Below are 72,089 nucleotides of genomic sequence, written 5' to 3' on the forward strand. Positions count from 1 at the left end.
CACTTTTCACTATCACCTCCAACCTTAGCCACTGGCACAACAGTGCAAATGCTCACAGTCTTCTCATAACTTTTCATCATCAACTAGAATAACTAATCCTACTGTATGGTGAAAAGCAGGAGTATTCTTGTAGGATATGAAGACACCCCTTTGTGTCCTGTCTGGCTTTTGTGCTTTGCCAAGGGAAGTTAATGTGTGACTCTTACACATGTTAGGGCCAGAGAAACATGGAACATCTGTAATCAAAGTTTTGGGTAGTTGAGGTTCAAAAATAAACAGCTATGATGAGTGTAAACACAAGGCTGTATTCAAACTATAGCCTTTTCTGTGAAATCATCAGTCAGTTAGTCAGTGACGAGGAAAATGTCAGAGCACAGATATTGAATCACAAACATAAAGTATTCAAGGCGAATGGCTGCAATGTTTACATGAATCATCTGTACAACATTTTGAAGCAGTGTGCAATAGGAAAGAGAAAAATGCAGAACAGAGGAAGATTCTTGATGACAGGTTTTGCAGAACTTGGACTGAATGCTACTGAAGTTACTGATGGGAACATTAATTAGAGATATTGCACATCAACAAAAGACAAAGTGTTACTGGGTAGGCCTCTTATTGACAGATAAACAGAAGGATTTGTGTATTAAAAATAAAACCACCTTAAAAGACAGTAAGTGTAAAGGGATAACTATAAAATATTGATTAAATAGATCTGACAAATGGGTTTCCCAGCACCATGCAGTAATGGCTACTCTCTGTGGAGAGATGTTTATTTGAGTACCTAAATACTGCAGGAACATATAAGCCATTTTGGTAAATTTAATGAGCTTGGAAAGAATAAGAAAGTGTAATCCAAGTTGCTCAAGTTTCTACATGATGAAAAGTCTGTACAGCTGTATACATCCTTAGGCTTAAAAATAAGATTCTACATAAATAGGACAATGAAAATTTGTTTGGATGTACATAAATTCTGTAGACCGGAGGCTTCATTGCCTTCGAATGTACATCAAAATTAATAATGGTATTTCAAGATGGAGATCAGACCGATCATAGAGGTTTCATTTGCCTTTCAACAATAAAAGAAACAGGACTCTATCTTCCTTGCCATAGAGATACTGGAAACTGAGCTCACACTGTTTATTTTCAGCCTGATGTAGTCTTTCCTGCCTCCTGCTTTGTAAATCATTTCTACTTATGGGATAATATTTTGCATACAAGATAAAGTCATATGTGCATATCAGTTTTTACTTAATGCTTTTCATGAACAGCCTCTAAGTAACTCTATAAGAGGTATTATACCCACTTACAGAGGGAAGACGGAGGCACACAGGTAAGTTAACTTTCCCATGGGGCCTCAGCCCACTGATTCTATATCTAAGAACACAAACCAGACATCCCAAAGTTCACTTTGGGGGTTTATCAACTCTTTGTCACAACACTGAAAATTATGACCAAAATATAGAAATCATAAGCTCAAATTATCACAGAAAAAAGCCATGTTCCCAACACTGGAAAGGGGTTTAATATTATTTTACTTTTTATGGACAACTTTGGAAAGTTAGGCTTATGTTATTGGCTATGTCTCTAAGCTTTCCTCTGTCAGCATAGTAGACACAAATAATATTATTTTTTCAGATGAAAGTGCATATGCTAGTGCCAACCTTACTTTAGTTACCAGGACAACAAGCACACACACATGCACAAAATGCACAAGCCAGATAAAATCAACTCCTTTTATGCATGAGTTGTGACTATCAGCATTGGCAAAGATTCTAAAAAACAGATGACTGGTGCTAGGCTATTAAAGAGGCAGCATTAATTTTACTTTTTCTTCTGTTGCACATACTACATTTCACTTAAGTCCTTTTGACTTCACTCCCAAGCAGAAAATTGTTCTACCTTAAGTATGGAAGTTATTATCATTCCTTCCTTCAGATTCAGGCATCCAAATAAATGAAGTTTCAACAGTGCTTAGCATCAAGCAGCTTTTAGGCTCCAAGGCTAGTGGGACCACTCAGGATTAAAGGTGGTAACAGTCTGGAATAATGTAGGCAAAATATCACGCAATTTTTATGTGAAGCAATTTGACAGTGAAGCAATGATATTGAGCCTTACACTGTACCTAATCAAGGCTAAGTTATAGCATCATAGCAAACCTTTATTAAACTCATCTTTGGAAAACAATCCTCACAGAAGTTGACTCACTCTATCAGTAACACTTTAGTCACAGCAGTTGCAGCTCTGCTGTAAACAACTTGCTAATTGTATTTCTGTCTTTATGGTGGAAGACGTGCTAATGGATTTGAGCATGTCATTATAACAGAAAAGTTCCTCACAAGAAACAAAAGCTCACAAGTAAGTTAAGGTCTCCAGATATATTGTAGTTGCCCCACATACACACCCACAGCCACTCTGCTCCCTTCTGAGATCTTGCATGGGAAATGAGGAGCATCCATTTTCAGTACAAACATGCAGTAGTGAAATGTTCCATCCCTGCAAGACCAAGTGCTTGCATAATAAAAACAGTGCTGTAATTTGACAGCTTAGCACACCAAAAATCATACATTCATTATGTTTTCTACAAGCGTCTGTGTAAATCAGTGGTCTATAACCACTGATTCATTGTATATGCTGGGTTGGGTATAACTTAAAACACATGACAAGACTTACAATGTTTAAACGAGGCATCAATGTATAAAGTTACAGCTACATCTTCCAAGCATAGCTGGGACTAAAAAATTGCCTAAATTCACAATATTTCATATTTTATTTATATACATTTCATTTTAAAAGTAATGTGCTGTCTATGGGAGCATAGTGAGCATTTCATTGTATAAATAAAGTAATCCTTAAATGTTCTTCATAAAATGTATCAAATCTTTGAAGTGCTTGCAGTAAATTCTGTATGTATAAACTTACCTGATTTATTTTGAAACTGGTATCAGATAAGTTACATGTCTATATGATTTATCTACCATGAAACTAATAAAGTTAGTAATAAGATACTGTGTTAATCAGAATTGAGAGTTCATCCTCATATAGCTCTGTTTCCAGAGAACCATATTAAACTGGAACACCATTGTACCAAGAATGTTATGAAACATTGCTGCCATCTATACAAACGAGTAGTGAAGAAATTTGGTGACTGTTTCCCTTTCATTTTGCAATAATATTTCTGGCAGCAGCTTTAGGAACCTTACCACTCGGATAATTATGTGCTTCACAGCACCTTCCTTTTATTTTTTCCTTTCTGTGGATATTTTCTCAAAGAAATACCTTTTTCCTCTGCCATGGCTCTACCAAAAGTGGATTTTGTTGAAATTAATAAAATAAGGCTTTTTTTAACACTATGCAAAACGTCCAGGAAGAATGTTGTAACTAGTATTCAGAACAAATCTGCTTAAGTGTAAGAAAACCATTTCTAGGAAGACTCATTTCCACTACCTCACCATGTAACTTCCTGAATATATCATAGATCCACTATATGCTGTAAGTTTACATTTGTTTCAGGTATAAATTAATTCTCCCCATAAAACATATTAATTCTTCTGCCCAACCACCCTTTGAACAACCTAACATTCATTTTAAAAAGTCAAAATAAAGAAACAATTCAGAGTGCTGGACTACAGTCAGTTTTTTCTAGGTCAGCAGAAATCTGTCTTAGTTGATACAGATATTTCCTTCCTATGGTGAACATATTTAAAGCTTAGTTTTTTCTTATAAATGCTAATTACTTGAGCCTTCAGAGCTACCAAAGAGAAATTACTAGAGGGAAACTGCAGAGAGGAACTCCTAGGGCCAAGTTAAAAGAAAGCATTTTCTTACAGTCTAAGGGTGAAAGAAGCACATGTGGTGCCCCTTTTTGTATACGGACCCTTGTAAGGGCTTCTTATGCCTGAAAGTACGGCTCTGTTTATTAAACTTCTCTTTAAATTCCTGTGCAAGTTCTTTCATCTGCTTTTTCACAATATAGTTCATTTCCATTTCCATGGCAATCATATTTTTGGGAACTTAACATGTATTCTGCTGTTTAAATTAGTATACATGAAGTGTAATTCAGAGCAATGCCACCATAGGACTTAAGTTTAGACATGCACACCTACTCAAACAGACAGTAAACAATCATTTGAACCATGGCTAGACAAGAAAAAACTATGAAAGCTGGGCGCATGACACAACAGACTGTGGCACAGAGATCCCCAGTGTAGCACATGCCCAAAGTGGATATGTATAGCCACACATCCAAAAAGCAGTACAGAGCTGCTGGAGCTGTGCTCAGCCTGAGTTAATAAGCCCTCCCACTCAGAGGCAAATCAAAGCTAGTGTAGTTTACACCAGCTAGACTATGTGGTATTTATGCCTGATCAGTAGTCTCACTCCCCTGACACAGACTTAATGGGACATACTTCAGTTAAGCCATCACTGTAGATTATTTTCACAAGGCCAGCATTTCTGAGTCTTCCTGTAAATGGGAATCTGCACTAAGCATAGGAGAGCGATTTTACTAAAAGGTTTGGAAGCCCTGACATGTGCTACCAGCTCTGCTACTGGCTTCCTAGGTGACATTACATAAATCGCTTAATCGCTATTTCCTTCATTTGGAAAATAAGAAAATAATATTAGTTTTCTGGGGGCAGCATACAATAAATTGAACTGTGAAACATATCCATTGAGTATAAGGTGTTACGGACATGAACAGTTAGTAGATACTTCTCTGAAGCAAGATATTTATAGGAAAAGGGAATTATGAAATTAATCACACAGGTTTTATTCAAGCAAATGATCCTTTAAGCTTCATATTCAACAAAGCCTGAAGCTGATAAAAACTTCCCCAAATTTCAGGGTAATTTACTAAGCAATGGTAAAATATGCAGAATACAGTTCAGCATGAGATACAACCTGTAAATAACTATGGTTATGAAACGACCTTGCCTTTGATTTGCTCATTTGAATGTCAATCCTTTTCACTCATTAATATTTTGTTCAGTTTTACTGTAATCTTCTGAAACACAATAGTTGAGAGATAAACAAGGGAAACAGTATTTGATATAAACTGTCACGTGCCAAAAAAAGTACACTTCAAAATAAAGGAATAATAAATTAGACAAAGCAGAGCGGTTTTATTGTATATTCATCCTTTGAGGCAATATAAGTGCTATGCATTTGTTTGACAAATACGTATTGTATTTAAAGTCATAAAAACAATTACAATGACATTTCCCTCCATCAGTATTGCACAGCTTACCATGCCATCCATGACTAAACATTTTAAACTAATTTCTGCAAACAAAACATCTTCTGTGATCAAGGACAAAAATCAGTTCTGTTCATAAATGAAATCATTCTTAATATCAATTGCCAGTTGCCATGGTAATAACTGAGACTCAACAAATAGGTATTTTGCTTGCTTGGCGTAGACAATCTGCTTCCCAGAAAGGCACACACAAAGTTAAAAGTCTGTAGGAAGACAATACGAAGGTCAGATGGTATTACTGTATTATTATGATATTACAGTATACTCATCCTACTGGCATTTCCACATTGCCATTAAAGTTAAATGCTAACACCATTCATTACGCTTGGCTGCCTCCTTTCCCTTTTTTTTAAGAAAATAATTGGGAAGTTGTATTACAGTGAAAAACTCCTTCTATGGTAGTTAGAGAAAAATATTTTGAAAGAATGTGATTTTCCTTGCAGTATTAGGTTAGCCATTGTCATTGTTAATTTTTTTTATTGCATTCATTCCAATTTTATATTTAAATTGTGAAACTAAAAAATGCATCCATGGTGATTCAAATACAATCATTCAAAAGTGTCAGAAGTTCTGCTGAAAAACTTTTATACAGCTTTAATAGTGTTTTTTTTAGTGAAAGGTTTTTCTTGGCTGGAAATGTACAGTTATTTCTCATTTAGCTACCAAGCTTTGGGAATGTAAATGCTGAGTCCTTCATTAACACAGGTGTTAAAAATATCACATGCGTACAGATGTTTGCTTTAATACTTTCTCAAGGTTCAGGAAAACAGTTATAGGAATTTTAGAAACACATGTAAACTTGTCAGCAGGTGTAAGGACCAAAGAGTGAGAAATCTTCCTTAAAATTATTTCACATCAATTGCTTGCATACCTGAATACAAACTTGTAGAAACAGTTTTTACACCCTTAAAACACACAAATTACCCACAAACACTAGCAGTGTACCATCAAACAAGAATAAATTTGTAGGATAACACAGCATGAAATCAGGAAAACATATCTAAGCAATTCATCTCAATAATATATAAACATGATATAATCCTCCACAGCAAGAAGCCAAGACTTGTTGAGAAGAGCATGCCTCAAGCAGTTTCTCAGACCAAGTGATCAGAACCCTAGGAAACCAGGGGCACATATCTGCCATAGTGTTAAACATAAACTAAACAGGTTAAACATGAAAGAGCTATTAAAAAAGCTGTAAATGAATGCAATTACAGAGTCAGAAAGAGTCTACAGTGCAACATAAAAATCACAAAAGAAATTTCTACATCCTTACCATTAAAACCAAAATCTCTATCCAGAAAACAGTCCAAAATCACAAATACAGTGAAAACTGTATATATTCATGCTCACCCTCCCTTGCCTAACAGTAGATTAACTGAAGCTTGCACGTTTGAGAGGAGTAGATAGAAAGAAGACATTGGAGCATTTGAATGTGGGCTTTTTGGGGGAGGCAGTACAACTAGAGGGGGACATCATTCACCAGAACTGCGACCTACGGTACATAGACTGCCAGAACCTGCCAATCCTTTCATCACACTCAAAAAGTCTTTAACTGCTTCTCCTAGAAACAAATTATTTTGTGTGTGTGTGAAATTTCTTTACATTATTCTTTATCTTAAATCAGAGATCTGTGCCTTTGATACACTGAAAGATTGCTCTTTACCAGACAAACCATGCTTGTCCCAAGAGAAGTCACTCAGGTCCTCTCTGGATTTACAGGTCATAAAAATCTGGGGTCTCTTTTCAACTCCTTAACCTTCCTTCAGCTCCTTTCCCTTCCCAGCCTCACATGGCTTGCCCTGTAATACCACACAAGACCTTTGTTGACAAAAATGTCTGTTAAAAATAAAAAAAACATTGAACTTTCCAAAGTCCAACTTGTGAATTACTCAATAAACTTCAGATCCCAAATCTACAAAAAGGCTTAGCTACCTGGTTATCACTTTAAGTAGCTAAGTTTGTGTGACACTGACATCTCAGATACTCATGGCTCTGCTTAGCTCCCAGATAGAGGCAAACATCCTTACCACGCCCCAGCTTCAAAATGGAACAAAAATTGAGCATGTTTTGCTCCTTCAGCCCTTATGTCTAGTTTAAGTGGGTAACCACCCAGTATGGATCGTCAGGGGACCAGGATGACAAGGGGTGCTAGACAGCACATCTGCCCCAGAAAATAAATATTGCCTAATAAGCTGCTTGGGCAACCCCTAAATCCTTCCAAATAAATCTTCCCTGTAGCACATCATCTGAGATTCAAAGAAGAGCTGAACATGCCTGTTGGCCTCATCTTTGCATTGTCACAGCAGGGTGGGAAGAAGGAAAAGGGAAGAGGAAAGAGAGAAGATCCACTGGCACCTCTACTTTTAGCAGCTCCCTCTGGGGCACCAAAACATTGAATGGTGGCTGCAATGGGGTTGGCTCTACCCCCAGTCCGGGACACTTGCAGCCCACCTCACAGCTTGTGGTGGCATGAAATGATGTCACAAAATGTGCAGTGTGGGGCTTTATGGTTTGTATTGTGGAAAAAGACTAATTTTTTGTGGGAAACAGTAAGAACTTCAAGAAATTAAAGAAAGGTGTTCTGCATCTCCTCTAGCTTTAATGCACCTCCGATAGTGGTGAAGATGGTAATTGGAGGATTAGAGCTTTGTCACAAATGGGTCAGCATCTCGTTTTGGGCAGCCAGTATGCACACATTTTAACAAATACCTATTAGCTGTTGCCCAAGTAGAACCCTGGGCAACTACTACATCACTACAAAGATTATACTACTTAGGAGTACTTTAAAGCATAAGACTCTGAACTAGAGCAATTCCAGAAAGGCAAAAGCATCAGTGCAAGCCTAGCATAATTCCTTGGTATCCACATCAGTGATGCCCAGGACTGAGAAGCGCTCTGTAGGCCAAAGACTTTTTTCACTTTCTTTTACTGGTGAACAACCAGAGACCACAATTCTAAGCTATACTGACACAATGGTGAAAACGGAATTTTACACTTACTAAGTAATAATGCTTCTGCTGTTTCTAGAAAGCTACGTCCACTACACCTCTCATTACCCACTGCCTCATTCAAACCCTATTCTCTTCTTTAAAAGCCTCCATCACTTCATGTGGTCAGCTTTCTGTCACTAACTGTACCCCAAATGGCAGCTGGTGGTCAACTTTCCAAGGCACAGATTACTAGCCACACAGTTCTCACAGTATTTGGTACTGCCTCCTGCATATACCTATCATGCTCAGAGCTTTTCTCATAAAGAGGGCAGAACTTGGCCCTGGAAACCCTAAGGGGAATTGGCAGGTAGATAAGTGCCCATATTTCTTTTGTAATATAGACTTGGGAGTTATGAAAGTGAAACTTGACTCATAGATCCTACATTGATTCATTGTGTTATGGTAATTACCACCAAATACTTCATTTAATCATAGTAAGTAAGATTCTATGCATGACTGCAAGCTTCTACAGTGACTATAATTCCTATTGCTACATTTTTCAAACCTCCAGAACTGTTACTATTACATTAGAGCTAGAGATTACCTCTCCACCACTTCTTGACCTCTTTTGTGTGCTCACACATTTTCTACTGTGGTAAGAGCAAGCAACTCCACCAGCTCTGGTTATACTCAAAATTTCTTTCTACCACATAAACTGCATGCTCAGCAGCACTGAATAAAAAGTCCCATGCCTTTAACATATTACTGCTTGCCACTGCACTAATATTGGACAAAAACAGCAGTACAAATGTTTTTGTCAGTGTCGACATTTAGATTATCTGAAGAGACTCCAGAGCAAAACCTGAAGCTTATTATATCAATAATGTGAATTTTTTTTTTAATTTATATGTAATTGATATGCTAATTTGCAGGGAAAACAAATAGAATAATTTCACATTAAATCATCTTCTCACTTGAATTAAACCATTCTTTTTCAGAAGTATATGGATCTCTAATTAGAAATTAATTATGTTTCATTATTTTTACTCAAGGTTTCCATTAGAACAACATGGAAATGATCGGTCGCAATGTCTCAGCCTAAGCACATCAATGAGCAGGACAGGGGAAGTTTGAGGAAGAACCTTTAGCACAGATGAGAATTTCCATTGTCTGGGAGGACCTGAAGAAGAGGAACCAACCCCTTCTTGCTCCTACAGAAAAGAATTAAGTCTCTCCAAAAAGGAAGAACAGGTAGCAAAGTAACTGAAGAGAGAATTAAGAAGGAACAGAAACAGAAAACTTTAGCAAGAAAAAGAGGAAGGAAAGCAACCAGGTGCCCAGAACAGTAATAAAAATCTCACCCTATAACTGGGTGAGAATTGCAAAGACTATTTAAATAGAGAAAGAAACAGAAGAAAAGCCTTTAATCGGTCCAGTCCACTGTGATCAGGAGGACCAATTATTTCTTTTAACTTCCCCTTGCAATAGCTTTTATTTTCTTGAACTGTTAAGGTGTCTTTCATTTTTCTTTAGTCTAAACAAACCAAGTGTTTCCTGTCTTTCTATATAAGCAACTATTTCTGCTCTCTTCTGCAGTGTGTCAAAATAGTACATTTTTTTTAAAAATGTGAGATTGCCAAAATCACTTGCAACACAACTTCTTTGTTTTTTCTTCAAAAGACAGGATAAGCTCCTCCCCTAGAAATGATTCACACTTCTGACCTACTGAGTCTTGAAGAAAATGTAAAGGTGAGATTAGTTTCAACGTGTTCACTCCGGTATGCAAACACTGGATTTGTTTTGCTGAGCATTACAAGGGCAAATATATTTTGCATTTCCTTGTTGTAAGCCCTGCCTCTTGCCTTGGAGGGGAGATGGCAGGAAAGGACAGCCAAAGGACATTCACAGGGAGAAGGAGGTTGAAACCTCCTCTTCTGTTGAATAATTTCTCTCCCATTTTCTCTAGACTGTCACAGCTTTTCTCAGAAAGATTCATTAAAACGAGAATCTAGTTCAGTAATCAGTTAAGTGCTTTCCTCACATTATATGCCAGGTATTAGTATTTCATAGAAGAACAACGTTTGTCTCCTTATTTAAACCCTATGGTTCCTGACTGCTGAAGGGTTTGACGCAAGCAGACTAAAACATTATTGTAATCCTGTAAATTTAATCCATTTTGTGTTGTACTGAATATTAACTGTATTACATTTTAATTACAGCAAGGAAATGCATGCAAAATTAAAGTCTGAAAAAAGAGGCTTAAAATACTCTCATATTCTTATCACTGCTTTAAAATATGTATTGTCAGGAGACTGGATCCTACTTTAGATACCACCTTCTGCACCTTGCATGTGCCATCTTCCAACCAGCCAGACCAGATTCTTTACAGATTTTTGTTTAGCTGTACAGTGGGGCTATATTCCACAGCGAGCCTCAAAGAGCATTTGAGACACAGATTAAAGTGCTTGGTACAATTACAATAAAGAAAAATATTGACCACAGGGCTAAAGAAAAAAGAGAAAGCAAAGACACACCACTATGAAGCCCGTGTTTCACATGTATATGCTTCTCTGTGAAAGTCTTCCAACTATTTCTAATGCAACATATGTAGCCCTTATGCATAACACAGACTGACATGGAAAAGCTTGTACTCAAATCAATACTGCTGAGTTCATACAAGCCCTGAGATAGTTTTTAATGATTAGAAGAGTGGCTAAGATTTTAAGGCTACAAAATAAAGTACTTTTTTTTCTTCTTTCCAAAGTCATCTTAAATTGTAAGAAAAAAAATCCAGCTTTTAATAAGTCCTACAAAGCATGTGATGGGTACATTAAGAAAACCAAGAAAATTTGAAATAATTTAATTCAGGTTTTGAGTTACAATTCCTGTCCAACTATTGCAGAAAAATTGCCTCTCTATACTGGTACCCAATCAGGATAATGGTAGCTTATGCCTTCCATCCAAGTTGTACTAGAGGATATACAGACTGCTTCTGCACCTCTATTTTATTTTTTTTTTTGAGAAAACTTTGTATTTTCTCAATGTTTTCTCACAATAATAGTTATAATTAACAGAAAAAATACATCGTACTAGCTACAAATACGTGGTTTTGTTGTCAGTTGGATAGTTCAGATTCTGTATAAGTCTTTGAACAGAGCAATGTTGCAGTATTTTTTTATCAGCTTTTTGCAGGATTTTGCAAATTGTAACTTGCATGAAAAGATCCTCATCTACATAGTTCCACAGAGGCCCAAAGACCTGCCCTCATTATTACTCCAGGTAACTTGTAAGGGCTAAACAGTATCTTCCTATGCATGCCAGGTACAAATAGCTATTAGAAAAAGTGAGCAATTTCAGCACAAGGGAAAAAGGAACTAGATCAGACTCAATCTGAAAAGTAAATCATTAACGCAAGCACTTTCTGTAGGTGGGCATTTCATTCTGTGACTAGCTGAATTCTGATTCTTAAAATCAACAAAGCAGAACAGGGTGTTGTGCTAATAACTGTTTACTTATGTTATAATCATACTTATTCATATATGATTAATGACTAAGTATACAGTGAATCTATAAAACCCAAGGTCATACAGTACCAAGCAGTGCTCCTGGCTTGTTGTTACCTTGGAGCCTAATGTAGTTCGTATCAGTTTGCTTGGATGATTTCTCTCAATTCTCCAAAACAGAATAAGAGTTAACTATAACAATTTAGTTTACTGAACTGCTAGTTTTATTCTAGGAAAGCTACTATTTTCATCTGAACAGGACTTGAAGATTTGTATCAAAATGTATTGTGGAGATTATGTGAGTATAATGATCCGTTCTCTGAAATCTTTCAAAACTTTTCATTGCTTAAGTTGTCATCACACATGTTGGGACCCATTTCCCTCCACTGATAGGTATTAATCTCAGGTGAAGTTAATTTACTTGTGATTTGGGTCTAATTCTAGGATTACTTACAGTATATATGAAGTGTCTGAAATGGAGATTAAAATATAAAGAATTATCAGTTCCTGTGTCATAATTTTAGACCTTCCAGGATTAAATAATTTGTCTTTCATCTCTTTGTGAGACTCTGCTTGTGGGTTTTCTATCCTTGTGCTTAGCTGTTGCACAAGACTCAAAACTGCATACTATCACCTAACTGTATTAAAAATAAAAATGTCGGTTGCTCAGAAGATACCAATTCATAGCACAATTTTGGTGGGTTATTTTTCACAAGACAGTCTGTAACTGTATAAAGTAACTGAACAGCTTTATCATTTATAAACATTTTTTTTTGTTCACAATGTGAAAAAAATTTTAAAGCAAAGAAATACTACCTCTACAAGGGCCATAACAGAGGAAAAGCTATCAATTATTGTTCCCCACCAATAAATTGTAGCAATATATTAAATGGTTTCATTACCACTCTTTAAGAAAATAAAAGTTCATACTGCAATTTTACATCTCCATTCTGAAAGCTACTATAGTAATTATTTCATGATAGCAAAATATGAAATTGCTTCCTGCATCTGGCATACTGATAATTATGTTCACTAAGGACTTCCTTTTAGCTATTATTAATAGGAATAATGATTCATTCCTCTCAAATGCTTTTTGCATGTGCATTCCCAATAAATTTACAGATCAATATAGAATTTTCTAAAGGATTAATATTTTTTCCCTTATTTTATTTGAGAGTATAATTGCACAAATTATTCAAATCTCATCAGCAAAGTATTTTTTCCTATAAAATTATATTGCATATATTTGTTTTTCTAAAGTAGTAAGTATTGAATGAGTTTTACTAATGTGTTTGGTTTTCTGCAATTTGGGGTCTTGCATTCTTTACGAGACCAGTTAAGAACTGAAAAGGGATTTTTTTCTTTGTTTCTTATTTTCTCTTTTCATTTACTATTTTATTAATCTATTCCTGGTAATTAAATAAAGACAGGAAGAGCAGATCCATTTCAGTTGGACAATTCAGGAAGTTCAGTTTCTTTTCTTCTACTGATTTATTGAGATCAATTGTATTTAAATAATTGACACTGCATCTGCGTATAGTATGTTGACTGGTATTAACAGTAGTACATTACAAAATAACTTACAGAAGAAATTCTTTTGCTTTTAAGTCATTAAAATTGGTGATTGTGATATTCACAATAATATTGCAATAGTTTGATAGTATTATCAAAATATGTAATAGATCACACTTTAATTCTTAACTGTGGGAGATCTTTACACCAGCTATTTTAGGTTTAATTTAATGTAATCATTCTGCATTAGTCAGCCTTCATGACCGCTTCAGCAGAGAGGGAACTTAAGTTCCTAATTTTGATCCTCTGAATTGTGCCAAAACACTCCAAAACAAATGGTGTGATTACCACCTCTGTATTCCCCCTGTTTCTGAACGTATAAAGACACACCAATAAGCTTTTTTTTTTTTTTTTTTTTTTTTTTGTAATCCCAGAAGTAAGGAAGCAGAGAAGGAACTTTAGACAATGGGGGGCATATCAGTCTCAGGAAAGACATCAAAAACTGATTAGAGGCTTTCTCTGAAAAGTATTGTGATGGATTCTCAGGCTGGGTAATATTTTTTTTCTTTATTCTCATTTCCTTGCGTTGTGGGATAGGAAGGGAGATAAATTAACGTTTTGTATGAACTAGTTTGCTGGATCTTTTTGTACCAGTGGAGCAGACTTCCCTGCTGAGGCATCCAGACAGAATGGGGACATGTAGTGCGGAGCCCATGCAGACATTCTCCCCTGGATGTCTGCTGGTTCCTCAAGATAAAGTCGGTCATGGAGCAGCGGCAGCTTTCTCAGATGAGACTCAGCAACAAAACAGCAGAAAAATCACTGTCTAGCAAATCACAAGCAACAAAGCAGGGTTTACACAGAACTGAGTGGTAAGGGTGTCACATTAATTTGTCTACTCTTCTTAAATGCAACCTTAGATTGAGAACAAGTCTTAAAAGCACACTTTAGACTTCAAGATATTTTTCAAGGAATCCCAAAACATTAATAAACCATTAATTCAGAACAAAAGCAACATGAAAAAAGAATTGGAAGTATTACTTTAAAAATTTACCTGGCTCTTTTAAGATTATTTCCCTTATATTTTATGTTACCCATATCAGTAATTACATATGCTATATATGAATAACTGAATAGGACAGAGTCCCCCAAGATCAAGAATAAGATGTACAAAAAGTTAACAGCAGCAGTTCTGACAGATTCAGCAATGCAGGGCAACAACATTATTAGGGATAACACAGATAAAACAGTTCCCCATAGTACCACAGAGGTAAAACTACCAGAAATTAGATAAAATAACATCTGTGGCCTCTCTAAAATACACATATAGTAAAAGATGGGAGGCTTTGGAGAAAGAATTTTCTATGTTAAAAAGTACCCCTTCCATTACTGTATCATATATTATTCAAATGAACTGTAACACATACAACAAACTCATTATATCAAAATACTCATGAAATTTTTATTTAATAAAGTTGCACACAAAGTATACCTTTGCAAAAGTATAGCTAGCTCACAGCATGTAGTTACCTAATAAAGCAAGGATTTTATTTTAGTAGATATTCCCTACAGGAAACATTTAGACTAAGGAGTCTGACTTTGACTGTTTGTTATCAGCAGAATGACTTACTGAACAAATATTATTAGAAGGTTGTTCATACTTTAGATTGCTTTTTCCGTCACAAGACTGAATTGTCTGAACTTTACACATCACAATTTGATAAAAGCAGCTTCAGCTTTTGCTGATACTTTTGTTGAACTACTTATAGCTTTGGTCAGGAAAAGCTGTAACCCTCACTCTCACACAGAAGGAAGGTAAAGTGCAAGCACCATTTTTCAGATTTATTACAAATGTTACAGTCCCTTTCCAATCTCTTTTGTTGTTTTGTTTCATTCCACTAGCACCACACAAACCTGTTCTGTCTGCACAGCTGTTCTGAAACCAGATTCTTTCAAAAAAGTTAAATGCACATGTGCAAACACACAGAGATATGTATAAAGTGCCCACCTGAACCACCTCTGTGGAAACAGGTATGGTTTTTTGTAGATGAGGGTATCTTGATGTCAGAAAGATTAAATTCTATTACTTCTGAATCACAGTTTTGTTTTGCTTGTGTGGCTGGGTTGGAGAGCATTGCATTTAGAGAAATGATATTCCATGAACATATCCCTAACTCTTCCTCTGACACCACCAAGACAACCACAACTCAACTTTCACCACTGTGGATTTACCTTTGCCATGAAGATTAATTTCTGCTCACAGCAGAGCAACATACATCCATTTCAAGTGTGAAACTCAGGATCACAAAGTTGACGTGAGCATGAATCGTAGTCTTTTCTTCTCCCCACCATGTCTCACCATCTTCCTAACTTTAGCAGGTTTGTATTTCAGCACCTATGTCAATTAGTTATTTTGTACTCCAGTGAACCTCTGAATCACTTTTATTTAAAGAAGGCAGACACTGAGCATACTTGGTTTTAGTCTGGAGAGAGACCACTGCCTTGAATTTTAGTATTAAGTATACAGTAACTGGTAACAGATAAATAATTAGAATAGGACTTTCCTACAGAGGGAAACTCAGATATATTAAATCCAGAGTCAGAGAAAGCAGTAAGGACCTGATCTGCCTTCCTTTCAGACAATGGAAATAGTCCCTGCCTCTAATATAAGCTGGTGTAGGTCTTAAAAGAAGTTAATGATTAAGGACATAGAGGAGATTTGGGTATTTTAGTAGATTTTCCTCTTATAAAAAGTTTCACTGATAAAACCAATATCCAAAAACCAAACTGACCAAAAAAGTCTAACTTTAAATCCTGCTTTTTACAAATCAAAGAAATTTATTCAGTCTAGATGGAAGGCTGGAATTTAATTTTTAACATTATAAATTATAACCCAGGAGTGCCAAAATACAATTAAACAATAACAACTTTAATTATCAAACTTTCTTAAAAAAAATTTCTTAAGGAAGAGAAAGATGATGTCAGTGCAATCCTAGCCTCCCTACCCCACCTCACCAAGCCACTGTTCTGATCCTATCCCAAATTCTTTTGTCTTTATTCTATAGCAGTCTAGGATTCAAGGTGTGCAACATGCTCTGCACTGATTTTTTGTCACAGTTTACTACTGCTCATTGGGCACATCAGTAATTTCTTTTAACGTTGTTTCTATCTAGGGTGGCTTCTGATAAAAGCATAAATTGGGGTGATGTGTTCCCCCCCCCTTTTTTTAAGATGATCATCACAGTAATTCTTTATGCTGTGTCGTGTAGCAGTTGCCACCTCATGTTTTCTATTTCGCAGAGGAAGCTGTAGTGATTCTACAGGGGTTTATTCACTTTGATTTATGATGTGTTCTCTGGTCCTGTAGAATATTTTCAACTAATCTTCAGAAGGACTTATTGTAATGTGATTGCTACCTCAAAGCTGTTGGAATCTGATGATGGTATCAGTGCTGTGGCCTTCCTAATAATTCATCCTGATTGGTGGGGAGCTGTTGCTTGAATTACTCAGAACCCTATTAGACATTTCATTCACTGGAGGGTGTTTAAAGCTTTATTTCCTCTCTATGTAGGTAGCTTTTTTTCTTTCAAATAAATTTCACTTGATGTTCAGGATCTTCTGGTGGATATTTGGGAGAATTAAACATACTTTTAAAAATAAACATTAAGTATGCAAAATCTCAACACAGGAATGACTTTGCATCCCTGTAGTGACTATCTTATGGCATGTGGAAGAAAATATCACAAGATAGTACTATTAATTTCTTATGCTTTTCAGAGCTTAGGGAAGAAAAAGTTGTTGCATAAGCAAAACAGAAATGGCCATAGACTCAAAACTGGCCATCCTGATGTAAGTGTCCAACACACTCTCACCAGGTTCTTCTAGATATTCCACCCATAGAGGTTGTAATGTATAATATAAAATTTACTTATTTGAAAATAAGTGATTTTACACAGGATTTTCAATCTAGCATAGTAGTACAAAATGTACTGAAAATACAACACAAATGTAATACTGATGAGATCCCCATTACTGGTCTCTGTGATATGTCCATTGTTGCAATGCTGGGTATTCCCAGCCACCTGGAAGGAACACATGGGTTGAAGCCAGCTCAAGCCCATTGCTCTCTTTGCTTGTTTTACTTTGCTAGTCGTTTAGTATTTATACTCTGTGTTGGGCTGAGACACATTCACTCTCCTCACGCTCGTCTGGCTAACTTAGGGAGACATTCTCACTGTTTTAAATGAATTCAGGTATAAACACCACCAGTTCATCCACTCAACTCCTGATAGCTGTTTATCTAAACCAAAGGCCGCTCTTGGTCCCCTTCATGTTGAGAAAAAATCAGCTTTCCTCACAGCAGCTGTGGTCAGTCAAATCCTGCATTATTCCCCAAGCTTCATCGGCACACTGCCCTTGCCCAGCTCCTCTGAGCCTTCTTCCGTTATAGGGGTTTATTGGTCAGTCACAGCTGACTTCAGTGGAAATGAAGTGAAATAGCAGTACATGTAACTACACTCTGGTGTTCAATCAACTCTAAAAATGCCCTACTTCAAAACAGGGCAGTAGAAATTCTCTAACCAAAGATAATGGAAAGGAACAACCTATTCCCATGTAGTTGCCTGCTCCCTGATCAAAATTCAATCTGTTGTAATTTCATTCAGTTACCAAATGCCTCTACTGCTCTGCTTCCTCAGTTTGTGTAGTAATGAACACTGCTGGTAAGCATGCATTTTATAGGCACATTTAGGCATGCAAACCCTGTATAGTTTTTTTTGGGGGGAAACGTGATTTTGCACTATGTGCCACAGGTTCTGGAAGTAGAGCCCCAGCTTTCCCAAGGTGTATGGGGTTTTTTTAATGTACTTCCTCATGTTCTTGAGGAATGTCAAACAAAAGAGTGTTGTAACCACCAACGCTTCTAAAACATGACAAGACTGTAACAAATCTTTGCAAAAAAAAAATGCCTGCCATGACCTCCAGGTTTATCTCTCAGTACAGGAGAGTATTGTAAGCATTCGGTCTTGCTCAGCAACTTAAAAGTACACCATCTCTTTCTTGCTTTCACTCTCATAAAAATACACCAAAAGGCATTAGACCAGTCACTTGCTCAGAAAAGCAACCTCCTGGATTTCTGCATTGCTTTTGAAGCAAGTTTATTCCTTCTCACCTGCTGTGTAGCATCTTGTCACTACAGGACAGTAGTGCCATCTTCCATCATGGCACTACAGCGCTGTGCTCTGTGACAGGTGTATGGATTGTCCTCACAGGATTTACTTCAGAGAGGCACAGACAGCACTGCAGTGTCCAAGAATCAGTCCACGTCTCCACTGAACTGTCTAACAATAAATTTCCTTGGTTTTGTCTTCCACAGTACATAACCCACAGCACTCTCAAACTATTTCATACTGGACAGAAAAAAAAAAAAAAAAGCAAAAAAAAAAAGCTACAACAGAGGAAACAGTAGGTTGTGGCTGTGTAATCACACTGAATTCAGATACCGAAGTTCAGCTCTAAAGGTTTGGCCCAGACCTGCTTGTGCTTGTATTTCAAAAATTCAATGAAACAGGTGGAGTAAGTTTAGTAAGTAATAAACTCCTGAAAATTTTGATATTAACTGCATGAAGTGAATCAGGAATGCTTCTGCAGGCTTGTCAAAGACTGAAATGATGAAAGTGGTTACAGGATAAAACTGACATAGATTGTGATGGGATAAATCTTCCTAAAGGTTAGACTGTGTAAACACCACAAAGTAGCGAAGTACTTTCTTCAAGGTACACAATATTGCAACAATAACTCTGTGAGCTATGCCAGCAGCAAGATATTATTAATTATGTAGAAATTCCTTCTGAGGATCATGATAGCATGAACACTGTAAATCCTAGATCTCAGTTCAGAAAACTGTTATATATTGGCAGAATGCTGAATTTGCCAAGAAACAATTCTGAAAATCCAAATACAAGGTACACTGAAAATCCCCATCAAAAATAATGCTCTTGGACAAAAACTTTCTGTGGGATTGAAGACAAAGCCAAGTACAATGCGTACACTGTAAGAAAGTTTTAATTACATTTTGATTTGTTTAAAAACAAACAAAAGGATGAGAGTTCTTTCCCACAAAGGACTTGTTTTTGACTGTTTCATGAATAAAGATACATATTCAGAAATTATCAATGTTTTTCTCCATTCTGACTGAGAAGTGATATCTACTTCAAAACCCACTTTTACTCATTTTTCATTCCAAGGACTATGCAGGAATCCACCCATAACGCATTCACTAAGTTAGTCACTTATTTCTGGTTTCAGTGCAAGTACCATAAATGCTGAAAAGATCAGTGACTTAGTGGTTCATCTTCTGACATCACAAACCTGAATGTGTGAACCAAGATATTTTGAGATAACTAGTCTTTACAGGAATTGAACCTGTTTAAAGCTGATGCAGAGATGAAAAGCCAGCACTAGTATTTTAAATTGGATTTGAATAAATGCACACAGGTCCTACATTTTCTCTCCTTCCCACCACCCCTCTTCTGACCAGTAAGGATTGTGAGCCTGTGAACACAAAATTCAGAGAGCACTTAAACTGAATGCCAGATATGCTTATGTCTACCTTTGGTTTAAAGTGCAGGCTCAAAGTCTTTGAATCTCATTACCTGCATCCATTTCCATCCTACTGTTCTTTATCATTACACCCATCAAAATGTTCACGGTTTTGTCAAGCCTAACATAATATTTGATGATGTGTTGGTTTTGGATTTGTTTTGGTTTTCCTCTCAAGCTTTTTTATGTCTCAGCCATTTTGGGAAGCATGTATTACAGCCAGAAATCTAAATTTAGTTTTTTCCTCTCATAGCATATATCAAAATGTATTTTTGATTCTGCACTCTAACAGTGCCTTCTAGCATTTCTTTTCATAGTGATTTTGTTTATTAGTAAGTTTTGGGGTGGTTTATCCAGCTGACCAGCCACAGAGCTCAAGCATTTCTGCCTCCTGAAGAGAATGGTGATTGAACTAACATCAAGGTCAGCATTATTTGACAAGTTAGCAAGGGGGACAGGGGGTTGGTGGAATGGAGCCTCATGTACCATCTGACCGAAGACACTCGAACTCCGCATTACTGCAAATGGCACATGCCTAGGAAACCTGGTGAACAACATTTGAAGAAGTAAGAATACTGACAGTAACTAGGATGTCATGAGGATGTAAACTCCCAATTTCTGAAGCTAATATCTGCAAAGCCCTACCCTAAAGATACCTTAAGAGATGAGTGAGGCCCAGGGTACACAGACAATTCCCACACTGACAAAGGAAGATGGAATGGAGCATATATTTAAGGATGAGTCAGCAATTCATTTTAGCTGCAACATCAACCTTCAAAAACTGGCATTGGTTTTGCTGTCTTCTCTATGTCCAGTATTTATGTCCATATGTCCAAAAGATTTTTTTTCTCATTATTTTCCTGATTGTTTATTATTTTCCTGATTGTTTAAATGGGTAAAAGAGCATTTTAAATTTTAAATTCAGTTGTAAAAGTAGGACCTTTATTTATTTATTTAAATTTAAATTATGAACAAACAGCAGAAGGGTATTTGTCTGCTGGTAATTTCTTTTTTGTGTAAAGCCATGTTGCCCTATTAGTACTTTTTAAACTCCTTTACAAATCTTACATTTCTGACCATATATTCTTTTCCTCACTGAGCCACTGACAATTTGTTGCCCCTGCCTTTGCTTGGGGGGGTCTAAAGTAATGATCAAACATATCAAGAAATGGCACCTTTCTTCTCATCTAAATATCCACTTGCTTGATGCTTTTTAATTCCTTTGCTAAAAAACTGCAAGCCAAGGAAGCATGATTAGCAGCCATACACAAAATCTGTATGTGTATGTCATTATTACTGAAGGCACAATATATGAAAGGCTTTCCAGTGTATATAAAGTGAGCAAACAAACAAACAAATTAGTGTAGTCAGTGTAACTGCTGATTCTAGGAGATACTCATAAAAATACCATGTGTATTTATAAAATATATCCCATTTTTCCTTGAAACATAAATTTCAAGTTAACAGTGTCATTTTAATCAGATATATTGACTGAGACCAGGAATCATCATAAAAGATTACCTTTACACTTGGTAGATCCAGAAAGGCAGGGAGAATCCTCAGAGGGACTAAAGAAGTTAACCAGGGGACAGAGTTAAGTAGCTTTCAGCCTCAGTTATTTTCTTCTGTATACATATGGGTCCATGATTCTGTTACAATGAGTACATCCGTTCTGCCTATTATTCTTAATAATTTCTTTAAAAGCATAAGAAAAAATACATGAAATAAAGTGTCACTGAGAATGAACTGAAAGTAATTTAATCAGTTACAAAGTAAATAGAAAAATCTTGTTGCCTTCTACATGGCATAACAGAAAGCTATCTCACATTTAACAGTAACAATTCTTTAAAAACTCACTATGTTTGCAAGCAACCTATGTGTATCATTCATGTTCTCACTAGTCCTTTCAAATTAGAAATACCATGAGAAATAGATATTGAAGACTGTCAGGGATATCATGGATTAACTTTGAAAGATAATATTTTCAGGAAAAGGTTGGCAAAGAGATACATTCAAAAATGTGGTTAAATTTTAATGCAAAAAATATTAATTAGTATTAGATTTTTTTTTCAGGCCTAACTCATGCTAGGGGCAACTTCCTCAAATATGATGTTTCTTTTTTTAGGGCTTACTGCAAGTTCAAGTTCTGTTTCCTAAATTAAAAGCTTTGCAACCTGTTCCCCATGAAGCAAAGACAACTTAATGTTATGATCATTGGTTTTCAACAGAATTATATGTGCGGTGTTACAGATATTAAACACCTCAGTAATTAAAGGCTGCTTTCTCCTTTAGCAGACACAAGGAACAATTTTTCCCGCTCCAAATTTCAACCCTATTATGGATGCCCAGTTGCTAGGAGGAGCCCTACAGGGAATTAGTGAGTATCTCGACTGATTCTAACACACATTTTTATTTACTTTTTTCTCCAGGAATCTCTCATAAAATAACAGGCATTAAGCAAATTAAAAACTCATAAAATAAAGAATGTCACCATGTATCTGTTGAGTCTTCAAGGTATCACACTAAAACACATTAGTGATGTGCAAATAAATCATGTATTTGCATTTACAGGAACTAAGAAGTGATTAAGATTAAACTAAAATCTATATCAACACTTAGAGTAATGAGTGCTTTCCTTGAGAAAATAAGAAAAACAGAATTCTGTTATGTCACTACAGTGAAGGCCAACAAAGGAAAGGTTTTTAATTGTAATTTCAACAATTCACTATTACCAGGGACTGTTAAATCTTTTAATCAGTCATCAAGAAATAAAAACAAATGGAGTATAAATTAATGATCTTTCACTCAGAAGCAATTTTTTGGTTTAGTCTATGTAAAAAAAAAAAAAATTGTGCACCAAAGCATTTTCCTTTATTCAGACTTCTGTGTTTTCCTGTTGAACACATTGGTATTGCTGAGGGTCAGAATATTGATTTTTATTTTTTTTTACTATGAGAAACATTTTTCTCACATTAAAATTGTTTTCTGTATCAGAATTTTTATACCCCTTGGGCTTTTCACAAGGCTGTACAGCACTAAATTTTGCATTGTTTTCAGTTCTTTTAATGGAAATGTGAGGACATAGACATAATGTCAAATGAATCAAAATAAGAATTATTGATCAAGGGGAATCTGAAGTATCTTTTTGATCATTGGCTACAGATGAAAAGTTTTGAACATTTTACTAAACTTCCAGTGCTTTTAATGCAACGTTGCTAACATGACAATGCAGAGATGATTCTCTTAATTTAACAGTGTATATATAAGCACATTAACCTTACTTTTAATTTACCTATCAAAGTACATGGAACAAAATTCAAATTTCAAGGACAATTGGCAAAATAAAAAGTTCAGCTTCAGAGGAGTTCAAGTCTCTATAGCCTTTACAGGCACTGACACTGACCATAAATCTTGCATTTATCCCTGCGAGAGGTTCAGTCACATATGTTGTCCCACTGACACCAGTGATATTACACAAATTAATAAAGTTATTCAGGTTTTAAAATATTTCCTGAATCCTTCCTACATAAGCTGTACATATTCCTAGTGATAATTATTTTCTGAAAAGTAAAAAGAAATCCTTATGCACAGTTTCAGAAATATTTCCATGCTGTGAGTTTGATGGAAATTAATCTTACTGATGTTGAATGAGTAATATACTGATGTTAAATAAAGTGTCTTGCTAAAAAACTGGTGTATTTGTGGGTAGATGATCCAAAAGAAAGAGAACTAAACCTGGTATATAATAAGCAAATACAGACTTCCTCTGTCAACTTAGGAAAAAAAGTATTCAATTTCCAATTATATTTGTGCCAAAATGGAACCAATCAGTTATTGATTATACAATAAAATCTGCCTAACAAAGCTGTAATAGGTACAGAATGTGTATCTGTAACACATATACATATATATATATATATATATAACAAAGACTGGTAGAAATTTGACTACCCTACCCCATTCAGATGCTAGCTGATACCCATGCTTTCCAGCCTAACTTATCTCTGCTGCAAGTGTGATAAAGTCAATTGATTTACACTCAGAGATACATTTATGCTGGAATGTCATTAAAATGCTCAGCCATCTGAAATTACCAAAACCCAACTTATGGAATGGAAAAAAATATTTTAAATGACAAAATAATTTTCACAATATATTTGTCATTATCTTTTTCATAAGCAGTAAATGCTGACTCATTTTAGAAGTTTAGCAGTATGCTCTAGTCATTAAGCAAAAGATCATAGATAACCTTCAACAAAATGCCCTTGGAAATTGGTTAAAATATTATAATTTTTAAAACTTCGTAACTTATTTTATATAGTTCGTCTGAAAACATATATCTTTCAGTTTTTCAACAAATAGTCTGACTATAATTTGTCATCCCCATAAGAGAGATCCCTAGCCCTGAAATAACAATTTAACCAATATCAACAGGGCACAGAAGTATGACTTCCCAGGCTCGGGTATGAATTCTGGTAGTGTGCCTAGTTCTGAATAGATGAAAGTCTCTATCTGTTTTATTGATGCTTTCAAATCCATTGAGCTTGAGAGCATGGTGATGTATCTGATAATAACAGACTACTTCATTTTTTGCTGGTATTACACCAGCAAGCAAAAGGTACATAAGCATGGTAAATACAACTGATGTTGGTAAATACCAGTGGGATATTAATCTGTTGATGTATTTTTTCAAGAAATCAGGTTAATGTTCTGTTCATGGTAATGAAAAAGGCATGAACAATCACAAATGTAAGCAAATATCAACACTTTGTTGATTTAGAGTCTCTGTCGTGTTTCCTTTACAGGTTGTGAAAAAGATGTGTTGATTGACATCCTAACGCAGCGTTGCAATTCACAGCGGCTTATGATCGCTGAAGCATACAGAGACATGTATGGCAGGGTACGACTGAGCTGTTTTATACTTTCATTTCTTCTGTCTCTCTTGTCTCCAGTGTGGTTGGTCAGCAGTCACTGGAACCAAAAGCCTGGCAGGCAGCTGGCTGTCACCAACAGATTGGCACACAATTTTGCTCATTTAACTATTAATGCTTCTGATGGTTTCAAATTGTTTTTATATAGCAGTAGAAGCATGTCTGCCACACACAAAGTTTAAAAAAAAGGAACATGGAAAGTTTCTTCTTCTGTAGCTCATCCTCCTCTCTATTGACCAAACCAGAATTTCTGGACAGACTTATTTCTTCTCCTGTGCGCTTTTGCAGGTTTCTGCATTCTTTTCTCAAGTTTTTAGAATACTTAATAAAACAGTATCGTATTTGGGTTGAAACACGAAAGAAAACCACCATACTAATAATTACAGGTAGTTGTATCTTACACACTGATTAATGTTCTCATCTCAAGCAGTGACATTCTCAGATCTCATACCATGTAACCCCACCCATACACTAAGCACAAGACTCATCTGAGCTGCTTAATGCTAAACTTAGGAATCTTTGAAATGTGTTTCAAAAATCTGAAGATGTAAAAAGCTAGCTTTTTTTTTTTCAAATACATTTTATCCCTGTTTACTGTACATAACAAGCTGGTTTTCGTTATACAAATTCTTAAACATACAGAGATAAGACATTCTCATTCTATTTCCAGATCTACTATTGCTAACCAAATGACTTTGCGGAAGTTGCAATGCCTGCACTTTCCTCAGTTACCCCAGCTATATAAGGGTGAAAATAATAGCAACACCTTTTGTAAAATCTCTGTGAAATCTAGTGACAAAAAATGCTGTATGAAACTAGATACTATTGGAAAGCTAAAGAAAAATGCTGTGATCAAACTGATCAGACATGCCCTTTCCATAATAGAAGCCAGCCAAACATTTTAAAGAAAATCCAGTTTTCTTCTTTTCCTAAAAAACTAAAGGCTCACTGGGAAGTGCTGTGAAGGTCAGTGTATGCCTGCCATTAACCTGATCAGCATGAATGAGAGTGAGTTTGCAGAAATCCTACCACACAGCTATCAGACTTAGAGTTGAACTACAAATAGTTCATTCAAAAACTACACCTTAACTGCTGATGGCATAGTCTGTTACACCACCAGTCTCTTAAGCAGTAGAACAGTGTATTTTCTTCTTTGGGTGGCCAAGCAGTTTTCCAGTGACAGCCTTTGTGCCACCTGTATACCAAAATACCTCACACCCATTGACCCCTAAACATGCTGAAACAATGCCTTACTCTCCTAGAACTGGGGGGGAAAGAAGAGCTGGATTTAATCAGTGTAGCGGGTTGATTCTGTGCTGTTACTCAATAGGAGATCACTGGTTTGTGGGCTGTTATAAAAAATCAAACACACAATATTTGTGTTATTTTAGATGCAGCCTTGAATGCATGAATATGTTTTAAATAGACCATAAAAGAACAACAACTGAATCACGGTATCCTTACCTTCCAAAGACCATGACAATGACTGCAATCAGTGGTTCTGAATGATTAGAAGTGTTTTTCTATGGTGAAGTATTTACCAGGTTACCATTACCATTACACATGCAAACCACACAAGTTCAGGGCTTATCCATGCAACGTTCCTCACTGCGTTTTACTTTTACTCATAGAAAACTAAAGCATGTCAAGCTACCCAAATATGCCCGTGATAGTAAAGCACTCACACCCAGTCTTTTCAAGTCTTCACTTATCTCCTTAACCACTGGACAGTTCTCCTTCTCTATTCTGTCTATAGCAGCTTGATGGTTTTTTTCACTTTTTCTCTGGAGTGTTTCAACTGGACCTATCATTTTAACAAGGAAAAACTTTTAAAAGCTGCATATTATTTTTTATCTTTAATTTCTGCCATCTGATATATGAGGATGACCTAGAGATAACACTAATGATACCTCAGTAAGAATTACCAGATGTCCTTCAGGACTGGAGTTAGGATTTCCCATATTTAGTATTCATAGAGAACAACTGTCAACTTGCTCACCACTGATCTATCTGGATTTTCTTTTCAAATCCAAAATAAAAATATAAACCATTAAATAAATCCCTATGAAAACATACCACCATTAAATTTATAACTGTCAGCCATATCCATTCAAACTGAATGTGCCACAGACCTAGAGATCTAGAAGAAATAAAAAAAGCCAAAGAAAACTTCAGATGTCATTTTTAAGAATTTCAATCTCTAAAACTATGAATAATAGAAGTGAAAGGCCAGCAAACTATTTTCATATTCCAGCAATGGACTACAGAGAATTCTGAAACTCATGGAACATCTTGCATATACACCCAGAATTTTAATTTAAACTAATCCATTAAGCACTAGGTATACTTCATAGCACAAGATACATCACAATACTCCTAACAGCTTTCAAAAAAACCCCACCTAGTTCTACCTTTTGCCATGTGGAAACGAGGGTCAGTATGAACTAGCTCTACTCTAGCTCAGAAATGAAACAGAAATGCCAGGTTTTTTTGTCTCACCTGTGACAGCAGAGATACTGCAATGGCTAATCTGGTTAGTGCTCCATGCAGTTTATTTGATTAATGCCTCAAGAGTTTGTTATCTTGGGCAGGAACTGCCCAACAGGATGGGATGCACCTTGCCCTGAATTGCTGCAGTTTACACTTCAGAAGATACTTTAGCACACATCAGTGATAACATTTCACTGGCTGTAATCTGCTTTAATGGTTATACTGCACTGGGCAAATGCACCATTTGGCAGTCTCATCTTAGTCCCAGTGGTAAACTCTGCAGGACAAAGAAGGCAGACACCTAGGCAATAACAAATTTAACTTTCTCAATTTAATCTATGGTAAACCTGTCAGCCCAGTCCTCCATTCTCTTAATTTTAATTGTCTGCTCAATATGATAGCTGCTATGCCCATTCATTTGGCAAATGTAAAGCGTGACACATTAGAAATATATAAATATATAAAAAAGGAAAATAAAACCGTGAACTGGCTGCATGATTCAGACATACAGAGAAGCTTTAAGATCCCTTCTTACAATTAGCCTTCAAGGATTTTTCATAGTAGAGACGATTAGGAAATGTTAATAATGACCATTTAGAGTTGTCTTTTCTTATTTTTTCAACACTTCCCTTAGCTCTGATTGCAAGAGCAATCTTTAATAAGTATCCACTTCTATTATTAATCCATTTTCCTACAGGCATGTTGTCAGAAGTGAAATGTCTTAATGAATTAATTTCTATTCCATGTGTGATTTAGTGGTTGTCAAATGCATCTAATGTGCATTTACTGATGACTGCGTATGTTTCTTCATCATAAATTTAATTTTTAGTGTTTATAAGTCCTTCATTACTACTCCAGCTACTAATTTCATTGCATTCAGATATGCATCAAACCAAAGTACAGGCCTGAAAAAGATGCAGCTCTGAAAACATAATAGTTTTTAACACAGGAACCGTTTCCGGTACTCCTTTAAAGTCAGACTTAGGTCAGAACACATCTGACAGCTGCCTAGTGCTGTACACAAAAACAAACAAAAAATGAGTGTGCAAGTATCCTCTTAATCACAAACAGCAACAGTATAACTAACAAGCTTTCAGCATTTGCAGTGTTTTGAAGGATACTACCAGGAAAAGGGATAGTGGGGACGAAACTCTCATCCATTTCTCAGCTACCTTGGCAAGCAAGTATTAAGACACACGCAGGTGGGGAAGGGGTTCCTTTTTATCAATCCAGCATCTGTCAAAAGTAGTGAATTCAGTTTGAAGGTAATATATACATAAACTGAAGCACATAACCTTCCAGTAATATAAAGCTGATATTTTTGTGCACTAGAGACAATATGGAGGATTTTTTAAATTATTCACATAGTAACACTGAAAAAAGCACAAGAAATCTCCTGTGTTCTATGGGTGCTTAGCTCCCACAGATTCACACAGAAAATATGACAAGAGAAGCTGCAGGTGCTCTGCTGTGGTATTCAGGTTTCCAAGCCTGTAAGTAGTAGTTGCGCTTAAACCCCTGAATTTTCTTCTGTATTCTAACAACCCAAAAATCAACAATCTTATGTGATCCACTGGCTTGTGTGTCTATTGTCATCTCACTCATACTATTAGAAGAAGCAGGTAATATTTAAATGAATATTTTTCTTAATTTTAGCCAGAATTCAACTTTGACAGTTCAGCTTTATTCCTTTTCAGAGAAAACCACTGATACTTTTTTTCAAGCTGTTTTAATAAAGCATGACCATTGAAATAATCCTGTCTATGTGTTTTTCTTTTCAAGGATCTGATAACAGACCTAAAAGAGAATCTTTCTCATCACTTCAAAGAAGTCATGGTCGGCTTGATGTATCCACCTGCCTCCTATGATGCCCACGAGCTCTGGCATGCCTTGAAGGTACTTGTCAAATTCAGAATTTCTTAGAATCACTAATTACAGTACTGAACATATGTTAAAATATTTTTTTTGACATTTAAATGTTTGATAAACTGCTGGAAGTTAGTACACTAGAATAGTATACTACGTAGTAGTACACTAGGTCATCAGAAATACATTGCTATATGAAATTTATTCATTGGTACGCTAAAACCAGTGTAAACAACATCCTTGTCATGTAACAAATACAACCCATGGTAAGCTTGGTAAATGAAGGAATATTTATACAGAGAAATGTAAGGCCCCGGTCCTGCAGGCATTTATGTATGTTATGAACAAAATTCATTAGAACAACCAGTGCCATGCACTAAGTCTCCTGTTCTCAAAAGACCAATACTTCTTTAGCAGAACATGTCTTTACATAAATACTTACAAATTACTCTCTGATCACTCCACTCAAATTGAGATGATTGCACATTTTGAAGAAAATATTTCTTTTTCTTCCCAGGATCTGAGCCTGTGCTCCTTAAACAACTTAAGTTTTGAAACAAGAATATTTTTTCAAAGATCATGTGATTAATTGGTGAAATTCATTCCTGCAGGGCACTGTGCGGGCCAAAAGCATAAACTAGTTCATAAAGGTCTTAAATACTTAGAAAACAGGTCTCCTGATGGCTATTGAAAATAATAAACCTTGGCAAATTCCTTCTCAGGAATTCCATTCTTGGAAGATGGGAAGGCATATCACAGCTCAGCACTGTTTTCCTTTTCTTTCCACAAATATTTGCTACTGGCCACTGTCACAAATAAGACACAGTTTATATGATTCTGAGCAAAGTGATCTACCTTATATATTTTGAGAATCCCCTCAAAAACAAAAAAATAACAATTCACTGGTTTTCCTTGACCTTCAGATACTTTAACCAATGCACTTTTTAGAGCAATTTTACAGTTGGCATTAAAAGGATTGTGAAATATCATTGGTATCACTGGAAGCCTGAATTTTATTAAAATTATTTACAAGATTGCCAAAGTTATATTTTTTTCTAAACATGGCTTAAACTTTTTTATAGTAGTCTATCCTGATCTGGATTCATATGGCCAAAGTAAATAACAGGCCATATGTGTCTCCAGTCTCAGGCTTGACGTCATGTTCTCCCATTATCGCAGATGCAGAATACTCACCACCACTATACATGTGCATATCAAAAGCAGCAAATACAGCATATCTTAGGTCATTCAAGTTTATAAAAATAATTCAAGTCCTGTGGTAAAATACGGTGATTTGCAGCACTGCGTGCATGGCCTTCCCTTGATGTGCATTCTTCCCTTGATGCATGATGCTGTGATATGCTAGATATCACAGACCATAACATTCCTAAATAGATTTTTTTTTTTAAATGAAATGACAAAAGCACAACATAACAGCTGTGGCTCATATCTACTTCAGATTGCCTGAACACTTGCTAGGGATGTATGCTTAATCTTTGCATCTGATTTCTTGCAGCAAATCCCAAATCTTTACTAATGCTGTACAATTCTTCCCATTATGTTTCTGTCAACACTAATCTTACTTCATTCCTCACTTGTTAATGTACATGCTGAAATTCAGACTAAGTAAGAACATATTTAAAATACAGGGTTCTACTATCAATTTAAAGTCATTTCTACTTAAACAGGTAGACTATGCAAAAGTACACTCTGCATTGCTCCAGCAAACTTCTATTCTTTTGTTACTTTTGATAAGCACAGCACTGCTTTCTTGTAAAAGGTGTGGTTTCTACCAACAACATATTTTCATATTTACTTCTTTCTACACAGGGAGTAGACACAGAAGAAAAATGTCTAATTGACATATTAGCCTCACGATCAAATATGGAGATCTTCCAGATGAAAGAAGCCTACTTAATGCGTAATGTTTTTTACAAGTACACAGTAGCAGCTGCATAGATGAAGAACTGAACTACAAAACTGACTTCTCAATACTAACTGGTTCCCTTTCCCCTCCTCTCCCATACTATATACAAAAGGCTGAAGCAAAATGTTTAATATGTCATAGTATTTTTGAGATGTATTGCTGGCTATGACATTTGAAATACATGGAAGCCATACCTAGGGATTTTCAGAAACTTTTGCACACTTTGTTCAGAAAAATGCATAAGCTGTTTCCTTTCAAAAAAGCGCTTACTCTGGGTGGACACTCCGCTCATTTGCCTTGATGGGATATTTCCAAGTCTCCACCATCACACCGCAGCAGTAGTGGTGGGGGTGCGGCCATGGGTGTGTGGACAGGCAAGGCGGGGCAGAGGCTGAAGCCCCTGGCCAGGCAGAGCACCTCAGCAGGGCCCAGACAGACTGCCAGCCCTATGGCCAGGTCTGTGTAGCATCTGCTTGGATTACTGTGGAATAATCACCATAGAAAATGGACAAGTATTTGAACCCTTTTTATTGATCCTTTGTTTGCCAATTTTCATTTGTACTATTCAAAGCATGTTCGTTTGTGATTTAGATCATACGTTTTTTGTTTAATCTAGAATATAATAATGACCTTCAACAAGATATCGATGCTGAGACTTCAGGTCACTTCAGAGATATGCTCATGAACCTTGCTCAGGTACTATAAAAACTAGCATGGCTTAAGTTCCTAGAAAAATCATAATAATTTTTGATACTATATGAGAAGTCTTAAATTTTAAGGTGACTGTGGTTAAACCTCATTTAATAAGGCTACACTTTTGAACACAATACAGGGGAAAGCAGAAAAGAAGAGAATTTGAATTGCTTCATCTAGTCTTTGACTTTGGCTTTCAGATGAAAGCAAAGGTCAACAACCTATTTTATTAAGTCCCTGGATACTCAGCTGCTGACCCTCTGCTCAATCTGTCTCATCTCAAAAGGAGCCTACTTACATGTAAAAATTAGTATTTAATTTTTAAAGCTGTTTTCTCCATTTTTAGAATACACAGTTCATAATCCAGTCTAGGCATTATGTAAAAATGGAGATATATCCACACTTGACTATGAAAGAAAGTTATTGAATAGTTCTTTGGTTTAAACATTATGTTCTTTGTGCTTAAATCACAGTGCGTTTGCATGCAGACAAACAAATTGTCACAATCACATGCCAACTTTTGCAGTTTTACCAATTTGTTTCATGCAACAAAGTTGGTCATCCTTGTCAGATCATGAGTTGTCATTTTCATTGTAGTGACCGTGCTCATTATCTTAAAAATCTTTTGTAAACCAGAGTAACAAACAATGGCAACAGAACTGCCAGGAGATAACAGCATACGTAAGGTACACAGGAAATATTTTTTTGTAATGTTGGATGTTTTTTCCCCTAATAATGAAAATTCTTCCTTGCTTAAAAATGAAGAGCTACAGGTTAAGTAGCTTCGTTTCTCATCTTTGTTTAAATGCTGGGACGGATTTTACTTGTCAAAAGAACAATTTGAAATAAATTACCTGAGACTACATTATTAGTCCTTATTTTCTTAAACCACAGATACTACTAAAAAGGCCTGAAACCAGCAACTTCTTAGCTAACAGGATCTAACCGCTATTTTTCTGAAGAGTTGCAGGAACTTCCAACTTTACTCAGTTATACTGTATACTTCTGAAGACTGTTAGCTGAATCATCCATTTTTTTATATGATTTTATATTAAAACTCTGTGATATTTCATTAAAATATATCCTTTCTAGTTCTAGTACCATGCAATTTACAGATTATTCTATAGCAACATTTCCAATGCATCCTTTAATGCTTTTTTCAGACATCCTTTGTTTTGATTTCTATTAAATCTTGGGATGGATGACACACACATCTAACTACAGATAGAAGTAAATGTGTATCACATATGGAAAGCAAACTATTCAGTTGCTATAGTGTGGTGTTTACAGTTTTCATGTCCACACTGAGGCAGATTAGAAGTTACAGGTTAAAGTCCTTCCTAAATAAATTAACAGAGTTACAAATGCAGGCTAAGTAATATTCTAGTATAAGACAAACAGATGTTTATTCTAATTCTCTCTTTTTTGAGGGTATTAATTGAAATATGATCAATTTCTACAATTTAAAAAAATAATTATACATACTGCGGGATTATCCAGCAAAACTATGCCAACAGTAGTTGCTATTAAATGTAACTGGGGAAACTCATTTTATTGTTCACTTGTCTGTCTTTTTTCCCTGTTTTTTCTCATGTATGTAACTTTATGCAGTCATTCTGGCATAACTCCCTTCAAGTAATTTATCTTGTTACTAAGAATTCCACTGTGTGAAATTCTTGCCATTTAATTAAAATAAAAATTAACATTTTTAACAGGAAAGAGCTACAAATCAGTCATTCTAGAAGTTGACAGCCAATACATAATTTTAATCCTCCTTTTCACATATAGGGTAAAATGACCATAAATTTTAAACTAAATTGCTTTAAACATATATCATTAAGGCAGTGATTACATGCAGCTTGAGACTGTTAAGAGTTCTACAACCAGGGCTGATTTGTATCCTTACAAGATCATAATGGTTAAAAAAAAAGCAATTCTAAAAGTTATGTGCCCTTCTCTTTCTCTAACAACTATATAATACAGATCATAACATGTTTATTAAAAGCATATTAGCTTGATTCGTGTAACCAAAATCTATTAAATATATGGGAGACTTAGAAATATTCTTCTGTGGTTTATGTATCCAAGTTGTCAAACACTTTCCTAGTCTTGGATCTTAATTTTAGACAATGATTATGAGCAAGCAAAATCTCCATTGTTTGATGTGCTTGCTCCTACAGTTTGTGCCGGGAGAAAAAAAATGAGAAAACATTCTTCTGGTAATATGCATACTGATAAGAAACAACCAGTGAATGGCAAATGTTACTCTTATCCTTCATTTTCCCTTCATAGTTATGTATTATAGTAAGCAATAGTGGTAGGATGGTGATGGTAAGGTAAGAGCTTATTTTAAATGGGACTAAAAATGGGATATGTTTATCCACTTCACATTTTTTTTCCTCTCACATGACCATTTGTCATTGCAGAGTTCCTTGTCTTAGAGGAAATGAAGACATAAGGTTACAGCTTGAAGATATTTCCTACAGTTGCAAACTCAACCACTGCATACACTGATCAAATCTAAAAGTCCATATATGTTATCTCAAGAAATGAAACATAGCTTCATATAGAGACAACGTTATATTCCTGCAGTCTTTTAGAATATGTATCTTTTTTGTTCCCCCAGGGAACAAGGATGGAAGGATATGCAGATCCTTCTACAGCTGCTCAGGATGCAATGGTAAATACAGTCAGATGTGAGCTTCTCAAACATAAAAAAAAAAGAACAAATACAAATGTTGAAAATTGATTTAGGACTTACTTAAAATCTTTTGCTTTTTTTTTCCCCTTTTTCTGGTATATTAGATTCTATGGGAAGCATGTCAGCAGAAAACAGGCGAACACAAAAACATGCTGCAAATGATTCTCTGCAACAAGAGTTACCAGCAGTTGTGGATGGGTGGGTAATCCAGCACTTCAGCTGTTTGAACACAGAGTGGAAAGGAAAAATCTGACTTGCTAATAAAGCCATGGTTTACATACAAAGAAGCTTGGTGTGCAGCAGGGTATTAGCCTGAAACCTAAGTGTGAACTGTAAGAGCTCTCAGACTCCCGCTGACATTAGTGGGATTTTGGAAGTAATGCAAAACTGAACTTTGCCTGATGACTACAGACAGCTGTAGGTAGCCCAGACAGACATCAGGATCCCCTAATAACAGACTAGAATGCATGACCAAAGAAAGGCACGGGTTATGGCTGCACTGCGTTTATACACAATACAACAGGATGAGGCAGATTTTCCTTAACTATTTTCTTCATTTTTCCTAAGTCTTTGCTATGAGTGGAAACATGGGAGAGGCAGTGTATTTTCAACAGATGTTTGTATGTGAAAACACATTGCTGTGTTGAAACATTTCCCCAGAAGTTTCAAAGTTTTTGATGGGAGCACTTCAAGGGTCCACATCGGCTCTCTCATAATGAACACACACACAGAAAGATAATAGGACATTTTTATGTAAAATAAATAATCAGACATAATTACAGATTGCAAGAAATTTATGTGAGATCATCCAGATCTTCCACTGTAGAAAAGAAACCTGTCATAAGTTTGAGATGTCTTCTGCTCTGCAGTGGAAAAACAGTCCATTTGGTGGCAAGTTTATCACTGTGCAGCCAGCCGTATTTCTTATGTCAACTTCTAATAATAGCCTAGAACTACTTTGCTGTCATGGATCAACAAATTAGTTCTTTTATCATGACTTCTGTAAGGCTGATGATAATAGTATTAACATAATGTAACATACCTGCTTATGCTCTATGCCCTTTCTGTAACAGAGATTTGAGGGTTCTGCCTGTAATGCCTCTGTACGTTGGGTAGTAAACAGTGAGTTGGAAATTTTCCTCCTTCCCTGAAGAAGTAAGCATGCCCTCCATATTTGTGTGTAAGTCTGGATACCTGCATTATCCAGAGAGTGTCCATGTCTGGATAGCGACATTGTTACACATGTCAAGCCATGGCTTCTTGTCACAGTCTGTGAATCTCTGGACAGTTTTAGCTATCTGAGCAAGGAAGTTGTCTTAATCACATGACTTTCTTACAAGTTTCATAAACAGAGGTTGCTAGATAGAGAACTTACTAAAGCTTCCAGTGAACCAAAAGCTTTGGCATGCATTCATTTTATACTGTATACTGGAGAACCCAGAAAGAGGAATGTCCTGGAAGCCAGGTTTCAGGCTACTCATTTAGATTGCCTTACATGGGGGATAAAAACATAATGAAACACTGAGAATAAATAGGGAAAAAAATAAACTCAATAGTTACAGTACTGAGGGGAAGCAGGAAAAAAATGCAAGTTGATCATTATTAATGAATGAGAATAAAGCAAGATTTCTTTTTTCCCCGAAGTTTTCCAGGAGTTCCAAAATATCTCTGGGCAAGACATAGTAGATGCCATTAATGAATGTTATGATGGATACTTCCAAGAATTACTAGTTGCAATAGGTATGTAAAAATATTATTTTATACTAGCAGTAATCACCTAATAAATATCTAGCATGGTATCTCTCATGCATCACAAATATTATTTTTCTGATATTTTTATCCTTTTTACTGCCCTATATTGCATAATTAAATTTTCAGAGATAATTAGAAAATAATATTTAAAGTATTTTTCCATGGTGTGTAAATCTACAAATGTATATATGCAGCACTAGATTCTAACTGAGCAGAACTAGTATCTGTTCTTCATTTCGTAACAAATTTTGTGTGATCAGTGATAACTGCATTACCAACTGAATCTACACATACTAAATAATTGGCAAAGTTTTCAGGACTTCAGTGGTATATAAAAAAGTTCCAGGCTTTATGTGCCTTTGTTTTCTATTTATAGAATAAGGATAATAATGTATCTACACAGATGTCATGTGAGTGCATTCACTGATATTTAGTAAGTCCTTTGATGCAACAGCAATGAGTCCCCACCTAAAATAAGTACCAGACTTTAAATCATAAATATAGATACGTTTGTGAAAACCAGTGGCCTAATTTTAAGTTCGGTCACGGACAGCACTACCCTATCTGGCTTTATATTTCAACGAGCTCAAAGCCAATAGACATTATTATATAATAATCTGTTAACTTGTTGCAACCCTTTTCTCCTAGTTCTCTGTGTTCGTGACAAGCCTTCCTACTTTGCTTACAGGCTTTATAATGCAATTCACGTAAGTAGTCTTTCTTCTTCACGTATCATAAAAAGTAGCTTCCCTATTTTTTTGTTTGCTTCATTATAGTTAAACAGGTACATACAAATCAGTCCATTCAATCTTTAACGTATGATTGCATGTTTTAAAACTGTTGGTATGTACATAAATTTCAAAGCAGTAGTGCCTAAGCAACAGTTAGGATCTAACTGTAACCATAAAAGGTTAAATATTTCTATTCCTTACAAAAACAAAACAAAACCAAAAACACTATCTGGTAACTGTTCATTTTATTGAAAAACTTTCTTTTCTATGGCTTGTATCTCCCCCTGCTGTGCAGAACTGAAAGTGCACTTTTCTTCCAATGCATTTTTTGTCTCTAAACATTTAATAAGTATTGCTAGAAATTAAATCATAAATCAAGGCTGCATTAAAAAAATGGTCATATTTTCTTGTGGGGCTCAGTGTGTGTCTGTGTGTCTGTATGTGTCTGTGTAGGTTCTTTTATCTTTGTGTGTAAGTGCTACCATACTAATACCAATGAGTGACCAAGAAGCAACTTAGGTAAATGCAAAGACACCTTTACAAATTCTTCCTACTAGATGTCACTGAAGACATTTTCTTTTGTGTTTCATTCATTAGTGAAAATAGTAAGGCATTATGTTATATAAAAAATAACATATATTCTTTTAAGTCTAATCTTTTAAGTACAACCTTCAGAAGATGCTCACAAAAGCCAGTCATGGGTAAAATGTGAAGTATCATCTTAGAGCAGGAATGGCAAACATAGGATTTAAGCCAGAACCATTATTCAAAACTTCAGCAATGCTTCAACAGGCCCCAGTATCCTCTTCCAGATGCTGTCACTACTGCTGTCCCCTGTTTCAGCTATACCAGCAATAATGGCAGCAAAGATCCAAGGAAAATCCCAGGGGCTCAGAGGAAGAGGCAGCATTTTGTCTGAGTGGTCAAAAGAGGATTCTGGCACATGACATGAAAAAGGTTTGCCAAAAGTACCAGAAAACACCAGCTATCAGGAAAAGCGATGCTTCTCAAAGGTTCTATACCAAGTCTGCTTTTCAAGTTAAAACCTCATTTTTAGTTTTGACAAATATCACATCAATACTTTTCATCTATATTATATTCAGGTGATTGTATTTGATGCAGTTTTTAATAATTAAGAATAAACATTTGCATTTTCTTTTAATTAACGTTTTACTCTGTTTTCTCAAAGTGTTTTAATGAACACAGATAATTCTCAAAACAAATGCAATAATTTAAAACAGTGTCTCTTTTTGCAGACAAGTTATGTCCAGATTATACCAAAAACTTTTTATATTCTATATTAAAGCCCACCCAGGATTCTAATGCCTGAAATTATAGTCCATAATGGGTTTTAAGGAAGATTTTAATCTGGCCATAAAACGTATAAAATTCTCTATATGCAGCTTTTTAACGTATTGGTTTTTGGAGAATAAAATTTGAATATCAATGGCTAGTCGATAAAATTATGATTTAGCTTGAAACTCTAAATTGGTCATCAGTTGTCCCAACCCTAAATCTGTTTTGATTACTTTTATTGCCACTAGATGTCCCCATTCTCCACACAATTACAATAGAAAAATTCTTTAGAAGCAAAATAAAGCATAGCTGGATACAAGCTATGTAAATTCTAAATCAATGGTTTAAAATCTCACTGCATTAACATTTGGCAGCAGTTGTTGTGAAATAATTATTGGCTTCAGTATAGTTGGAATGGACTCCACAACAACCATCACAACAGCTACCTACAAACTCAATAGCTAGTATTCCTAACAAAAGATCAAGTGTTTTCTTTTTAAAAGTTTCAGTGCATGGTTAAAACACTGTTATGTGGGGAATCTCTGTTATTCAGTAACATGAATTCTCTTATTTGAGCATGTGAAAACTCTGTAGAAGAAAACCTTTGAATGCTTAGGCTCCCTTAGAATCGAGGATATCTTTGCTAATTAGGCTACCTATGCCTAATTAATTGGCTTAACTATTAAACATTAATATGAGCATATACAGATAGGCGAACATATATTGTTCAACAGTCAAGTTTTCTCTCATCTTCTTTTCTTTTTAGGACTTTGGGTTTCACAATAAAACAATTATAAGGATTCTCATTGCCAGGAGTGAGATCGACTTGTTAAATATACGACAGCGATACAAAGAGAGATACGGGAAATCACTCTTTCATGACATTAAGGTAAGTTTGTACACACTTTTGCATATATTCAGCAGTGACACCACACAGACTGTGCCAAGCCCTACCAGAAAAATACAGAGGGTTAATCTCCATTCAATCATTTGGTTTAAAAAAAAAAAAAAGGGCAACATATAAAACCAAAAGCATATCTTTTCAATGCCTCAGGCTGACTTCAGCAAGTGCTCAGTGAATTCTCAGCTCCCATTGTATATGATTTTGTCCCCCCCAACAGCAAGAGGAGGATATAAACAGGGCAGGACAGTATATGAAATAGATTGCAAGGATAGTTTCTACACTGATACCATCTTCTTTCACACTGTCCTGCATGGGTAGGCTGATACCACTTTGGTGCAAAACTGAGATAAAAATCTGGTTTTACCCTTGCGCTTTGGTAGTAGCATCAACCTACAGAAAAACTATTCCTCTTGTAGTCTTGCTCCATAACTTAAAACAAAACTCTGACACTTTATCTTTTTTATGTTGCTATAATCCAACTGTAAGATGTACAATAACTGTAGAGAAATTGCTTAGGATTTTTTTGTATTGAACTTGAGAAGTATTAAAGAGGTTTGATCCCAGCTTTCAAATGTAGTTTGTTTCTAGGTGCCCAAGCAACTGAAGCCCAAGGTATGAGAAATGAAAAAAAACTTGACCTAGAATCCTTACAAAAACACTGTAATATTTTATAAAACCTTACAACATTAGTCTAGTCCTTGCCACACACCTTGCAAGAGAAGAGAAATTAAGAAAATGTACAGTCACAGAAATACTGATTTTTTTTTTTTCTTGCAGCATTTTGCTTCAGGCCATTATGAGAGTGCTTTACTTGCTATCTGTGCTGGTGATGCTGAAGATTATTAAGGAAGAAGAAGATGAACTCTGAAGGGTGTATGAATCCATTTTAAATAGAAAGTGAAGCTATATACCATAGATTAACTGTACAATATCCCTACTTTACATAAAAGAACAGAAAAATCAGTGCTATACGTTTGTTAGTATTAAAACTTTCTTGAGACAGGAAAAAATGTTGGCAGGAACATGGTTTTATCCTTAGTTCTAATTAATATTTCTGTTTCTATGATTAATACAAATTAATGAAGCAAGTAGTAAAATAATTCCATGTAAGCATATGTTTATCATTTAATCTCTCGGCGTCCCAAACATTAGACAATAGGCTATGGAAGAATCTATTCACTTCCACAAGAGAGAGAAAAAACGTTTTGCTTTATGTATTTTATCAGCATGATTCCTTCAAGTCATTTTTTCTCTTCCTTCCCACATTTTTTGCTCTTGAACATTATTGGTTTAGTTACTAACAGCTTAAGCATCTGCCCAAATCTGTTATCAGTCACTCGCCTGCCCAGTGCTTTTGTATTCTCTTTCAATTAGCTCACCTACTTAAAGGCAATTAATTCCTTCTTTCCATTTGAAGCAAAATAAAAAATGAGAATCAAGAAAAAAACATTATTCATTTAATGCCACACACCGGAAACCCCTGGAAGATGAAAAATTATGTAGCTTTGAGCAGAGAAGTTCCAGAGGTTTAGACTCTGAAATTCCATTTGTGCCTCTCATTTTAATCATTAATTGAATGTTGACCTTCAGAGCACTGAGGTATTTCCAGAATGGCCCAGATGATATAATTCAGGAGTTGACTAGTAGTACGTAACACTGTACCTCCAAATGAGGCTGAAGGATGCAGAACTTCTCAGAATACCACCAGCAAATGCACTCTGACAACATCTGGTGACAACTTATACGGCAACAATGAAGGGCTGCAGGCACCAGCTGCAAGTCCTCATCCCACAAGAAAATGTGATGCTGCTTTTAAGCATCTCAAATCTCTTCAGTGCCGCCTATCCATGAGGCTTGTGAGCCTATGTATTTGTACTTTCTGTCATCCTCTTTATGTGAACAGGCATAAGTAAGGTGAAATGTGGTAATATGCACTAAAATAACTGCCCCTGGTTTTTCTCCTGCAGCTACAAGGTTTCCAACTTGACACTAAACTTTTAACTAGGTGCTTTCTGCAAGTATAGCTCAGTATGACTGAATAAAGCACTACTGTAAAAACATGGAAGTAACATGATCGCTTCTATGCTGTTTGCACCTGACCCCTCAGTCTGTGAAAATAACCTTATTTTCAGTGTATCTTGCTTTTTTGGCACATGCTGACTTTATGTTACAACTCTTTCAATTTACAATAAACCTAAAATCGCAGTTGAGTCCCTCTTAGGCTTGACAAATTTCAACATATTTCAAATGGATAATTTAATTACTAAGCTACAACTTTGGAAGGAATGCTCTGGGAGGAAAAATAAACTAAAATGAGAATGAGTGTTCCTATTTGTCAGCGTTAACAAAATCCTAAACTTAAGTTACATAACGATATAGAGGTCGCTACTAACTGCTGTACCTCTACACTCGCTTTTACTCCATACTCGCAGACAGGCATAAGGACAACGCTCTCAACCGCGACCGCCCTGTTCACAGAACAAGGTCCCGCGGACCCCCACAACACGCGCAAACCCCGCCACAAAATGGCGGCTCCGGCGCTAGGGCCCGGCAGGGGCCGCGGCCGCTCACCCGCCGGGCAGGGGGCGGCTCCCAGCATCCTCCGCTCCGCCCCACGCGGCCGGCGCAGCGCTGCAGGGCCACCGGTCAGACTGGGGCAGCTCCGCGCCCCGCCCCCATGGCGCCGTCTCCCGCCCCCCGCCTGCTCTGACTGGGAAGAGGCGGTGTCAATCCCGCGGCTTCCCCAATCGCCAACGCGTCCCTCCTCGCCCCTCCCTCCGCTGCCGGCTTCCACTTCCTGGGAAGTTGGCGGTTGGCAGCAGCCGTTGGAGTTCGGAGCTCGCGGGGTATTCGGCTCTCTCGCCGTGGCCCGCAGCCCCTCGGCAGCAGGGCTCGCTGCCGCCGAGCTGGAGGCAGCGGGGCAGCAGGAGGAGTCGGAGGCGCCCAGCCGGGCCGCCACCGAGCCGGACCCGGGGCAGCGGGAGGAGCCGGGGACGCCCAGCCGGGACGCCGGCGAGCCGGGACCGGGGCAGCGGGAGCGGCGGCCTCGGCCGCTCGCCTGCTTGTCGCAGATGGAGGCCAGCCTGACGTGCGCCGTGTGCTTGTCCCTCTTCGAGGAGCCGGTGACGCTTCCCCAGTGCTCGCACAACTTCTGCCGGGACTGCGTGCTGGAGTGCTTGGCCTCGGCCGAGGCCGCCCGCCTGCAGCAGCAGCAACGGGGCCAAAGCCAGGCCCGCCTCTCCCGGGGGGGGCCGGGGCCGGGCGGCGGCGGGGCCGGCGCCCGGGTGTCCTGCCCTCTGTGCAGGAAGCTGTGCCCGCTACCCCGGGGCGGCGCCGCCGCGCTGCCCGTCAACACTACCCTGGCGGAAGTGGTCAAGCTCTACCGCTCTGGCACGGCCGGGGCCGCCAAGGGAGGGGAGGCAGAGCAGGGCCAGGGGCCCGGCCTGCTCTCTCCGCTGGCGCTCGGAGGAACTTGCCAGAAGCATCCAAGCCGGCTGGTGCAGCTCTACTGCCGGATGTGCCGCCAGGCGGGGTGTGGGCAGTGTGTCTCTGAGGAGCACCGAGGCATCTTCCACTCCGTCAACCTCATAGACACGGTCTACCAGGAAGAAAAAGTAAGCGCGCGCGTCCCCTCCGCGCAGGGTCCACGGGCCATCCCACCGGGCCCGCGTTGCTCTTACTCAGAACCGCAGGGAAAAGCCCTCTGTGGTGGGCTGCAGTCTTTGCTGAAAAAAACATACTGCTGCTGAGAGTTTATTCCGTGCCTGGATCCATTTTTTCCAAGTTCAGGAAAATGCTAGTCCTATTATCAAAAATGAGAAAAAAAAAAAAAAACACAAACCAAACCAGCCCACCCACAGATAGGTTGTTTATAGACCCTCTGAACTGTCTTAGGTAACTTGGGTCATAGATAATGACATATTTAGAAATAGATGGATTAGGTAAGTAATTTAATAAATGTAAAACCCAAATACATTCTGGCTTGCATGAGGAAAGCAACTGCCTGGCCTAATGGTTGTTGGCTGATTGCAGTGGTAGCTGTGATTTTTGCTAAAATACTAATTATCACTAGCTTTTCATGTCCCGTGCAAATTGTGTTCAGGGTGGTATGTCATACCTGTATGTCATACGTACACATACAGTGCAGTAATTGAAACAACTGTGGGGCAGCAATGAAGAGCATAGGTATAAAAATGTAAGTGCAGCACTGACTTCCTTAAGCCAAAAGTTGTTTTTGCACTGACTTCCCTTCTGCCTTTCCCATCACCAGTTGTGTGCCACTTGGGGAAACCAGGGGAAAAGTCTTTACACTAGACCTTGTAGGTAAAACTTAGTGATAATGTAATGAGGAAAAAGCCTTGATAATCTTAGTTTAAAATCAAACAGAAATAACTCTGTTGCAGGCAAGTTTTCTATTTTATCAGTGTGAGGTGAAAAAAAAAAAATTAGTATTACACAGTTGCTTGTCAAATTGGAACAGCAGAATTAAAACATAAGTTGTGATAGATGTGTGTGTGAGGGGAGGGGTGAGGTTAAAAAAAAAACGGCTGAGGGAAACAATGTTTTAACTATAAAGTAATCCTGTAGCCATGCTAGCAATATGTATTGTAGGTGAGCCTAGAAACATTGCTTTGACAGAACTAGCAGAAGGAAGTTTGTCTACTGATCCAGGAGGGCCTTAAATATTAAAGTGATATTTTGAGTCAAAACCCTTGTTTAATACATTGTACAGAACATCTCATGATTTGATTCTTGATAACAACTGACATTTATGGAGTGAATAAAGTCGTAATAATATGTTTCAATTGTCTTGCAGTTAACCTTCTTCAGCAGTCTGAAAAAAATGAGAATAATAAATGAGAAGCTGATGAATGAAATCTCAAGTCAACCAAATGATACAAATGTGAGTTACAGATGCTGGATATTATTAATATATATATACACATGTGTGTGTGTGTGTCTTTGTTTCTGTTATCATGATAGGTTAATCACAACATGAAGCATACTTGTGCTTCTTGTGGCATGGACGTGTTCTGAGTTTAAAGGAAGTGACCCCATGTAGACACTGCTACTGCATTTTCATCTGGTTTTATGTTCTTGTATTTCTAGATGGTGCAGAACAATGATGCAGAAATAATTGCACTGGAATTTGGAGAAGTTTTCAAGACTCTGGAATTGAAGAAATGGCAATTGCTAGAAGAAGTTGAAAATCAAAGAATTAAAAAAGAGAAAGAATTTCAGATTTGGAAGAAAATGAAGGAAACTCACAAGAAGACCATTGAGAATTTTTTGAAGGATTGTGAAAAGCTTGTCCATGAGTGTGATCCTCAGCGCTTCCTGGAGGTAATGGCCTTTTTGGTATTATTTGATCCCAGTTGTATAACAAACTTCAAATAGAGCCTGCTATACAGTAGATCAGGATTATGACTGAATCAGGAAAAACAAATTCAATTAATGAAAAAAGCAGACTAAAATTGTTGATCACTTTGTGCTTTTTTAAGTTTTTCATTTTAGAAAGGTTTGAAAAGCTATCTTTGCAGCTTATGAGTGTTTTTGAGTGAATTTAGTAAACAGTTTCTTCACTGAATACTAATGACATTCATATTAGGCTGTGTAGCTGTTGCTGTAAAACTTGCTATAACATGCTACCACCTGTGAAAGTAAGCTGCCTTGGTGCTAGTTAGTGAGTTATTTACTAGTACTGCTTTCAAAATTCTCATGTTTATTTGCTTTTTCATGTTTATTTTCAAATGCGTTCTGTATGAAGCATTTCTATTGCATTCTTAAACTTGTAAGATGTTAAAAATGCTTTCTCTGGAAAGACTGGAGCCAGAACTGGTAACTTGTCTGTGCTGCACAGTGGAGTACTGTGTTGGGATACCAGAGCTAAGGTGATTATACTGATACTAAAATCTGCTGTAAACTTTCCACTGAGGTGTGCAATGGAGATAAATCAGCCTATTCCAAGCTAACTTAGGTACTTCTGACATACACTGTACTATGTAGCATGTGTGCTTATGTATACAAGACCCTGAAAGTCTTCCTCATAGCGTTCAAGGGAACTGCAGAGAAAAATGCTGTTTCTGATTTAGAGATAAATGCTAGAGGAATCCAAGATACAAGCTTAATCTTCACTGTCACCTAAGCTAGTGTAGACCTTTTAATCTTATGTCAAACACTGTGGCTACAGTTGTATAGAATTTAGGCAGATGGTAGATACGGGGCAAAGTACTTAACTAACTGCTGAATTTTGTGTTTTCTTCAACTTCAAGGTTTATGTTTTCCTAAGAAACAGCGGCATGCTGCTGTTTTTTGTAATGGGTCTTTTTGCTGCCTTCATATAAATGAGAAGCTAAGAAAGGACTTAGTTTGAGTAAGTTTCTGGCACCAACTAGTTAAAGAAAATTTCAATTTTACACAAAGTTAAAGTGACTCCCACTTTTGGAAGAAATATTCTGAATCCAGTGATTAGTATGCTTTGAACTTAACACCTTCCCACCTGCCCACTGTAACAGTACACAACTCATTTCAGTGAGGTGGGCTTTTGTTACCGTTTTAAGATTCAGTATAGTGAGATCACTAGATTTTTATAGGGAAGCAGTTAGTCTATAATCCAGTCAGTTTTTTACTTTTCCTTGCCCATGCTTTGCAGTGTACTTCATACTGCTATTACCTGGCTGCTTTAAAAATAAAAGGCAGCCTTTTTAAATCTTAGTGTAACAGCATCTTGAGAGCAGTAGCAGAGGCTTCCCTCACCAAGAAATAGAAAATAGTCTTTCGTTTGAATGTTTACAAATAACTGAACATCTGAAATGGATTAGATAACCATATGGGTCATGAACTATTATTTGAATGTCTTCAATTGGCTCTGAAGAGGGTCTTTAACACAAAGTATTATAATATAAATCATTGCTGCAGGCATACTTTTTTTTTTACATTTGGATGCTTTTTTCTTTTTTTCAATGTTAACAGGTTTATTTCCTATAGTTACGTGAAATGAAGTTTTGTTCAGTCTGAAGTATTTTGATAAAGCAATTATCTCCTCCTTTTGAGAGTTGGAGGAAAACTCATTCATATCTTACAAATTCTTGTTTTATTTATAGGTGGCCTGTGGCTTGAACACAAGGTATATATATATATTTTTTTATGCTTTGTTAGTTCTCTAGTGTAATTTTAAGATTAAAAGCTAAGAAAATGGTTACTTTAGATATGGTCAGATACAGCAATCTAACATGAAAATAGTATTTAGTAATTAAGACATTATAATGCTTTCAGATTTTTGGATGCTCCATATTCAAAATTTTAGGTAACGTGTCCAGAATTTTAGTGATGTACTGTCTGAGATTAGAGATAATAACTTTTGAATTGGCCCCCTGACAAAAACTGAATATATGAATTCACTAATACACGGTGACTGGATATTTTTAGATGTCTTATTTAAACTTGGGAACCTGGAAGCATGCCTAGAGCATTTACAGAAATCTTGAAGTCTAAAGGCATGTATGGAGATTCTGCAGTGTCTTCATTTTTGTGTTTGCAGTGCACGTATCCTGTATATTTCTTTCTAATGATTCTTAATTACATTTCTTATCACTTTTCAAGCAGTGTTTAAGAAAGAATTTTGGAAATTAAGTTCTTTAAAATATGTTGTGGTTCAGACTGACATCAGCAATGCCCTCTGAAGAAAAAGTGTAATTTAGATTCAGGTACAGTACACCAGGAAGGGGGGCTGTGTGTAATGTTTTTTGCTGAACTGCAGACACTACTTCTTGCAGTTTTCATTGCGTATGAAACCTATTTCAAATGAATTTTCAAGTAGTTTTAAGAAAAAAAATTAGAAAACTTCACATGTTATTACTTTTTTGGATTTCTTCTCAGTCTTAGTGATTTCTTTTTAAAGTATTTTTTCTGTATTAGGCCAGTGAAATTTAGTTGTTGGCATGTAAGCCTTAAGAAAAGTTTGTTTGCATTATTTTTTATTTCCTTTTCCAGAATGAAAACTCAGCTTGACCTGATGAATATAGCATCCAGCTATGAAAAACCACCAGAGTATACTCAAAAGAAGATGGATATCAAAGCTGTGGTTAATGAAATCTTGGCTTTGAAGTTGATGCCTGTTAATGTAGACATTGTTAAAGGTAAGGAAGAAGGACTCAATATAGGACAAGATTCAGGAAATCAGTAGGAACCTGTAACCTGGGGAACTAATTGCTAATAAACAATCTGTATGGTAAAAACATGCAAGTGTTCAGAAAGCATCTGAGAAAATGTATGGATGGTAAATTCATCAAGGGCTTTTAAATGCATTTTATAACTATACTTTCTGTAGAAAGTCCTTAGGCTGTATTTTTGGAACCTGGGGGAAGTATCCTTATAATCTTCCTACACAACAAGTACCACCACTGTTGGAAGTGTGTCACTGAACTAGATGGGCACTTCTTGTCACCATGCTAAATGTTAACTAAGCTCTGATTAAATGCTTTTACCTCATAGGAGAAAATGTTGGTCTTTGTATCCAGGCAGGCATCTCCAGGCATTTTGAAAACTTCTTATATGGGCCTCTTGCTTTATATTACAGAAGTTTCAGCAAGTACTAGGGCCACTTAAGGCAGTATAATTTTGTTCTTAATTGGAATCTATGTTTAGATGCATAGGAACCTTTCGGTATTTTTTCCATAAGTAATATGCTCACCATCAGTATTCTTGTGCTCCTTTCTAATAGATCTACCTTCTGGAGGAAATGAGAACTCAACAAAAAACACTCTGTTTAAAAGTAACGTACAGCAATGGCAGGACCAGAGGAACACACCCAACACATTTCTTGTAAGTTATTGACTATGGAGCTACAATACTGTACTATTTTGTTTATTTTGTAATATTGAAATGAAATGTAATGTCTGCTGTAAAACATTTTTCAGCCTGTAGCAGGACAGGAGGAAGCACTAGCAGACGGTAGCAGAATCTGTACTCATGTAATGTCAATGTCAGAAATGCCAGCATTTCAAAACATGAGTCATGAGGTATGATTGAACATCTGTTGTAAGTATGGCTAAGTTACTGTTTGTTATGACACAACTTTCTAAATAAGCTTTTGTAATCATTTTCAGTTTTCTTGGTAGAAAGTTACTCTTTCAATTCTAGAATATAAATCTGACTAGGTTATTAAAGCTGTCAGAATTTTACTCATCTTTTTTATTATTATTATTATTATTATTATTATTATTATTTTTCTTCAGAAAGCTGGAACTTAATCTTACTACTGACATTAAATACTTATTTCTGTAGTTTAGTGTGGCTTTTGGAGTTAGATCTGTAGCTTTCTAATCCAAATAAGCTTCTCTGTTGCCTATTTGAAGAGAAAGTAATCTGCCTGTGCTCTGTTTTCTGAAGATAATAGAATTCACTCTTCTGAGACTACCTAAATTCCTGATAATTTGACGTGAAACTGAATCCAGTCTCTTTTGCTTCATTTCCAATGATCTAATTATACAACTAGATTTTTTTTTTCCACTTACTAGCGGTTCCATGTGGGTGGCTGAGTGAGTATTGTTCTGTACAGAATTATTTTAGTTACAGTTAGTGAAACATGGCTGGCAGTGAATCAAATAACGTATGTTCCGAGAATACCAATGGCAGATGATTAAATTAAAAAGTTGCTTAGGACCTTTAAATATAGAATTAATTGTTCTTTTGCTATATTATTTTGAAGAACATCTGTTTTCTATTCCTATTGAGAACAGTTTATATAGTTATTGTATCTAGTAAAAAAAAACCTAAATTGGTTTCAGATAGTTATTTTTCGTGACAATTTGAGAATTTGTCACTCAATGTCTAAGCTAGTATTTTTAGCCATTTCTGGTTTTGGCAGTGACTTTAAATTCAGTTTTCTGTAGCCTCCTATTTCAAAACCTACTTTGTTGTCAGTGTTACCTGTGTATCTTGGTTGATTGTTTTTACAGAACTTTTTTCCGTAATGACTTGTGTTCTGTTGCCTTCTAGCACCAATGGAAAAATACATTATAAACGCTATACAATATATGAAAAGTTTTGTTCAATCTTAGGATTGTATGTGAATTTTATAACCACTGAATCCACAAATGCCATTTTACTGAATGGGATTCTTTGCTGTAATTGTAGGAGTTACGTTACAAATACTATATGGAACGTCAGAAGCTCACCAATGAGTTGAAGACACAAACTTTACCTGCAAATAAAGCCTCAGCAGTTACAAATTTATACTTTCCAAAGGACAGGTCCTCAGGAACTCCTGTACCTTCACCAATCAAAGCAAGTGACACGGATAAAGTAAAAATGGGAACCCTGCAAAGAGCAGAAGGCTTTGAGAGAAGCTTTTCTGAAACCAGTAATCACAGCATCCCGTGCACAAATATGAACTTTTCTGAAACAAATGGTGACCTAAAATCATTTCATGAGAGAAGCTCAAAGGAAATAACCACTCCAGCCTTACCAGAAAACTCTAAAGACTTAGCAGTTAAAGAAAAATTGCCAATGCAGACATCGGCAGTTGTTTCCAATGAAATGGACACAAATTCTAGCAATTCATCTGGCTTGAAACCAGCAGAATCGGTAGCTGTAACTGTTTCAAATTCAGAATTTCTAGATGCTTCTGCAGAGAGACTTTCTGCTTCAGCATTTGCTTTCAGTGCACGTAACAGCTTATTACCCAGACTTACTAAAGATGCAGGTACATTTTCCGTTAAAAAGAAAGACAGGAAATCTGTTTTCCCTCAGTTTTATCTAGGTAAATGTGATCATGTGGATAAAACCGATAACCAGGATGAAAGCAAATTTAGAAAACATGGTCCTGTAACCAAAATCACAGTTTCAGATGTGTCAACCAGTCCTAATATTGATGCAGCAGAAAGTGAAAAGCCAGATTTTTCATTTCCCCTTAGCAATTCAGAAAGAGATTGTTTTGCAGGATCAGGAGTCAGCAATTCCTTTAAGGTTTTACCATTATCCTCATTTTTTAGCCAATCTGAGAAGCCATCTGACAAAAATACATCCTCTCACATGAAAGCAAAAACACTTGCTGCAAAAGAAACTGCAGAATGTGGTACACAGACACTGTGTTTCTCATGGAAACAAAAAGCTAATGCCTCAGAATCCATCACATCTGTGGCTTGCAGTACTTCAGAAACCACCACAGCAGCTGGGGTGAATGATGTCTCAGAGTCCCCCCTTCTCCCCAGTAACTGTGTATTTTCCTTCAAAAATAACTGTTTTCCGTTGCCTTCACAAGTATTTTCATTTGGAAGTATTGTCAGAAATACTTCTGATTCGCTGACTTCCTCAGTGTTTTTGTCTGGAAATGGTACTGAAAAAATGGAAAAAGAGACGATGAAATCTCCTGACAAAACACCTGTAAATCTAGGGAAGCCTGTATCTTCAGAGTGTGCACAGCCTGCTTCTAGCCCAAAATGTGAAGTTTTTGGTCTTCCTATGAACTCATCTAAGAAAACTAAGAGTACAGAAATGCTTGCTGATAGTAATTCTTGTAGTCAGCCTTTATGTTCAGTTGTCCTTCCTGTTCAAAACAAGAATGAATCATCTGCTCAACTACTTACTACAGCAACAAAACAAACAAAAGTAAAAGATGAAGAAAGTAAAACTGTTGCTGAAAACAGCTGTTCCTCTTCTAGGAAGGAAGATGAACCCGAGTCTGTACAGTTCCCGAATGCAGCTTGGTCTGTTCCCAGTGCATGCAACGATCCATCTTTAGGAGGTTCTGTGCTTACAGTACATGAGGCAGGAGGAATGCCAAGTGACAGTGATTCTGATACTGAAGAGCTAAGTCAAACATCTGGCTCTACAGATACCAGCAGTGCATCAGAATATTTTTCTGTTGCCGAAGACAAGATATCTACTCGAAGAAAATCAGAGACATGAAGAGGGAGTGAAAAGGAAGATAACCATACTTAAGCTGGAATTAAATAACTGCTACTTAGCACATTAAAAACTGGGGATACCTGTGATTTTACAGCTGTTGTTCCTCCTGATTCTTGCCAATTCAGGTATCTCTGTGTTAGAAACAAGACTGCGTATCAGCAAGTACAGTATACTAAAGTGATTTTTATAGTATGAACCCAAACTGAAGAAACAACCAATAATGTCGTGTTTTGTTAAAGACACAAGTATGACCACATATGCTGTATCTTTAAGAATGCAAGCCTCCCGAAAAGTGCCACTGGGGCACATGTGGGTGGTGGGGAACCGCGGTGTCCCAGAAAGCCAGGTCAGTCTTTCAGTACAGCAGCACTTGCACTAGGGTTAAATGAGTAAGAGTACAGACAACAGCATTCACCTTATAGGCAGGGAGCAGGAAGAGCCATGAAAATAAAGGATGTTGAAGGGCATTACTGAAGACTGTTTTGTGGATCTCCCTTTGGATATCTTCTTTTTCTAGGAGGTATTTAATGTATATTGGAAGTGCAGCTTCTAGTATAATTTCGATAATCTGGTTTATGCTTTTGAAATTGAAACACCGTATCAGTGTTCTTGTTATATGTTACAGAAGAGTGTCAGCTATGTTTATGAAATGCTTTTATGAAAGGTAACAGTCACAACTAATTTTCGGTTCCTTTTGGCATCAGTTTGGGAATCAGTGGACAGATACTAACTTGGGGGTTTGATGAAAGCATTAGGAGAATATGGCTTTAAAATTCAAAGATCTCCTTTTTTGTGTAACAACAGGAAAAAAGGAAAATGGCATTTCTAAGTGTTAATGATCCAGAACTCATGGAATTTTCAGTCTGTGAAATATGACACAAAGGATAAAAGTACTACATTTTCTAATTTATTAACCATTTTTTTTGCATCCAAGAGATAATTTGCTTTAGCTGTTAGATTATGCAGATAGTAGTACCATTTCAGAATAAAGCTCCATTTCATTTAGCATTCACTCTCCAGCAAGAGCTGGTGCCAGATTTTAAATAAAATCATCCTGCATTAGGTGGATATGTCAACTGGCAAGTATTAGATCAGAATGCAGAATGTTTAATATCTCTTCAGAATTCACAGGCTACTAGAAGTTATCTTTAAAAAAAACAAAACCAAAACCCAACAACTCCAAACTATCTTTGCAACTTCATAACAGAAATATTACTTAAATTTAAATCCCTGCAAGACTTGCCAATATATTTACTGTGACAGAATACTTAGAAATACCATTCTTGGTTTAGGAAACGTTGACCTAATTTTCAATTTGACTTGTGTTAAACTCTTGGCCTCAGTTTTTCTGTGGCAGTGCATTCTTCTCTTAAATATGCTGAAAAATAGTTCTAGAATTTACAAAATTTACTGATCTTCCCTTTGTGTCTGCATTACAGTATGGAAGGTGGTGAAAATTCTCTTCATTGTTACTTTTATAGTTATTTACATTCATATCTTTACGTCTTACTGTATTTCATTTTTCTCCTAAGAATTGGTCTGCTTTTATCTCTAGACATTCTTGTCATGTTCTGCATCTGCAGGAGAGAAGTTTTAAAAAGGTATTAATTTAAATTACTGGAAGACAAAACGCTGAGTGTGATAACAGCAAGTGTGTCACGGATGGAGGCTGATCGCACTATAATGAAAACGAGAGAAATGGAACAATTTTAGAGAGACAGATAAGGCACCTATAAAACTTCCTGCCAGAAGGCTGTAGAAAACATTTGTGTTTTGTGACCAAAAAAAATAACCTAATGAGTTAGGGTTATTCAGAAGCCCTGTTGAGTTTCTTAAAATTGCTTATTTTCAACATATCTTCTGTTCATTTCTATTAATGCGTTTCATGAGAGTTTGATAAAATTAAAACTTTAAAGCATATACCTCATCTTTTAGTGAAAAGACCATTAGAGAATAAAGCAAATAGACTATGATAAACTGTTTTTGAAAGCAGATATTGTTGGTGTGTTGATTCAATACAGTCCTAGGACTGCTTCTCAAGCATGCTCAGTTCTTGTCCAAGTGCCTTATAGCTCAACATTAAGGTTTTACAGGGGAGATAAATGGTAAGCAGGATGTTTTATTTACAATAGGTCACAGTAAAATTACAGTCCATCCAGATACTAAATCAGTAGTTACTGGTTTTCTGATATTTTCACAAGTTGATTCCTTGGTCATTCTGACTCAATCATTTGGTCATCCTTCACCATTGACTCTTTACCAAAAGCCATTACAGGAGTGAGGTGCTTTTTTCATTATTACGTTATTAGAAGTGAAATGTTGACTGCTGTTACTAACGCTTTAAGAGACAGTGCAGTCTTCAATATATAAAAATAGTACCCTGTGATAGACCTAAAAAGTTTGTTTTTCACCCAGAATTTCATCCCCTACTGGTCAAATAACAGAACACAATAGGACCAATTTCTGACTTTATTCCTTGGTCAATTAATTGTGTCTTACCTAAAAAGACTACTCCATTTATTCAGGAAATATGAACAGAGAAAGATCTAAATAAGGTCATTTCTACCCTAGTTGAGGAACAGTTGTGCAGGATTTATCTACATATGGCATGACTCGCCAGACAGTAAAAAATAATTTGAGTAAATTTCATTTTCCAAGCAGAGTTAAAACAATCTTTTCTACTACTGTGTTCCATTGCTGTCATCAATTTGTTTCATACATTAAAAAACTGGAAGGAAAAAAGTTTTAAATAAGTTGATGGTAGGTCAGCAGCACTACCTGACTGCACAGAGGTTTGCCAGTACCTCCTAGCAACATTTTGCATGTGGTTTAATGCTGCATAAAAGAGATTTCAAGCCAAAGACTGACTTTGAACACCAGAGCTAATTCCAAGAAATGGGATTCTGAATTGTCCTTAATGCACGTTTTACTATCAATAGAGAAGAGGATAACTTACATCATTATCTTAGTCATCTTTGTGGCAATGAGGGCTGTTGTCAAAGCCCAGATTTCCTGGATTAGCTAAAATGTTAGTATGTATATATTTTTACAGACTACAAGTAGACTAAAATGTACTGTTATCCAGAAGAATTTTCAGGAATAGTTTGAAAATATTGTTGTAAACCTTGCTTTGCCCAGCAAGAAAACAAGAAAATAGCTAAGAAACTTATTTTACTAAGCTCAATAATTTGTATTGCAAGGGACTTTTTGACAAGTATGTTAGAGGTGTCCTGGATCTTCCTGACTCTTAATACAAGAGGAGAAAAATGAAGCAATTCTACATGTGGTTGGAACACTTCAATCACACTTGATTGTACTGATATAAAACCCTCTTTATATTGAAATTTTGTAGACTAAAACTGCAGACTGATTTCAAAGGTTTTATAATGCTTCATGAAGGTACTACTTTTAACTTAATAAGAGCCTTGGAAAATAATTAGAACAATTTATTTGATTGTAACTGCTGAACATCCTTTACAAATGGGCTGAGAGGCTAATCTTGCCAACTGTTAGAACTGTGACATTTGTTCAGTATATTTCGAGAGCTATTTTAACATATATATTGCTGCCTGGAAAAAAGAACGTGCAATTGAAAGACGTGCAGTTACCTATTTTTTTTAATTTTTTAGAAACAATTGTTTAATTGATATTGCAGCTGTTAAAATGTCAATGTGTAAAGGTTCATTTTCTAAAGTAAACTTTATATTACTGATATTGGATATTGCTAAAGCTTTATTATGAAACATATTTGATAACTTGGACCTTATCACTTCCTAGCTTAAGAGACATCTGATCTGAGCAGCAAGAGCCTTATGTGTGGCTGGTTGGTTTTTTCCCCTTTTTTCTTCAGTTAACAACTCAGTTTCTCTTTATAGATTTGGCCCAGTTGTTGAAATGCCAGTAGGATATTATCACCTGGATCATCACACAGTTTACTCAGTGATGTTTTGTTTTGTTTAGCATAAACTAAATAAACTAGTATATTAACTAATTCAGTATCTGTTTCTTTCAGAGGAGATCAGTAATATTGTTAACAACAAACAGAATAGTTTTCATCCACCCCTGCAGTCTCAAAGATTTCCTTTTCTAAAGTAGTAGATTTGGGCCTGTTAGAACACAGCTGCTCATCACTTAGCTTTTCACAGTTCTTTTTAACATGCAGAGTTCAGCTGATATGATTTGAACAGCAGGTACCTCTAAGAGACGGCTAAGGCCACAGGCAGACATAGCTAAAGCAAATTTATCTTGCTGCATGTTTCAAAGGGTATCTTTTCAGCCATGTAAAGTTCTATTTACTAAAGGGGAAGTGGCATATTGTGCCAACTAGCCCTCACATCAAGCAGAGAAATTTAACCATGGAACTAGAGATCAGTATCTGAAAGGAAGAGTAGACAGTTCCAAATCTTATGGCACAATACATAATAAAATAAGCTCAATATAGATCTTTTACACACTATTCAGTGCTTAAGAAAACACTGTTGATACTCAGCTACAGATCCAGTTACAGTAGAATCATTACAGTCTATAAAGTTACCTGGCCAGATAGAGAGCATGACAAATTCTCAAATCCAAGAAGTCTTGGATATCTGGTCAGCTTCTGTAGATGTGGTTTCTCCAAGAGATCTTGATATTTTTCAAGAAAGATATGAACTCTCCTCATAACTTGAACAGCTTTGCTTAATTCTTTAGATTTGTTACCATTTAAAAAAAAAAAAGGAAAAGTCTCCCCATTGGGAGGCTTCTGATATTAGGTATTTTTAAAACAGACCAATGACTTGTATGACAATTTAAAATTAATTTTATTTAAAGACAACTAGATGAAGACAACCCACATTCCCGTGACCTCTACAAGGACTGCCACTGAAGACCAAGCACCCCAATAATTCTATCTGCTTCTGCATGCTCGGTTATAAAAGGAAGTCATACTTCTGACATCTACACAATAACTGATCTCCCCCATTTCACCTTCCTAACCAACATATTTGTTACTCAGTCTTATTAGCAACATATTTCACTCCAATGTTTACATGTTTACAACTCTCCTCAACAAATTTAGAGCACTATGTGTTTGGACTTTCCTGACAGAAGGTATGGACTGAACAAGTCAGTTCTGGTGAAACAAGGTCACTAACCACTGTAGCACAGATTTCTGTGCAAATTGTCATCATTCAGACCGTGAGCTAACCACCTCAGGAAATTAAATGATCCACTGCAATATAGATACATTTTAGTGTCATGATACATAACAAAGGTATATACAATAAAATTATGTATGTAATGTTTACAAAGCACAACAAGAAAACAGCTACAATCTAATTTCATTGGCTAATTTACAGCTGACTCAAAGGATCTCGAAATTGCAAAAGGGGAACCGAGCCTGTTAAAAACAGCTTTCATGCTCTTGAAACAGGCCTGTATTTACATGTCTTTATTCCAGCTGAGACTTTCGAAAGTCACTCGTTCTCTTGGTTAAAGGGAGTGGAAGCTGAATACTGAACATGAATTTAGCTATCATATCTTGCATTCTGCAGTGTTCATTCCGCACTTCTGAACAGGCACACAGTACTGTCATTTCTATGCTGAACTTCACAGATTTACTTTTGAGGGTCTTAAGAAACTTTTCCAATTTATTTATTTCAACACTTAGATTTGCTTTGATTTCTTTTCAGTTGGTATACACAAGGCTTTCCATTGCTCCTGTTCTTTCTTTTCTTCTTTAGTTTTCAGTCGCCTGGTGTTTTCCTTTGCAATTGTTTCCGCTTTACTTTTCTATCCAATAAAATAAGTTAAATAAAATGCAAAGTTCAACCTTACTTGAAGTTAACAGAGTTACTTTATATACAGACTTTTACAGGTAATTCAGCGGGCCATAATCTGCAACCCATGGTGATGGCTATTATTACATATTACTCAAATTACTATTGCTCATTATTGTTCATGAGTATGCAAGTACATGATACATACCCTGTGATGTTTGACAGTGTTCACATAGTTATGCTTAACTGCAATACGTACAGGGTCTTTCACAGATGTTTCCAAATAGTGCAGGGAAATAAATAATTGAATAATGTTTTTTCCAGTATTTTTCAATAGTTTCTTAAATTAAATTCATGAACTCCAGTTTCCTTCACTCCACATTATAATACTGGCTGTGAGCCAAAACCTATCAGCCTTTACAGACTTCATATTATTATTGCTTTTTTATTTACTTGTGCCTTTTGAAATATTACCACTCATCAGCATTCCTAACTAGGAATAAAAAAACAACTTTTTCCAATTAGCTAATTAAATTTGAAGTAAAAAGGCAATTTAAATTTCTTCAACTGAGAACTACTGGTTCATTCAGAACATTAAAACTTCAGCTGCAGGGCCCATTCATAGAGTAGTAATCCTTTCCTGGGTAGTGGAAAAAATAACTTGGAATATACTCACATGCTTTTTTTGTGCATTTTTGGCCACAGCATTAGCATTCACTGACACATCCTCTTGATATACAATAAGTTTTGAAGTGCCATCTTCCAAAGTCCTTCCATATAAATGTCAAAAAGTCTGTAACTTCTGTATTTATCTTCATTCCTTTGGATCTTAAGATTTTGCTGCAAACAAATTTAATTTATTTAAAAAAATACTCTAATAGAATGCTAGTCCAATCTATTTCCAAGAAAAGATACCTGGGTAACGGATATATTTCCTACAAATTCCTCATTGACCTAAAGGCCAAAATCACGTTTTGAAAGAGGCTGGCTACTAAGACTCACTGACATCCAACAGTACTTGGAACTATCTGAGAGCTAGGCAATAGAGTCAAATTCAAACTACTTCAGGCACACATTAAAAACACTGGAAAACTTAACAAGCTGGATATCTGGAAAGAAATTATAACTGTTTGAGAAAAATGCCTAGGCTTCTCACACAGTCCATGAAAATAGGAAGGTGTCTTCTGAAGCCAATTCAGATGATCAGAAAGAGACCTCTTCCCCATGAAAACAAGTCTTTCATCAGAACATAAATAAATAAAGCTGCTGGAAGAACACTTAATGCTAGCCAATGGAAGATACTGAAATGAGTATATGGATACTTCCACACTCAAGCCTAGGTATTTCTCTCTGCCCTGAAATCAAAACGATGAGCCAGTTTCTGATTGTGAGGACCTGTCTCAGAAGATCTTTCTGTTATTCACAAAGACTGAGATGACACATGCCAGAATTCAGAGTATTCATGCAAAACATGGGAGAGAGAGGGCCCTCTCTTCAGCTGGAGTGGACATAAGTCTTCAAATCCAGCATTATGGAAAGTGCTCTAGCTATTATTCTGCAGGTTATGTTCTCCAGACTTCCCACTGCAATCACAGTACACAGAAGAATGCAAAAAATCATCTAGTCAGAAAGATGTGCAGATACACCCCTGTTTTCATAGGTCAAGTGGTGCAAATACCCACTTAGGAAACAATATTTCTAAGTCACTTGCATAAAAACCATAAGCAACACTGGAATATGAACAGTAATCCATTGCTTCTCAACTCCTAGTAGGTTTTTCATAGTTTAATTCACTGTATGATGTAATAGTTGATGGGAACATCTTGGAAAGTTTTGTGTACTTGCTAGTACGTACAGTATTGTATACTTCATTTAATGTAATATGTAAATCTACGATCAAAGCTAAATCCATAGTTTGTCTTCTTCAGTAGCTCAAACTGGAAAAAACCTTAAAGGAAACTATAATGCATAACATCAATAATCATAATACAAACAACTTTTGTTTATTTCTATGCTGGTTTTAGTGTTTATTTAGAGTTATATTTTTTCATAGTAGCTAGTATGGAGCTGTGTTTTGGATTTGTGATGAGAAGACTGTTGGTAGCACAGGGATGTTTTTGTTACCGCTGAGCAGCGCTTAAATAGAACCAAACTTTTTCTGCCTCACACCCGCTCCCACCAGCAAGCAGGCTGGCGGGGGGTGGGGCACAAGGAGCTGGGAGGGGACAGAGCCAGGACAGCTGGTCCCAGCTGACACAAGGGGTATTCCAGATCATATGGCATCATGCTCAGCAATAAAAGCTGGGAAAAGACGGAGGAAGGGGGGGATGTTTGGAGTGATGGTGTTTGGTTTCCAAAGTAACCACTGCACATGACAGAGACCTGCTTTCCTGGAGATGTCTGAACACCTGCCTGCCGATGGGAAATGGTGAATGGATTCCTCGCTTTACTTTGTTTGCATGTGCATCTTTTGCTTTACCTATTAAACTGTCTTTATTCCAACGCATGAGTTTTCTCACTTCCATCCTTCTGATTCTCCCCTATCCCACCAGGGTTGGGGGGCGTGAGCGAGTGCCTGTGTGATGCTTACATGCCAGCTAGGGTTAAACCACAACAAATTCTTTTACTTCTTACTTTAATTTTGTTCTCAAAAGATAACATTGGCTACATGTGCACTGTGCAACTGAGAAGATTCTGCACATGTATGGATGTACTTAGTAAGCATTATCCAAACCATATATTTAAAAATTAAACTGCACGCGTATGTGCAGTTTGCTTACATAAATCTGTGATGCATTTTGCAAGCAAAAGGGAATGTATCATGAACATGTGACAAGTGCTCATTCTGTTACACCGATCAGACCTATTTAAGATAATACACAATGCATACACATAATGCACAGGCACATCAGTTTAATTTAGCTATTGCAGTAGCTCTAGTTTGGCAAATATTTATACATCTGCAAGTATTTTCTGAAATGAGAAGTCCTTCTCCAAAACCACAATAACCTTTACAATACTGTTTTAGCCAGCACAGACAGATGGACTTTGTGTGTGGTTTTCTTACCATCAGCACTGCACCATGCTCACTCATAGTCCTCAGTCAAAGGTCTGCCAGAATACCAGTGATGAAGCTCATCAAATTCCTTGTATTTAATAAGTGACGTAACTACAGGATCATTGCTGAAGTATACAAACATTAAACAGAGCAAAAAGTAAGTGTTTTCTGACGCCTCTAATGACACATTTTAAAAACCTGAGTATTTATCAAAACACAATTTTACTGTGGCAGAAAAACATGGGGCTTTATTCTACACCAAATATAGTCTGTCAAGATAGCATCGTTTTTTCAGAAAGAATTGCAAATAAAGTAAAACCCCATTTTTTCACTTATTTTCATACACATTAATCATAGAAGGCAATGTAACGACATAACTCACACACTGGCTAAAAAAACACTCATTGCGCAGCGCAGAACCCACTTCCACAAGTAGCAGAGGAAATGTAAAGCATAATTTTTTTTTTCAGTATTATTTAATGTTTTTCTTTTCCTGAAATCAATCTAAGCTTTGCGATTTAGAATAAAGTTTTCAAATACAATTTGTACATTTAGAAAAAACAGTTCCAGAATGTAAAGTAAGAATCAAAGACTATAATGTAAACAAATAGCAGTATGAGGAAATATAGTCATTCTTATCCATTCTTGTTCTGAACTTTCCGTTAACATTTACACCAGTACATGTAAATTTGAAATTTTACCCAGTTACAGCAAAAGCACTTCTACATTTTTACAAATTGAACACAATATGGATGTAAAGTGCAAAGGCAGAAAATAAGCCCATATGATGTTATTTCATTAGAATAAAACTCATATATGTACCTTTCTAGAACAGGGAGGTCTTTCAAAATATCTCCAGCATAATCTTCAACAAGACCAGATTTCACTGAGATTAGTCCAATGTTGGAAATTTTTTCTTTATACCTTTACAGTGTAAAAAATATTGTTTAATTAAGAATAGATAGAGATATATAATTGCACATCATACTTCACTATTTCCCCTTTTCCTGTTTCTTCTCAAGCATGGGAAGAAGAATGAAGCAGACGTCATTATTGCTTCCAAGTAGATATTCTCATAACCCATTTTAGACACCTATGCTAACTTTTTGAATGCTACAACCCCTCTCATCTCACAGGCATCCACTTCCCTGAACTAATTCCATAAAGACTACAGTCTCCTATATATGCACTTTCACCTGCATTCACATTAGATGACTAGAGATGACAGTCAACATTGTGCATCCTTTCCACATTTGAAGTCTAGTCACAATTTCAGTCTTCAAGGTGTCCAAAGAAGATACAGAAATAGGCAACACAAATGCTGTGACAGAAGATGCCATTAATATCCCACAGATAACAAAGAAAATATCGTTTTTTGCCCACTAGAGCCCACTTGACTTCTTTGAAATCAGCTGAACACCCACAGATTCAAGTATAATTATATTCCAGCCTTTACTGAATTTCTTACTATCTCTTCTAAAAATTCATATCTTTATTTGATAGGTTTAAAACAAACACTTGAAGGTTGTAACAAAACTGGTTCTCAAGAAATGTCAGATACCAGGCAAAAATCTCTATCTATTCCTTTCAGATATTCAGAACAAGTCTTATAAGTGAGGGAAGAAAACAGTCTCTGAGCCAACTACTCACTTCCCCAATTACGGGCTACTAAATAAGATGATGATGTAATTTAAGACACTTAAGGGCAAGACACATTTCTATGGCTTTCAAGGATCTCAATGTGAGCTACAGGGTGGCTGGACTCTACTATTAGAGCAACAATTCTGTATTTCACTTAATTTGCTGCCCCCATGCCTAATACCTGCATAACCCTACATCAACACGTACAAAGATGTTCTTCAAAGAGAGTCTTCCTGCAGCATAATCATTACTTTAATTATGAGTATTTATTATGCTTTTAAATATTATTCATATTACACTAATCTTAATTTTTTTTTTTACAATATTGTCATGGTTTAACCCTGTCCAGCAACCAAGCACCACGCAGCCGCTTGCTCACTCCCCCTCACCCAGAGGGATGGGAAGGGGGATCGGAATGTAAAACACAAGGGTTGAGATAAGAACAATTTAATAGGTAAAGCAAAAGCTGCGCAGGCAAGCAAAGCAAAGCAGGGAATTCATTCCCCACTTCCCATGGGCAGGCAGGTGTTCGGCCATCCCCAGGAAAGCCGGGCTCCATCACGCGTAACGGTTACTCAGGAAGACAGTCGCCGTAACGCCAAATGTCTCCCCCTTCCTCCTCCTTCCCCCAGTTTATATACTCAGCATGACATCCCATGGTATGGAATACCTCTTTGGCTAGCTTGGGTCACCTGTCCCTGCTGTGTCCCCTCCCGGTGTCCTGTGGCCCCCCAGCCCTCTGGCTGGCAAGGCCCAAGGAACTGAAAAGTCCTTGATTTAGTATAAACATCACCCAGCAACAACTAAAACCATCAGTGTGGTTATCAGCATTGTTCTCACATCACAGCCAAAATGCAGCACTTGACTAACTACTTACTAAGAAGAAAATTAACTGTATCCCAGCTGAAACCAGGACAAATACACACAACAGATTTGTGCTAGCCATCATGAAACTAGACCTAATTACTACTGAAGTCAATAACAGTACTTGTGCTGTCTACAGTGGAGCCAGATTTTCACCCATAAGGGCTGGTCAGACTTACTTCAGCATCAGCTGCAAGTTTTGCCAATAGGATGAAAGGAAGGAGGAGAGAATCCATGAAGCATAGATTAGATATGTGATCAGGATAAAATATGATCACTACTCCTAGAACTTTTAGTGAGAGTAATGAAGATCATGCTTCCAACTCTCTAATTTGTGCATTTGTCAGTACCTCTAAAGATCATCTGTTCCTGTTCAAGAAATAGTTGTGAGGTCTTTTGTATTGGGAAATCATCTCCATAACTGTATTTCACAGTCAATTTTGTTACAGTTTCCCATAAACATTGGTATTCATTCTCCATTTCTTTCCCTAATTCCTTTTTGAACTCTAATCCTGCACAGAGAAGAAAGAAGGAAAGAATGGGACAGGGGGGATGGGGATAGGGAAAGCACCTTAAAACTATGTTTCCTCAAATAGAAGCTACCTATTTGCCTATGCAGCATCAGGCACAAAGACTTCAGTCTTTTCCAAGGTATTTCATCATTAGAACAAAATGTTGTACATTCACAGTTTTTAGTAGTCCAGCATATAAATAACTAAATGTACTATGATGTATTTTGGAAAAAAAACCCACCAGATTTAGACTGTCTGTGGAAGTCTGTAAGCTCCACAGCTAAAGAAAAGTTTCTCTCACCTTTGCCTCCTGCACAGTAGGATCTTGAAACTGATAATTTTTTTATTAGTGCCCAATAATAGGTAGCATTATAAAAATAAATGTGTCATATTCCTATTTTGTATTTCCTTTAAAAATTCCTCTACATTTTCTTTACTGAGGTAAATACAGGACATCTTGTGACTAGATTTGTAAAGAAAGTGTTCTGGTTTACCATCAGACAGACTTATGGCAGAGGATTTCACATAAACAGAATTACACTGAAAGAACATTTGCTACAAACCTTTTTCCACACTTCCTGGCTCTGTCAGCTTTTGTGATGTTTTTGTGAATCTTAACACATCTGACAGTGTTCTTAAAACTTCAGCTCCCAAATTGATGTACTTAAAAGACAATATATGATTTTGTCTGAATCAGCCTCATCTGAAATTAAAAATATTATACAATGTCAGAGTGACATTAGGGATAGAATCTTGTTTCCATCCTGACTGTGTTGCACTAAGACAAAATGAAGTGGACAGAAAACTGGCTAAAAAACAGACAGTTGAGAATACCCAAAAACAGTGACCCAGAGCTCTTACTACCTATGTTTTATCAGTCTTCCTTTGCCTAAGTACAGGTGGCGCATCAAAGATATAACATGGTAAAGTATTTGTGAAAGACTTTCATGTGTGATTTTCTAACTTGGCTATAGAAAAAAATTTCCCTATTATTCCATAAAATTATCCATTATTATATGGGTAATTAGAAAATTGTGCTCATTTCTGCTTGCACGTGCAGTTTCATTCTCATTTTGCAGCTTAATAAAGTTAGAAATGTAAGGAAGTAAACTGTTCAACAAAGATAAATGCCTGCAGCATATTTGACCTCATAGTAACGTGCAAGATTTATGAGCAGTGAATCATCATTTAAGTCAGGCAGATAAGTTAAATCCAATTTCCAATCATTTGTATCACTTAGCTGTGTCAGAAAAAAATGTGTACACAACTGTTGCTGTTAAAATAAAGCAAACAATTAATTTTTATGGAGCACCTTTTCATGTGGAGGGATCAAAGCATCTCCAAAGCAAGGTTAACTATAACAGACGATTGACATGGAAAACAACACACTGTTACTTGACTTCTATGAGATCAGAAACTATCAGGAAAATGTCACTGTAATAACCAACTTTAAACAATAAAAAGGCTTGCTATCAAACTTCCCATACTGGATGAGACCAAAAGGTCCATCTAGCCCCATACCCTAACACTAGTGCTGGCTAACTGGAGATGTCTAAGAAGTCAATACAGAGAGATTGCCCCAAACGCTCTCCTAGACCCACTGATTTGTGGCTCACAAGATTCCTGAACCAACTAAAGTTTGTTTCCAGCAGGTACACTACATTCTTTGACCTCATCAGATAACTAAAGTAACATATAAAGGAAAATGAAAACTGAAATTACAACTGCACCTGATGACAGGGGAAGTAAGACAGTACCACATTTACCATTTTTATTAATGGTAAAACTTGCTTAGTCCAGCAGGATTTCATGATCCTAATCTGAGCTCTCTGCAAAAGAGGCATATGAAGAAGAAAAGTCACCGCAAGACAGCATTCTACAGAGGCCAGTTGCTTCTTCTGGAGACACAGGTTTACTTCTTCCCTGTTGACAGATGACAGATAAAATGTTGAGCATGTCCTTCAATAAAATAATTGCATTCACCTCTACTTGATTCAGTGATTTGCACTTTAAGGCAGCTCATAGTTTTGATCTATTTAAACAATTTATGCATTACAATTAATTGTGGATACACTTACTTCAAAATGACATTCTTGTAGCGCTGGCAGATACACTCAGTTACAATGTAAATGAAAAAAAATATCTCTTTTCCAAAAAGAATATGGCTATGAAAATCAAGACAAAACTCAAAACCAATTGTCAGTGTGTCTGGCCAGAAATGTCATTATTTTAAGAGGAAAAGTTAGTATCTAGATATAGGCCTATGCTCTTTTCCCAACTGCACAGCAAAAAGATCATACAGAAATCCTGCTGTGCTAACCAGTAGTCCACTGGTTATGTGTCTCATAAAACATTACTGATATATTGTGTCTATGTTAACTTGATGCAAATATAAGGCTTGCGTTATGGTCACAAGAATGATGTCACAACTGCACCTAGAAAGAAACCTTTTTTCTGAAACATCTTGCTAACCTGAGGAAAAGTTTACTCTTCTGTAAAAGCTAGCATGCCACTGAACATTAGGAAAAGAAAAAAAAATGAGTGCAACTACCTTCCAAGGTTAAACTTCCTATGGATGTAATAATTACTCCTAAGGTAAAACTTTCCATAGGAATAGCCACTGCAGCAGGGGGCACAATGCGACCCACAGAGAGACCATGCTCCTTTGGAAAAGCTGTGGCCACAGTAATTACCTGAACCAGACCACATACAGAGTGTAGTCACAATGGAAGCAGCTGGGCCTCTCTTCAGCTTGGAATCTATGGTAGGCATCTCTCCTGTCAGCAAAATGTTTATGGTCACTGTGCCGAAAAGATACTAAAAAAATTCCTACTCTTGCTAATTGCTTTACCCTTGCTCCCACAGAAGTATTTGCATTCTTCAGCATGTTGCTGTATATTTTTAAGTCAGAATGGCACAAGCAAGAACACAGACTACAAGCCTAATTGTCAGATCCTTCAGGCCACAGTTGTTTCAACAGCCGGACAGTCTGGTGAACCTGTAGCGATAACATGAATAGCACAAACAACTGCTATAATGAAAAATACAAAAAAAGGACAAGTCTTATCCTTTACAGAATTTCCTCAAAGACAGGAAAAAAAGGATAAGAAAACTACGGAAGGAAAAGTGGGCACAATCATCAGTAAAAATAGCTCTTTTTTGTCCGGTCCGTGATGGCACCAACAGACCTGACTGTCCCTGCCCAACCCCTGAGGCCTCCTCCCACCGGCCCAGGGCCCCGTTTCAGCCCCTCAGGGCCATCAGTCCCTGCCCAGTAGTGCTGCAGCAGTGCCAGCCTCCAGCTCCCACCAGCCCAGCAGGCTGGCAACCTGGTCTGGCCTCAGCCTCTTCCCAAGGAGATGCCCGATGCCTGAGGCTGCAGCAGCTCCCCAGCTGCCCTGCTCTTGACTGGGGCAGTGGGACAGGCCCTGGCTACCAGGCCCTGCCCTGCCACTCCGTGGGAGCTCCCACGGCCCCAGCCCCAAGGCAGCAGCCACCGACCCTCGCTGCACCCTGATGTTTTTTGGCTCCTGGGGTACCCAGTTACTGAACTTGTCTCAGGAAAGTTAATCATAATAAAATAAACTATTGGCATAGCTAGGCTTTAAAATACTTTCTGGGTAACACCATTTTTTTCTGGACTGAAAAGTAAACAGCTCGCTGGACGAGTATCATTCCCACTGAAGTCCAAGGAAGCTTTGCTGTTGTTCTCTGCAGGAGCAGAAGTAGAGTCACAACTCTACTAATTAAGCAGACTTAATGCTCAGGAAAATGGCAGGGGTATATTAGGCACTGAAGGGGATTATGATACTCTAAAAATACCAGTTCCTTAAAGTTAAAATATTGTAAAACCACTGTTTTAATTATACAAGCACAGACTTTGCAACTGTAATTAAGCTCTTAAAATAATTTTCCCAGATTTTAAATACTTTAGTTAGCAGCTGCAACAGCAAGATTTAGATTTGGAGATGTCCCTGCAGACGAGGCTGCTGCTGGCAGCAGCACCAACTCTCACCCGCTGCTGCTGGAGGTACCTCCCACACCCTACCCTCAGGAGCCAGCTGCTGCCACCGGGGTGAGCCACCAGCCACAGTGCACCCTGAGGGTAGAAGGTGAAGCCCCCCCAGGTGGCTAACATACCTGAAAGAATTAAAAATAGCATGTACATAACATTACTGCCAGAGAGGTTGGGGACAAAGGACAGAAAAAAATTGCTTACTAATAGATTCTAAAATAAATGTTTTTGTTAATTAAATCAGCTAAACATTAAATGCATAAATTAAATCAATAGGAAACCATCTTTCTTGGATCTAAGGTTAGTTCTAAACAGTTTGCAATCCATTCAGTTATTGAGTGTATTAGCAATTGTCTCCTTTACAACTCTAGATACTTTTGTAGCACCTGTGGCTTATGTGACTTGTGTGGCACCTGTTGCCCCTGTCTGCTTATGCAGGAAGTGTTACCTGTCCCATCAGAAATACCCCACAGGAGAAAATTGCTAAATATATTTTGAGAGCCTTCTTGCCTGAGCTTCCAGCTATACACAGCAAGTGGGCTATCAACAGCTATCATGACAATAACAACTACATGACTCACCCATGCAATGTCTATGGCACAAAAAAATACATTAACAGCAAGAGGAATCCAATCACAATACCTTCCTTCAACAGACCAAAGAAGACTTCTTCACCCCTTCCTATTTCAGAAAACCATGATAGTTGATAAATTTTGTATTAAATAGTCTCAGGTCAGACTTAAAACAAATCCTTTGCACTGAAGATCACAAGTATAAACAGGCAGCACCTCAGAAGTCTTTAATACATCCTAGGAACTGAGAGCACTCTGGACCTCTTTAAGGATCCATGAAAGTGCAGGACATGATGTTTTATCCAGGACAGACCAAGGAGTCCAAAGAACTTTTGCAAGTCCAGATGAATACTGAATAATAACTGTTCTCTGCTTTCATGTTTGTCTATTACACACTACACTGTCTATTACATTTTACGATACTAATGCGTATTATGAGAACATCCATATTCCAAGGGTAAGAACATGTTTCTTTTCTTCAAGGCAGTCAAAAATGTCTGGTACACATCACCTTAGATCCACACCTGGGAAGACTCAACTTTCCTTTCTGCTTGGGATCAAAAGCCTCTGGTATACAGGCCCCATTTGTTATCTGATGCAATGAGCAGCCTTCCATGAACAAAACCTGTGTAAACTTCTGTCTTACACAGTAAATTGTCTGCCTTTAATTAACACTAATCTCTTTAGCATGTCAGCTCCGGAATGCGGAGGAGACACTTCACTGTCAATGTGAATGACACTATGGCTAATCCTTTTCCATCTCAAGCAGGGAAAGGAATCAGAATCCAGAGATGCAGATGGTCATGGATGAGAACTGACATGCAAAACCACAGAAGGTATATATGAAAAGGAGAACTGTTTTAAATGCTGTAAAAGCAGTAGCCTTAAAATACGTGAGGAAACATGCTCAAAAAAAAAAAAAAGCATGACAGAGAATTTGAAGAATAACAAATAGCAGTAATTAAAATTGTAGATCAGTTCCTAAAACACGCAGACAATCCCTACACTTTGGGCAGACTTTCTATTCTATTAGGAACCTTCCTTCAAGTGGCTGGAGGAAGTGTGGAATTCTAAGTATGCCTTAGGTCTCCTGGTTTTCCACAAACCTAGGTGACAAGCACATAGTTTCTTTCTCTAAGGGGTACTACACTCTGATGTCTATTTAGTTCAAAGAAAATCTTTGTTACCATTTATTACATTTCTTTCCATTAACCCCACTGTACCTACTGAGCTCTTGATAGGGATGCCCAAACGTGTAGCCTCAATTTCTTCAGAAATTCAAGATGTTTTCTTATTTCTAAAGTAACCACATACATGGTTATTGATAGAATCATACAACCATAACACATCAATTAATTACACAAGATCCAAAAGGTAAGACACTGCAATAAAAGCCACAGACATGAACATATGCTAGTAACAGCGCTTTACCAGGGCTTTGGGAATCATGTTCACCCTGGAGAAGTCTGAAATCCTTGTCTTCAGTTTGTGATACCTGTTGTGTTACTTCTTCAGTGATCAAGATACTGTAACTGTAATCTGGGTCTTCGGCTTCTTCTTCTCGATATTCCTCTTCTTCAAGCACCCGCACAACAGCTGCTTCTGCTTTGTCACTGGTCTCATCCTCCTCATCACTCTCACGTGTACTGCCTCTCTGTTTATCTTCCTTTGTGGGAATTAAGCCTATTTTCTCACTGTCACTACACTCTCACTACCCTTATCATTGCTAGCATTCTCATTTGCATCATTATGAACAAATTTTTTTTGAAATTATCTTCTGCAGAATCCATTGTGGATCTTGATTCTGGTGTCGAAAAAAGAAAACTCTAAGTAATCAAGAGAGAATTTTCAGGAAATGTGGTATGCTCTGAGGCTTCATCCATTAAATTATCTACTTCATAATCACACTGGAATAAAACTTTAAGTAAAATCAGAAAGCATTTTGTGAACATCCCTGTGAGACATATTTTCATTCTAAAATTAACAAATACTTTCATGAACTATAAGGAAAACATCAGATTTTGTCTTAAAGTTTACTGAAAAGGAGCATTACATATCTGTTTTGCACTTTGCATGAAGGGACTTTTAGGGGGGTTAGTCATAATTTGCTATATTAGTTAGGTCTACATGGCATGCTCCAAGGAACAATCCATGTTTCCTTGTTCAGCTGACTTGTACCTGTACCATTCATGCTAGTCCAGTCACAAGTAGGCATGCCACAACATCTTCACTGTATGATGGGGGTAATCATGGTTTGGTATCAATCCCACTTTATAATTCAGTTTAGTTTTCTTCCTTTTTTTTTCAAGGACTGAATTCTCAAATCTTGAGTGAGCATATAACTGTAATGGTTAGGGTAGCTCCCCACTTTATGAGGTCACAATGTTCAGTTTCCTTTGAGCTAAAGAACAAGCAGCTTGGGATAATCCTGTACAGTCCCTACCACAACAGCTCGTTTCTTCTGAACTTCAGTTTCCTCTAGTAAGCCTCATTCAGGTAACTGCCTCATGCAGCACTTACTGTTTCTGTATTTGACATTGCAATATTCATATGTTTTAGATATGGCTATCCTTAATTTTTCCTGAGATGATAAAAAGACTATTCAATCTTTAGATGTCACTTTTAGTCTTACAACCTTTCTTATAACCTTTCTTAAAAAAATGACAAAAGAAAATAAAGTGGAACCTCCATTTTTCAGATTTCAAACTCAAAATTAAGCTGCAATTTTCTTTTTGATTTTTGCCTTGTGTTAACCTTTTAGCAACTGCAGAAAACCCCCACATTATTATCTACTTGTAAAATACTGTGCACAGTGTGCTATATTACAGTTGTGTGTCTAATGTAACTTTACTGTTGAACTTTTCATACCTACTTTCACAAAATGTAAGCTATTTATATAAATACAGCTACATAGTCACCTTTTGTGTACCTGCACACGTACTTTTTGTCAAAGCAGCAATAAACCTGAGACTTTTCTCTATTTTCTTATCTAAATTGAAAAAGCTGTATCAAAGGCTTGAGAACACCATTCTGGGATGAATCATGTATTTCTGCATGCTGAAATTGTCAATTACCTAGAAAACAGTCACTACTATCTCAAAAATCTCCTAAGCAACCCTGACTTTACGTATCTGAAAATGTAAACTGAGCTATTCTCAGAGGAAGCAAAACTGTAACTGTATATACTCACATATGGGCTGCTATATTTCCTTTCAACAAAAAAAAAGGCTTAAATACTTTGCTACAACAGTGGTTTTCCGCAATGCACACACAACATCTGAGGTGCCTGGGGCTACAGTGTGGGCAGAGGCAACCAGGTGGCTTTGACACCCTGCCAGCACCCCCGTTGCCCCTCCACACTGGAAGGTGCTCCCTGGCTGCCTGCAAAGCCCCAGATGTTCCCCTGCCAGCTGTCCAGCCACCTCATCCAGCCCCAGACCAACTGCAACCCTAACGCAAACACCAACCCCAGCTCCAGCATCATGCCTAAACCCAACCACAGCCCGCCAAGAATCAATCCCAATGTACCAACGTACTCTAAAGGTAACCCTAACCACAAAAAAGTCCTGGCCTGGCTAGTACCTGCTGCTGCCCTCCTAGCTGCCCACTCCCGCTGCTCCCACCCGCCTTGCTGTCTTGCCACCCCCCGTCCTGCCACCCCCCGGTTCCCACTCCCACCGCGACCACAAAACTGAGGTTTTGTTGCTGAGGTTCCAGAAGACCTGTGACCCTGAATAGGGCCCTGCAAAGCATCACCAGTATTTCCTTGCTGCCATTAAACCATACTTTTCAGTCACGCCAGCTTCAGCTGATGGTCCAAGAGCCATTAAGCCTGCACTGCTTAAGAATATTATTAAAGAAGGTTGCATACACAGTAAAGAAAATACTAAATCCTATTTCTATCCCCTTATTCACCATGATATTCTTCCACCAGCCAGCTTGCTTCAAGTAGTAAACACCATATAAAAATAAACTAAGAGACACACTATATAACTTCTTAGCACAACTTTTACTGGACACATACCACTTTGTAATAGCAAAGCCTCGATTCGCAAGGGAACCTGGCTACCCAAGTACTGTTGAAACTTTCAGGAAACCAGAATTTACGTATCGGATTGTCTTGGCGAGAAATGAAAAGCACTGCTCCTCTTTAGATCAGATACTTGTGCAGGATACAGCACAGAAAACCGCTGGGTTTACATATGTAAGTAGACTCTCCGTTGATCCAGATAAATATTTGACAGCCTCCCTGGTGAACAGCTGACACATAACACGTGTCACATAAGCAGATCAGAGGACTTTTCCACATCCTGCATTTCCTTTGAGACCTGTACAAAGATTCCAGAAACTCAGGAGAACAGTATCTTTTACAGTACAGTAACATGCCTACAGTGCTCCAGCTTTGTTTAGCTAGCCAAGGTAAGCCCCTGCTCCCTCTCAGCACACTTCCTTCTTCTTTGGTAGGTAACAATCTGGGAAATAGCTGGAACTCTTTATTTCCTTTCCTCAAATTAAATGGGAGATGATCCAATGCTTCAACAGATTTTTAATATAACTTTTAATTAGGTCCTGAAGACAGACCTAATTCTCCATCCCTTTGGATAATGCATCTTGGTTTGGAAAAGTGTATTTTAGGTCTGCTATTCACCTGACTAAAAGGTAGATTGG

At 37.1% G+C, this 72,089-nt stretch overlaps 2 protein-coding genes across 2 annotated transcripts; both read left to right on the top strand.

Moving 5' to 3' along the window:
* The first annotated feature begins 20,466 nt into the window (after positions 1-20,466).
* Positions 20,467-41,060, top strand: ANXA10 (annexin A10). Its single transcript, XM_055795069.1, has 11 exons — positions 20,467-20,616; positions 22,098-22,179; positions 24,608-24,702; positions 29,006-29,119; positions 30,920-31,010; positions 31,633-31,712; positions 34,336-34,389; positions 34,515-34,608; positions 36,055-36,150; positions 36,811-36,869; positions 38,956-41,060. Exons 1-11 carry the CDS (start codon positions 20,467-20,469, stop codon positions 39,211-39,213), a joined length of 1,173 nt encoding a protein of 390 aa, XP_055651044.1. The 3' UTR covers positions 39,214-41,060.
* Positions 41,061-41,616: 556 nt separating this feature from the next.
* On the top strand, positions 41,617-52,995 carry LOC101918598 (uncharacterized). The gene is made up of 8 exons (XM_013305217.3): positions 41,617-42,707; positions 43,910-43,996; positions 44,203-44,436; positions 46,197-46,219; positions 47,086-47,231; positions 47,816-47,916; positions 48,012-48,113; positions 49,231-52,995. The coding sequence occupies exons 1-8, from the start codon at positions 41,619-41,621 to the stop codon at positions 51,001-51,003; spliced, it is 3,555 nt and encodes a 1,184-aa protein (XP_013160671.2). The 5' UTR covers positions 41,617-41,618; the 3' UTR covers positions 51,004-52,995.
* The last annotated feature ends 19,094 nt before the right edge of the window (positions 52,996-72,089 follow it).

The sequence above is a fragment of the Falco peregrinus genome, chromosome 2 (genome assembly GCF_023634155.1).
Source record: "Falco peregrinus isolate bFalPer1 chromosome 2, bFalPer1.pri, whole genome shotgun sequence".
Classification (NCBI taxonomy): Eukaryota; Metazoa; Chordata; class Aves; order Falconiformes; family Falconidae; genus Falco; species Falco peregrinus.

Excerpts from the sequence above, each read along its gene's own strand:
- LOC101918598 (XM_013305217.3), top strand. The coding sequence starts at position 41,619 with ATGGCGGCTCCGGCGCTAGGGCCCGGCAGGGGCCGCGGCCGCTCACCC. Across the intron at positions 42,708-43,909 it reads CGGTCTACCAGGAAGAAAAA|TTAACCTTCTTCAGCAGTCT; the intron begins GTAAGCGCGCGC and ends ATTGTCTTGCAG. Across the intron at positions 47,232-47,815 it reads TAATGTAGACATTGTTAAAG|ATCTACCTTCTGGAGGAAAT; the intron begins GTAAGGAAGAAG and ends CCTTTCTAATAG.
- ANXA10 (XM_055795069.1), top strand. The coding sequence starts at position 20,467 with ATGAGTGAGGCCCAGGGTACACAGACAATTCCCACACTGACAAAGGAA. Across the intron at positions 31,713-34,335 it reads TGCTCATGAACCTTGCTCAG|GGAACAAGGATGGAAGGATA; the intron begins GTACTATAAAAA and ends TTGTTCCCCCAG. Across the intron at positions 36,870-38,955 it reads GGCTTTATAATGCAATTCAC|GACTTTGGGTTTCACAATAA; the intron begins GTAAGTAGTCTT and ends TTTTCTTTTTAG.